The following is a 55,284-nucleotide window of genomic DNA, read 5'->3' as shown; positions in this document are numbered from 1 at the left end:
AAACAGACAACTGTAAAGCCCTTCACAAATAAAATGTCACTCTGATTATGTAATATTTTATATTATTATTAGAGGCTATTCTAAAAATAGATACATACAGTTTTTCATTCTCATCTGTTATTTAATGCAGTTCAGTAGACATTTATTAAATGCTTGTGTTCCAGGCATTGTCCTAAGTGCTTGACAGAGACAAAGAAGATTAAGACACAATTCCTAATTTCAAAGAGTTACCTTTGGAGTAAGGAAGACAAATATAGATGAGAAACTACAATATATAGTAGAATAAACTGTAAGAGCAGAGAATGAAAACATCTAGAAGAACCACCTAAAATTTCTTTATGAAGGATATTCAAGCTGGAGTTTGAGGGACAAGTAGGATTTGAGAAGCAGCAAATGGAGGAAGGACAAAAGAAAAAATATTGTCATAAAGTACCTAGGAGACTCCAACCTTCATTTCTATTTGATGTGTTTTATGATAAACATCAATATTTAAGTCAAAATCAAACGAACTTCACAAACATATATGGTTTGTTCTCAAAATATATGGTTTACCAACCAGTGACATTTGGTATTTCCCACTGATTTTATTTTAGCCAACTTCTTTCTCTTTTGGGCAGGCTAGGTTGGTCTTCCCTAACGTCTCCTCAGAGACAACAGATTCTGTATATTGTGTTTATTCAACAAATTTGTAATTTAGACAACAGATTCTGTGCATTTGCTATTTAACAAGTTATGTAATTTAGATTCTACTTTCTGAATAATTTTGTGCTGATCATGGGGGATGTATGTAGAAATGTTAGAATCATAGGATATTACACATTGGAGACTACTTGGTTCAACTTCCTGATCTGCCAACTTACAGTAAGGCAATCCAAGGTGAATTGAGGCAAAGAATGTGTGTAAGGTATTCCTCAAAGGAAGATTAGATTTTAGGAAAACAAAGTAAAGAAGTAAGCCAGTGAAAACAATGATTTCTATGAAGGCCATGGTGTTAAACCACATTGGATCAAATCAAACCCACTGCGATTTTGTGAATCTTATGATATCTTCTTTCCTGCATCTCATTTTAAAGTACATAGTTCCTGTGAAAATGAATGAAGACTGAGGTGATTTTCTTATAGTGGTATATTTAACAATAATAAAAAACAGCCCTGGGTGAATCTTTTCCAGTGGATTCAGACTTTGACTCCCTACAACACTGGTACAACTTTGAGAATGGAGACTGGTTTTTTTTTTTCTGTTGTTCTTTCTTTAATATGAATTTATTTATTTTAATTGGAGGTTAATTACTTTACAATATTTTATTGGTTTTGCCATACATCAACATGAATCCGCTACAGGTATACATGTGTTTCCCATCCTGAACACCCCTCCCTCCTCCCTCCCCGTACCATCCCTCTGGAATTTAGAAAGATGGCAACGATAACCCTGTATGTGAGACAGCAAAAGAGACACAGATGTATAGAACAGTCTTTTGGACTCTGTGGGAGAGGGCGAGGGGGGGGATGATTTGGGAGAACGGCATTGAAACATGTATAATATCATATATGAAACAAGTCGCCAGTCCAGGTTCGATGCATGATACTGGATGCTTGGGGCTGGTGCACTGAAACTGTTTTTCAAACAAGTCCATGAAGTGAAGTCGCTCAGTCGTGTCCGACTCTTTGCGACCCCATAGACTGGAGCTTACCAGGCTCCTCCATCCATGGGATTTTCCAGGCAAGAATACTGGAGGGGGTTGCTTCCTGCTCCAGAGGATCTTCCCGACCCAGGGATCAAACCTGGGTCTCCCGTGGTGTAGGCAGACGCTTTACCGTCTGAGCCACCAGGGAAGCCTAAACAAGTCCATAGAGTAATACAATCTTTGGAAACTCACTATAGCTTTATTAAAAATAATGAAAAGGGCTTCATCTTAGTCTATTCTGGCTGTCACCTTGCTTGCTCAACAGAAACTGAATTATACCATCAATAAATAAGGCAAATATATCTGTGATGTATATATGCATATAGTCACATGCAACATTCATCTGTAAGGAGCTATGTCTTGATCCAGTTAATCAAACTGCATATTCTGAAATTATTCATTAAAAATCATATTGTGTTAAGCATATTATTTAAAATTATGGGGGGGAATGAAGAGAAGAATTTAGCCTCTGAAACTAGCTGAATTGTCACTTGGATTCATTCTCCATAATTCATGCAAGATTTGGCATTCCAGAACCCTGTAAAGTTAAAAACGATCAAATAATGACAAGTCAATGAGTCAAAAACATGACTACCCTAATAAGCTCAGGAACTCTTAATGGACAAGTAAATACCAAACTGATTAGAGAATCTTAGTGGAAAAGGGTGGCATAAATGCAAATAAGAGGATGTCTTCTGATTGGACCGACACTCAACGAGAGGAGTATATAAGAGTCCCAAAGTAAGAAGAGACATTTCATCCTAGAAACTTCACCTTTCTTTCCTAGAAACCAAAAGCAAAGCAGATTTCCAACACCATGGCTTGCTGTGCCCGCTTCTGCTGCAGCGTCCCCACCAGCCCCGCCACCACCATCTGCTCCTCTGACAAATTCTGCAGATGCGGAGTCTGCCTGCCCAGCACCTGCCCACACACAGTCTGGTTGCTGGAGCCAACTGGTTGCTGTGACAACTGCCCCCCACCTTGCCACATTCCTCAGCCCTGTGTGCCCACCTGCTTCCTGCTCAACTCTTCCCAGCCCACCCCAGGCCTGGAAAGCATCAACCTCACAACCTACACTCAGTCCAGCTGTGAGCCCTGCATCCCAAGCTGCTGCTGACCGACGGCTGCCTCACTCAGTGCCTGACAATAACACAGAAGCTATCTATTTGATATTTACTTTCTTCAATAGTTTATCAGATAGTGATGTAGATCAGATGGCATAGATATGGAAACTTTCATTTCATGGAAAGAAAATTTTTTAAAATACGTTTATTTGGCTGAGTAACCCTTTGGTTCATTTGGATAGATAGAGGTCATCTATTATCAAAATAGTAGTGAAATATAGAAGACCTCAGACTCTATTTTCTTGGTCATGTTGCTTCTTGGGTCACATTTCTTGTATTGGGCATTTTCACAGAGGAAAAATAACTTTTGATGGTTTTCCAATAAACTTTGTTTCTGTGGCAAACTGTGTTTTTCATTTATGTTAGAGTTTTTGGTATATTTCTCTCATTTGGGAGAATGGCACTGAAACATGTATAATATCATATAAGAAACGAATAGCCAGTCTAGGTTCAATGCAGGATACAAGATGCTAGGGGCTGGTGCACTGGGATGACACAGAGGGATGGTATGGGGAGGGAAGTGGGAGGGGAGTTCAGGATTTACACCCGTGGCAGATTCATGTTGATGTATGGCTAAACCAATACAATATTGTAAAGTAATTAGCCTCCCATGTACACCCGTGGTGGATTCATGTCAATGTATGGCAAAACCAATACAGTATTGTAAAGTAAAATAAAGTAAAAATAAAAATTTTTTAAAAAAAGAAAAAAATGAATAAAATAAATAAATTTAAATTTTAAAAAATATTTTAAAAATAAAGGAAAGATAATTTTTAAAAAAGAATCTCAGAGGAATGACTAAAACTAGCTTGCTAACATGGCTTGCTAACTTTAAATTGCGTATCTTTATATTCATCCTCTTTTCTCTTCCTCAGACAAACACAATTTGGGGGTGAGACGTTTACTTACCTACACTTTGCCGGGTAGATCACATGTATTAACTCATGTAACCCTTCAGTTCAGTTCAGTCCAGTCGCTCAGTCGTGTCCAACTCTTTGTGACCCCATGAATCGCAGCCCGCCAGGCCTCCCTGTCCATCACCAACTCCTGGAGTTCACTCAGACTCATGTCCATCAAGTCAGTGATGCCATCCAGCCATCTCATCCTCTGTTGTCCCCTTCTTCTCCTGCCCCCAATCCCTCCCAGCATCAGAGTCTTTTCCAGTGAGTCAACTCTTCGCATGAGGTGGCCAAAGTACTGGAGTTTCAGCTTTAGCATCACTCCTTCCAAAGAACACCCAGGGCTCATCTCCCTCAGAATGGACTGGTTGGATCTCCTTGCAGTCCAAGGGACTCTCAAGAGTCTTCTCCAACACCACAGTTCAGAAGCATCAATTCTTCGGCGCTCAGCCTTCTTCACAGTCCAACTCTCACATCTATACATGACCACAGGAAAAACCATAGCCTTGACTAGACGGACCTTAGTCAGCAAAGTAATGTCTCTGGTTTTGATTATGCTATCTAGGTTGGTCATAACTTTTCTTCCAAGGAGTAAGCATCTTTTAATTTCATGGCTACAGTCACCAACTGCAGTGATTAGCATAAAAAGAAAAATGAAGCTTTAAGAGTGATTCAACATTCTCAAAGTCACAAAGTTATTAAAAAATTCCAGGATTCAGCTCCTTGTATATCTATTTGACTTTAAAGCCCAATTCTTTCTATCACATCACAGAACCCCCAGTGCTAACAGAGCCAGAAACTTAAAAAACACAGGTATGACATTAACTTAAAACATGAAAAAGAAATAAAAGTATAAAAATCTTTAACAAAATCATCCAATCCAGCTGTAATGGACAAGGATATATTGGCTTATAGATTAAAAGTGGCAGGTATTCAATTCTAACAACTGGGTCATATAGTGGGCCTACCATTTTGACTTCATTTCCCTTGGAGAAAACTTACAGTGGTCCATTCTAGTAGTAGGGCAATAGGAATACCCTTCTACCTGCCACAACACTACCCCAGTAATGAACAGAACATCAGTATTTTCCAGGTGATTGTCTGAGGGCTAGAGCTAAAGTCTGATTAAACATGGTTTAATCTACTACTTAATTTTACTTCATTTTACCAACCTACTTTTTTTATCTTGCACAGATTATTTTTCCCAGCCTTAGATTACATATATATAAATATATTTTAGAATAGATAATATATAAGTATATATTAAATATTTATATATAAATATTAAAATATATACATTAAGGTACACGTCAAACTCTGATAAAGCATTGAGCTAGAACCAAAAGCATCCATGGGAAAAACAAAACGAGCAAGGAAGAGGAGAAGCAAATGCCTCTAAAGAAATGTTTCTAAATGTCCTCATTGTCCCTGTCACTCTCTCCAGAGAAGAATTTCTCAGAGGATCCCACAAGTTTATTAGAAGTTCGACTTTGAATGAACAGAACTTAGAAGCCGTGGGGTAGATGGAACACAATCCAGGACCCAGTCAACAAAGGATTTAGTCCATCTACTCATTCACTTGGCCACCATTTCTTGCATGCCTCCCCTGTGCCAGGCTTCAAATCCATACTAACAGTATAAAGATTAAAGAAATGTTATTATCTAAAGTTCCCTCACCTTCCTCTCAAATCTGGTGAAGGAGACAGACAAGTTATTACAATCACAGTACAGGTGTTCCGTGTATGTTGCATGAATGTAATTATAATTCCATGGAATCTCTGCCGTGACAGAGCTGTGAGCAGTATGCCAGACAAGCACACAGACAGAGTAACTAAAACCCAGGTTTATCTGGTGACTCAGTGTCAGGGTGAGGGACAGTTATGAAAAGGCTTCAAGCTATCCAAGCTAAGCATTAAGAGATGATGAGGCAGAATTAAAAAAAAAAAAAAAAGAGATGATGAGGTGGAAGAGGTGAAGAGCAGAACAGGAGCTTACTAACTCATGGACGGCTTGAAGATGGGAGAGGCTGGGGCCAAAGAGAAAGAAGAAATGCAAAGACCCTGAAGTGGGCCCCCAGCAGGGAGGTTCAGGCTGAACCCTCGAAGCAGTGAGAAATTTGAAGCGAGAGACTAACAAGCATATTTTACTTCTTATTTCTGTTACTTCTTATGATCAATCTTGGCATCTTTACTGTCACATACACCCCTACTGACTGTAAAAAGGTGTTATTAAAACTGGGCAAGTTCTAGACTCACAGACATAGAGAACAGACTTGTGGTCACCAAGGGGAAGGGGAGTGGGGAGGGAAGGACTGGGAGTTGGGATTTGCGGATGTAAACTATCACATGTAGGATGATGAGCAAAACATTCCCACTGTATAGCACAGGGAACTATGTTCAGTATCCTATGATAAACCGTAATATAAAACAACATTAAAAAAGAATGTCTGTGTATAACTGACTCACTTTGCCGTACAGCAGAGATTGACACAACTATATTTCAAAAAAAACAAAAACCAGACAAGTTCGTGAGTGGGTGTGCATGTATGTGTGTGTGTAGGTTTTCAAACTGTTGAAATTCATCAAGAATCACCATGTTTTTCCTGCGCTTGCTTGAAGGAAAAGGGTACCTTTTCTTTCTAAAAATAAAGTATGTTTAATATCTCTAACACATACTTTAAACTTACATTTTAAACCACATAAAAGGTAACTCAGTCCCAGTAGGTCCTATATTTAGTTCTTAACAAGTCGGTCACCAGGCTACTTAAGGCAAATCATCTTACCTGTCTAGGATTCATGATCCTAATTTAACAACAAAGGAGAGTTATTCCCAGGTCTCTTAGACAATTGCAGAGAAAATAAATTTTAATGAAGTACAAGCCCTTTCAATAAAAGATATGAGTTTATTCATAAACTTGGGATTTTATGACTTTCTAGTCTGTAATGCTAAGTCTTATTTCTAGTTTTAGAAACATACTATTCCACACAGAATAGCAACAATTCCTTTATCCTCACAAGGTTGATTCAAAATAATATGCATTCTAAGTAAGAGACTGATATTTTTCTGCCATGAAATTCTAACTGCAAGAGTCTGAAAACTCCTTTATAATACTTTTCTTTAAAATGTCAAAATACTTTCCTTCAGCTTATTTTTTATTCTTGGAACCCAGTCTTTTCTTTTCCTTCATAAATTATAACAACAGTAACTTATAATAATACATTATGACATAAGACGTATACGTATGACAAACCTTCCTCCAGATCCTAAGTTTCCTGAAAGCAGGGATGATGTCAATTTTGTTCACTGTTGTATAATCACAGTTTCTGGCATATGGTAACAGCTCAACTAATATCTACTGAAGTATTTTTTAAATACTGGAAAAAAGTATTAATCTGTCCTGAGTAAAAGGGTGAGCAATTTGGCAGGTATGCATTCAAAGATTCATCTGGGGGAAATCCAGGGACATCAGTAAAGATCATGAACACTTTATTTCAAGCAGAGCCATAGAGAACTTTTTAAAATTTGAAATGTATTCATTTCTGTGCCAGCCATTTTCTCTAACTGTAGGTGTGAACTTTTAGGTAAATTTTGCTGTTTCCTGTAAGGTTGCTCTTTAACTTAGTTTCTCCACCTTCCTCTTCCCCTGCGTTTGATCTGTAACTTGCTTAGATAATGACAATAATTTACCTTTGCATTGCACTTCATCTATGGATTTTAATCCATTTTTATCTCACTCGAGCCTCACAATAATCTTCAGAGTTGAAGAATGTAGATATAATTATCCTTATTTTACAGAGGAGAAAGATGAGCTTCCAAAAAGTTAATTGCTTGCCATAGCAAGAAAGGTAGCCAGCAGTACAGTGACCAATTGTAACTCTTAATGGGGTCCTCTTGAATCCACACCCTCTGCAGGAAAAAACCACACACTTTCCCACCATCATGCACTGAGATACAGGTAGACTTAAAGGAAGAGAGGAGAACCATGGCTTGAAGGATGAGTGAATTCAAGCTGAGAGGAAATGGTTTGAGTTGTCGGGATGACCCTGGACAGGAGTCTGCACTGTGCTCACTCTTTATGCTGGACTATGCTTGAAGTCTAAATGGTCTGCTGGAACTAGAATACAGGTCTTCCTTACCACAGCTGCATTTCACTTGGGGAGAAAACGTACTACTTTGGGGGAAAAAAAAAACAATGAACAAAATCGATTGTGGATAGATTAACATAGGTCTTTAACTTCACTTTCCATTGATAGGAATATTGGTAATGAAATTATTCTTCTACTTAGCACTTAGATATAAGCTAACAATTCAACTTTCCCACACTCGGTAGAGAAAGAAACAAAAAAAGCCAGTTTTCGACAGAAATATACATGGCCAATGTGTATATGAAAGAATGTTTTAACCTAATAGTTATGAAAGAAATACAAATACTATAACAATGGAATTTCATTTTCTCCTGACAAATTGACACACACTTTTTAAAATAAAATATCTATCAAAGTATACAGAAACAGGAATTTCCAAATAGCAGTTGGGAATATGTAAACAAGAAAAAGTGGCTAAATAAAATGATTCTAGAGAGAAGTATGGCAATGAATATCAAAGGTCTTAAAATATCATTAATTAACATTTGCTCCAATAATTCTATCCAATAATCAGTCCTCTTTCTGAAATGATCAGACATGTGCATAAAGATTTATGTACACAGTTGTTACTATTGCCACAATTATCTTAGAAGAAAAGTTGCAAAGCGTTTAAATGATTAATACATGAGATTTCTAAGCAATTTAGAAGTACAACTATGTGATGAACACTAGGAAATACTTAAAATAATGTTATCAAATATACTTAAGAATATAAGATCATGAAAATATATATTTAAGTGAAAATGCAAGTTATGGAATGGTATATACAATGTGATTCCAGTGGCGTCATAAAATGATAAGCAAGTATATAGAAAAATGGCTAGAGGGATATATATGAACACTGATAGAGAATTTCTCTTGACGATAGCGTGTTGTGGATAATTTCTTTATCCATTTCTATATAGTCTGAATTTTTTAATAAATATGCAATATTTCACAATAAAAATGGGATAATAGTATAGGTCTCCATATTAATGTAAATTAGATCTTCAAAAATCCCAACACTACAATGCTGCTAATACAATGTTACATGTATATTATATATCAATTAAAAGTCAGTTAATTTGTTAAAGTCCCCAAAGCTAAAAGAGAGTTACTAAAAATAAGTTATCTTTAAAAGAAAAATAGTTCATCAAACCAACTGATAACAGATAAAGGTAAAGAAAATAAAAACTGACCAGCACGAGGGAAAATACCTACACCCTACAGCTGTACTGTCATGCATATTCCCCATCAGGGCTGATGCTGCAATTATAATAGCAGAAGCCACTGATGATACCTCATAAAGCTTGTGTTCCAGTGACAAATAGCAAGAGTAATTTGTTCAGATTTAGCAGTGAACTCAAACAAAGGTTAATTAGGAAAATAAAGACTCTTTACAAGCATCTAAATGTCAAACCAGTCAAAGGATAATGGGTACACTAACATAAACAACAACAGGAAAGAAGCCTTCTGGTTGGACCAACACCCACTAGAGAGGGTATATAAGAGCCTCAGAGCAGAAAGAGACATTCTCACCCCAGGAGACTCGTCTTCTTTAAACCAAATCAATAAAAAACACAGCTTCCCAACACCATGGCTTGCTGTGCCCCCCTCTGCTGCAGCGTCCCCACCAGCCCCGCCACCACCATCTGCTCCTCTGACAAATTCTGCAGATGTGGAGTCTGCCTGCCCAGCACCTGCCCACACACAGTCTGGTTGCTGGAGCCAACCTGCTGTGACAACTGCCCCCCACCTTGCCACATTCCTCAGCCCTGTGTGCCCACCTGCTTCCTGCTCAACTCTTCCCAGCCCACCCCAGGCCTGGAAAGCATCAACCTCACAACCTACACTCAGTCCAGCTGTGAGCCCTGCATCCCAAGCTGCTGCTGACCGACGGCTGCCTCACTCAGTGCCTGACACAGAGTCAACCCAGAAGCTTTAGTGCTCACCTGTCTCAGTACCTGCAACTAATTATGTCTCAGCTTTTGAAGTTGGAACAAGGCATTATCACAGACAACCCTCACAAAAAACAAACCAAGAGACTTTCAATGGCCGTGTAGTGGACATCAGTGAACAAGGACAGCTGGAGTAGGTAGATGCCTACAGGTTTCCCAGCGTTGTTCAGTTCCTTCGTGTTAAATTGTATCTTTCTTTGGTGCTTTGGGAATTCTGTTTCCAGTCTTGAATGGTATTTTTCTGGAAATTGAGGAACTTCTTCATGATTATTCTAATAAAGTTTACATCTCTGGCATAACACAAATATCTATAATTACTTCCATTTATTTTTGTTAACACATCGAATGTATTTCTTAACTCCAAAGGTCAGCATTTTAAGAAACTAAGAACATCTGCAAAACTGAAAAGGGTGGCAGTACAGACAAATACTTCTTGTTTTTGTTGTTCTTGTTGTTTTAAGAAAACTAAATGGCGTTGCATATAAAATGGTCCAGGATATCAGCATAATTTCCCTGACTTGTCCTTCCTCTAAAATGGTTTAAGGTAGATTGGGAAACACCAAATATGATCCAAACACCAAATATGACCTAATAGATCAACTAATCTAGATTAGATCTATTTGTGCAAAAAATATATAGCAATATTATTCATTCAATAAACATATTAAGTACCTATTATGTACCTTGTGTTTTACCATCCCTGCTAAAAATGAACTGATTGTCTGGAAATTAAGGCAGATATATACACAATATCCACTCACTCCTTCATACAATTAACAATTATTTATTGAACGCTAGCATTCTATTTCAGAGAAGGCAATGGCACCCCACTCCAGTACTCTTGCCTGGAAAATCCCATGGACAGAGGAGCCTAGTGGGCTGCAGTCCATGGGGTCGCTAGGAATCAGACACGACTGGGCAACTTCATTTTCACTTTTCACTTTCATGCATTGGAGAAAGAAATGGCAAACCCACTCCAGTGTTCTTGCCTGAAGAATCCCAGGGACTGGGAAGCCTGGTGGGCTGCCATCTATGGGGTCGCACAGAGTCAGACACAACTGAAACGACTTAGCAGCATTCTATTTTAATAAAAATACATGAATTATACTGTATAGCACAGGGATCGATACTCAAAATATTGTAATAAACTATAGTGGAAAAGAATTTGAAAAAGAATGTATTTCTATGCAGGGGCTTCCCAGGTGGTGCTAGTGGTGAAGAACCTCCCTGCTAATGCAGGAGACATAGAGACACAGGTTCAATTCCTGGGTCAGAAAGATCCCCTGGAGAAGGGCATGGCAATCTACTCCAGTGTTCTTGCCTGGAGAATCTCATGGACAGTGGAGCCTGACAGGCTACAGTCCCTTGGGTCACAAAGAGAGGAACACAACTGAAGCAACTTAGCGCACACACATATATGTATGTATAACTGCTATAAACTTGAAATTAACACAACATTGTAAACTAATTATACTTCAGTTTAAAAAATGTGAGTTCAAAATGTGCATTAGAGAAGTGCTGTGGTATGGAAAAATTGAGAAAATTAAGAAATTAAGATTTAAGTGATAAAAAGGAAAAAAAGACACAATCAAATACAAGTTGACTGAAGCTGGAGATCAAAAGAGTATGGAAAAGATGTCGAGAGATACTAGGCAGCAGCGTAAGGTCACCAGTTTAAAAAGGACAGCTCTAGAAATGTCAAAACACAAGTGGCATATCTAAATGGAGTCTGTGCTGTGCTGTGCTTAGCCGCTCAGTCGTGTCCAGCTCTTTGTGACCCCATGGACTTCCCACCAGGCTCCTCTGTTCATGGGGATTCTCCAGGCAAGGGTACTGGAGAGGGTTGCCATGCCCTCCTCCAGGGGATCTTCCCAACTCAGGGGTCGAACCCAGGCCTCCTGCACTGCAGGTGGATTCTTTATCGTCTGAGCCACCAGGGAAGCAAATGAAGTTTAGGCAACTGGAATTCGTGATTGCGTTCTAGAAGGAAGTAGATATATCAGGGAAGGTGAGGAAGTCTGTGTAAAAGATGGTAGTCAACAGAAGGCTGTTTTTCACAAGCACTGAATGAAATTCTATGAGCTTGGCACAGAATGGCTTTTGAGGGATAAAGAGCTGACTGGAAATACCAGAAGTCATTCAGTACTAATGGACTATCCAGAGGGGCCAAAGCTCTTTGTGTACCTTGGGGATTCTACTGGTATTCCAGAAGAACACACCAAAAGAATAAGGATCACAACCTTGGGAAGAGAACACATGAATCATACCTGCCCTGGAAAAACCTAAAACCTAACCTGAGAGGAGCAAGGGGATCTTCCAGAGATTTGACGTCATGTCAGAACAAAGCCCGACACTCAAAACTCTGCAACATAATTGAAATTTCCTAAAATGTGTTATCTAAAATGGATAGCATATAATTTAAAATTTCCAGACATGTGAAGAAGCAAGAAAATTTCACCTATAAACAAGAGAAAAAGCTGCCAATAGAAATAGATCCATAGATATATAGATGTTAGAATTAGCAGACAATATCTTAAAGCAGATATTATCAATATTTTCATGGATTTAAAGGGAAGGATGAACAAAAGGGAAAAGAATGGACAAGATGAGGAATCTCACCAGAAAAAGTAAAAATTTTTAATTCTATTTGATAAATTAATAATAAATTAAATTTATTTAAATTAAGAGTAAAGCAAATGAAAATTCTAGAACTAAGATTGTAATTTAAAAAAAGTCAACATTAATACCAGAATAGAAAATGCCAACTAAATCTTCTGGGCCAGTGTCAAGTAGTCCAATATGCATGAAATCTGAGTTCCAGAATGATAAGCAAGTGAAAATGGGGCAGGAAAAATTGGGGGGGGGGAAAGCTGAAAATTTTCCAAATTTAGTGATATATTTCAGTAAATCACAAATTCAAGAATCTCAAACAGGATAAATACAACCTAAACAAACACACACACACACACCCCATCTAGATATATCATAGTCAAACTGCTGAATTAACAAAGATCAATAGAATATATGATTAATGAGAGGAAAACCCACATTAAAAAGAGGGTATCAAAGAGTAAAAGGATGTCTAATTTCTATACAGTTAAGAACTCTTCGCATAGTGTTGAAATATAAGGAGAATTACTAAAATCAAAACCAACTTTGCTCAATGAATAATAAATTCTAAGAGACTATTTTAATCCTCTATCTTAAGTCTCCAGGTTTGGTTTTGGTTGGTTGGTTGTTTTTCCATTATCAGCTATTTAAAGAAGAAGTCCTCAGAGTTCAAAAATAATTGTTTATTCTGGATCATGAAAATTTTAACTTTGTCAAAGTAATGGGCTACCCACGCCATAAAGATCTTTAACATTCTGCAGACAATTTGCTCTGTACACTTTTAAAAATGAAATAAATACCACAATCAAAGGCAAGAAAACTGAAAATTGGAGATAAAACTTAAGAAAGAACCCAGAAAACTTACATCTCAGATCCTTATCCATTCAGTACTGCCCCAGGGAGTTCATCCAATGGAATTGCTGGAACTCATACAATAGACTTTTATTCCCAAGTTCCAGCATATTTAATTTTCATGAAATTGAGGTCTTCAAAATTAAATAAATTAGTAAATATGAGAAAACAGCTTCCATGTCCCAGAAGAAATGCCTTTTGTAACTTTCTTCCTTCTATACTGAAGTGTAGTTAACGAAGGTTTAGCTTCCTGAGACCAAAAAATTATAACAGAATTTATATCTCATTCTTATTAGAGATACAGATGAAAATCAGTATCTCTGATATAAAAGTGAAGCATAGGAAAAGCGGAGAAGGCAAGTTTCAGGAAATCAAAGATTACAACTCCACGTTTTGATAACCAATTTATATTTTGGCATGTAGGGCAAAAGTGATGCCCATCGGTTATGTAAAGTGACTTTTCAGTTTGCACATGGGCATGTATGGTTCTCACACACACACTTCAAATTCAGTATACACTCAGTCCTCCACCATGTGAGCACAGCAAGACCACAAAAAGCACTGAAGATGGCTAATCACACAGAACACGTTTATGGTGGTGGCACAAACAAATAAATAGCATTTAAATGAGTTGTAACATTAATTTCAAAAGAAGACATGAGCAGTTTTCAATGCACAGGATCAAAATCTGTAGGGATATGATTTCCCTTATGTGTAATCAGTTGTATCTATAATTACTGATTGCCCAAATTTTCTCTTTCTTTCCTTATTCTGTCAAAAGGACAATGCTTCCTATGAAGATTTTCTGAAACAAGTGCTTTATCCTATTGGCACATGGAGATGGTGTCCTTATTTAGAAACCTGAAGTTATGCCTCTTTTACGAAGCATAAAACTCTTCTTCAGCAAATAAACAACACTAATGAATGTTCATATGAAAAATGCCACCGGAAAACATCCTGTGTAGTCTGTAAATACCCATTTGAAGTGGGGTATATATAAAAGTCTCGGGAGGGAATGAGAGTTTTGGAGGCCGGCAGTTGGAGTTTTGCAACTAGTCTTCGCCCTTCACTTCTGATAGAATGGTTTCTGACTGTTCCCCCGCGGGCTGCTCTTCTGAATCCAGTGCCAGGGCTTCTGATTGTGCGCTTGCCTCAACCTGTTCCGTGGCAACCACTTGTCTCCCCAGCGCCTGTGCTACATCCAGCTGCCAGACCCCCAGCTTTCTATCCGGGTCTCGTCTGCCAACTGGGTGCCTCCCGCCGTCCTGCTTTGCTGGGAGCTGTAATATTCCATGCGTGCTGGGGAACTGTGCCTGGTGTGAGGACGGTGCATTCAACAGTAACGAGAAGGAGACGATGCAGTTCCTGAATGACAGGCTCGCCAGCTATCTGGAGAAGGTGCGCGGGCTGGAGGAGTTGAATGCTGAGTTGGAATGCAGGATCCGAGAACAGTGTGAAGAGGATGTCCCGTTGGTGTGCCCTGATTATCAGTGTTACTTCGACACCATTGAAGATCTCCAACAAAAGGTCTAGTATCTCATCACCCTAATGTTCCACTTCCCACTCTGTGATGTGCTTTATGTTTCTGCTACTACGAGAGTCTGTTCTATGGAGGGAAACCAGGGAAAGGGGAGGGGCTTCCCAGAGGGAATGTGATGTAGAGGCAAGGGTACTGGACAAAAAGTCAGCAAACAGGGTGACCGGTGGTCCAATGGTTCAGACACTGTGCTTCCACTGCAGCGGGCTTAGGTTCCATCCCTGGTGGGGGACTAAGACCCCACGTGCCATGCGGCATGGCAAAAGAATAGAGGGGGAAAAAGTCAGTAAACATCAGCGCTAGCCTGTATGCTGCTGCTGATTACTAAATGACCACAATAAACCCGCTTATCCCTAAGTTTACCTTGAGGAAAAGCAGTGTGATATCTAAAATTATTTCTGCGTGTAACACTGTACAAGTACATTATTTAACATAGATATGGAAATGTCATTTTTTAATCATATAATTTTACCTGGTAATTATGTCTTTTTCTTACTGATAAATTTTTATTATCATGGGTGGAGATGTAGTCATAATATAAACTCCTAGAGAGAAATCTACCTAAGTTCAGTGGCCAAGGAATACTGCAAAAATGTTTTTAAGTCATTAAAAAAAAAACAACCTTTTTATTTCTCTATTTTGTTTATAAATTGGCCCTCCTTTTTCCTTCATGAAATGATGTGGTCAGTAAAAGCAGGCTGAAGGCTATCCTATATTTTCTTATAAAGACTTTTAAAAGATAAACCCTGGCATAGTTATTAAATGAGTAGATATGTGGGTTTCTTTCAAAGAACCATTCATGACATAGTAACTTACTTCCCAGATCTTGTGTACGAAGGCAGAGAATAGTAGACTTGCTGTACAGCTCGACAACTGCAAACTGGCTGCTGATGACTTTAGGTCAAAGTAAGTTTAATTTGAACTTTTTTTTCCTTGGAAGAAATTGCTTTACAATGTTGTGGTAGTCTCTGCCATATATCAACATGAACCAATCATAATTATATATATATATATAATATATATATATATATATATATCCCCTTTATCTTGAGCCTCTCTTGCCCCAATTCTACCCCTCTAGGTCACCGCAGAGCACAAGGCTGGGCTCCCTGTGTTATACAGCAGCTTCCCATGAGCTATTTATTTTCCCCATGATAGTATGTATATGTCAAAGTCACTTTCTCAGCTTGTCCTACCCTTTCCTTCCCCTTGCTGTGTCCACCAGACCATTCTCTACATCTGCATCTCCATTTCCTCTCTGTAAATAGGTTCATCAGTACTATTTTTTAGATTCCATATATATATATATATATGCATTAATATACAGTATTTGTTTTTCTCTTTCTGACTAATTAATGATTCCCTCTGTATAATAGGCTACTGGTTTATCCATCTCACTACAACTGACTCAATTTTTTCCTTTTTATGGTTGGGTAATATTCCATTTGTACGTATTATCACAATGTATGTATGTATCTTTACATACATGCATGTACATGTATGTATCTTTATGTATGTGTGCATCAATGTATGTATCTTTATCCACTCATCTGTCAATGGAAATCAAGGTTGCTTCCATGTCCTAGTCGCAGTAAATAGTGCTGCCATGAACACTGGCGTGCATCTGTCTTTTTGAACTGTGGTTTTCTCAGAGTGTATACCCGGTAGTGGGATTGCTGGGTCATATGGGGGCTTTATTCCTAGTTTGTTAAGGAATCTCCATACTGTTCTCCATAGCAGCCATACCAATTTATATTCCCACCAACAGTGCCAGAGGTTCCGTTTTCTGCATATCCTCTCCAGCATTTATTGCTTATCGTTTTTTCGATGATAGCCATTCTGATTGGTGTGAACTGATGCCTCATTGAAGTTTTGACTTACATTTCTCTAATAATGAGAGATGTAGAGTATCTTTTCATGTGTTTATTGGCCATTTGTATGTCTTATTTGGAAAAATGTCTGTTTAAGCCTGTGCATTTTGTTTGACTGGACTGTTTGTTTCTCTGATATTGAGCTGTATGAGCTGCTTGTATTGTGGACTTAGAAGCAAGTACAAGCTAGAGTAAGACCAGATCTGAATTTGAACTTAATATATGGTAGGCTCTTCCGCTTCTTCTCTCACATACCTACATGCACACATCACAAGTGTTCCCTTTATAATATTTTTTCAAGCTAAGAATGCTCACAAAGCTTGAAGTTTTCATGATTTGGGTGTAGAAGAAATTATGGCATCTGGGTTCCTTGATGTCATGTGTCCCTCAGCTGTAGGGCTCAGCACTTTTCTCAGTGTCCAGCAGAGTAAGCATTGGCTGTATCTCTTTTGCTGTAAAAGGTACGAATCTGAACTCTCTCTTCGCCAGCTGGTAGAGACTGACATTAGTGGCCTGCATGGGATTCTGGGAGAGCTGACTGTATGCAGATCTGATCTGGAGGCCCATGTTGAGTCTCTGAAGGATGATCTCCTTTGCCTAAAGAAAAGCCATGAAGAGGTAAGGAAAATGGCAAAATCACTGAAGGACTCTCAAAATGACAAAGTTAAGCTGGGAGAGCTCATGTTGTGTATATTCATAGAACTTGAGTAGATGTTGATTGATGTGGAAAAAACTCACTCTAGGCACTGTTACTATTCAGCCTGATCATTCTGGTGTATCTCTGAATGTAAACGTGAAATGACCACTGGCCAGTGCCAAATGGAGGAACTTCGCCTGCCTTTATTTTGGGGGGAGGAGGTAGCTCCGCAAATAGCTTTCCTGGGTGTTTTATGCCACTTTTATCTCTAACCCATAAAGTATGAAAATCAAGCTGATAATTGCAGAGTGTGAAGGTCGTTTCATAAAGGAGAAAAGATTCATGCAATATTTAGACTAATTTTTTTAATATTCTGCATTTATAAACTTCTGAAATCGTCAATTGTGAATTATATAATTATCCTACATTTATGAAGCTGAAAACTGAAAAGCTGAATGATGTTACAGAGTATATCTTCCCTTTGAACATTTGTTTATGATGATAGTAACTAACATGGAGACCTTATGGTGCACTTAGGACTTGTTTAAGTGTTTTCTATGAATATGAACTCTCATATATCTCACAATAACTCTCTTGTAAGGGTAAAATCATACCTATTTCACAGATGAAAAAATTGAGTGATGAAAAGAGACTCAAGCTAGGCAATCTGAATCTAAATCTCACACTTCTCACTACTGCAAAAACCAGAAATGGGGTGCTGTTGGTATATCACATTGAATTTTTTCCCCACAAGTCACATTCTTTACTCCATTTCCAACTCAGGAGGTCAACGTGCTTCGTGGACAGCTGGGCGACCGACTCAGTGTGGAGCTAAACACTGCCCCCACCACGGATCTTAACAGGGTCTTGGATGAGATGCGTTGTCAGTATGAAACTGTGCTCGCCAACAACCGCAGAGACGTGGAAGAATGGTTCGCTGTTCAGGTTGGCACTTGGAGCAATAAAATGACAGGCATCCAGACTTCTGCCTAACTGGCATATTCTAATCATGCCTGTATTTCAGACAGAGGAACTGAATCAGCAGCAGCTATCCAGTGCAGAGCAGCTGCAGGGCTGCCAGACGGAGATCTTGGAACTGAAGCGCACAGCCAACGCTCTGGAAATTGAGCTTCAAGCACAGCAGAGCCTGGTATGTAAGGGCAAGACCACTCTGTTTTGTCACTGAAGAATCATGCTTAAGATACTTACTATCCCCTATTCTGTAACCCAAAGGACAAACCCGCAGTTTATGCAGCAGAAGGTCTGAATTTCCTTCCCTTTTTCAAGGATGCTGTTTACCCAGCTAGAAGCAGTAGTGATAGGTCGACAATTTGTAATGTACCACTAGGATGTCCTGACCTTCCTTTCTGGGCTTGGGCATGATCCCGCAGCATCCTCCAGAGACAAAGAGAGAGGGGGAACAGAAAGGAGCAGAACGAGATAGGAACTTACAAACCAAAGACTCTCCTTTGAAGAGATGTCTGTTTAGGTCCTCTGCCCATTTTTTGAATGGGTTGTTCGTTTTTTAAAAAAAATTGAGCCACATAAGTTGCTTGCAAATTTTGGAGATGTTGGTTTCATGGTTCATGAATGTTTTCTCCCACTAACTCTTCTGTGGTTTGGGCTAATTTTCCAAGCTCACCATCACATTTAAAATGAAGATACTCAGACTTTACGTTCTATAACTATCTTAAACTTTCCCAGGATGCACACCTCAGCTGGACCCTTCTCTGTACCATGCTTCACCCAAGCAGCAAAAATACCATGTATTCAAGATTACGCTAAGCATCTCCATTGCTGTGTGAGCCACATTAGGTCCTATAGAGAATGTCTAAATGAATAAGAGCTGAGCATTCATCTTGTGAGAGGCACAACGCTAATTTAATTCTCACACTAACCTTATAGGGTAAATCCCTCCACTGACCCCATTATACAGATGAGGAAAGCTGAGGCTCAGATTAAGTAACAGGGGTTCATACAAGTTTTAAGAGGCAAAAGTGGAAGCTGAATCCAAGTGGTTCAATCTCAGAGCCTCTTCTCTTAACCACACTAGGAGCCAGGAGCCCATTACATTTTCTCTCAAATGCTTTTGATCTTCGTTAGGCTACACTAGTAGGTTATAGGTAGAAGAGGCCATAGTGGTAATGATAACTCTTACTACCTTTAAAATTTTCCAGGCACTGTTTTAGACACTTTATGTATATTTACTCGTTTAACCCTCCAACCATCCTATGAGGTTGGTACTTTGCATTCTTCATTTTTTATACAGTAAAACTGAGTTCAGGCTGATGGCTCTAGCAGGTGTTAATCTTCGATCTTAACAGGACTTTTGACACCATGGTGTTTCCAGGGTGGTAAAATAGTAGGAGATTTGGGGCTTTTAAAATGCATTTATACTAAATAAATAATGCCCAAACTGGAAAAAAACAACTGAGGCTCAGAGAAGCTAAGTAATTTTCCAAAGTCACATAGCTGGAAAGATAAGAGCAGAGCAGGGTTGGAAAACAGGCAATCTGGCCCCAGAGATTGTCCTACAACCACCTTCTTTACACTCTCTTTCCTTCTGCAGACAGAATCTCTGGAATGCACCGTGGCGGAGACTGAGGCCCAGTACAGCTCGGAGCTGGCCCAGATACAGTGTCTGATCGATAACGTGGAGAACCAGCTGGCTGAGATCCGCTGCGACCTGGAGCGGCAGAACCAGGAGTATCAGGTGCTGCTGGACACCAAGGCCCGGCTGGAGTGTGAGATCAACACGTACCGGGGGCTGCTGGACAGCGAGGACAGCAGGCAAGTTCCACACAATCCCTCTTAAAATCCCCCAGAGTCACACAGAGGCTCTTGAAGGACCATCCTGTTTCCCAAAGATCTGGCCATATTCAAACCTCCTTAAAGGAGTTAAAGGATATTCTTAAAGAGTGATGAAAAGCAGCAAGGCTAGTCACATGTCAACTGAAATGTTCAAAATGTTCTAAATTTCCAAGGCAGAAAAAATATAATATGTAACATTTCAAGCTGGGAGTTTCCCTTTGCTCCTGACTTCAGGAAACTCAGAAGAAATATTCCAGGGTACTGAATGATTTAACTGCTAGACAAATGGCAAAATATGCATAACTTTTGGCTAATGGGACCTAAATAGGCATTAGAAAAAGCCGTTAAGAGAGTAAATCCTAAGAGTTCTCATCACAATGAAAAAATATTTTTCCTTTTCTTTTACTTTGTATCTGTATGAGCTGATGGATGCTCAATAAATTTATTGTGGTAATCATTTCATGATGTATATAAATCAAATCATGCTGTACACCTTAAATTTAGACAGTGCTGTATGTCAAGTATATCTCAATAAAACTGGAAAAAGAAAAAAAGGAAAGTCAGTAACACACATAAGATGGCATTTGCCAACTAAAGAAAATACATAAAGGTTTATCCAACTGTCTCTGCCATAGTGAACATGAAGTGACAATTCTGGGTCCAGGGATAAAATAGGCTTCATTCAAATGTTATTCTGAAAATAGAGTTCTTCAAAATATAATTTGAAGGGCAAATTTTGGCATGATTTTTTTCTGAGTTGACATTTTATCCAGCTTCTCCATGTTGAGATTAGTTAAAAATGGATTTTTCACAGGCTTCCCTGTAACCCATGTTCTGCAACAAGCACGTCAAACAACACTTGTGAGCCATGCTCGGCGTACATAATTTGCACAGTTGAAAACAGCTGTCCCTGAAGGTTAAACACCCAACACAGCAGATGGAGGAAGGGAAGCCAGCAGAATCCTTGAGAGGAGACGGTGCTTCGATCAGGGACATCCAAACTTGAAATTCAAGTTAAGAACGCTTTTGTATTCTAAAATTGTCCTCTAAGCATGCATGAAGTATCTCTGTTTTGTCATTTCCTCTCTTGCTTACTTATTTGTGATATTCTAGGAGTCTGTAAAGCTTTCTTGCTGCTCTCCAATAAAATGTTTTCATTCCTTTAGAATGGTAAATACAGCCTTGTAGCTCATTACTGTTAATATAATAACCATTTGATGCCAAGATAATTGTCTAAAACAATGCCAGAAGTTTGATTTTGCCTAAACCCAGAAGGAAAATATTTTTTAACTCCTTGAATACAAATAGATTAGCTAATTCATGTAAAATGTCATATATCATGGAAGATAGGTGTGTATATGTCATTCTGAGAAGAAACACTTGAGGATATTAATTATGAAAGTACTAGATTCCCTTTTTTTCAATTTGGCACAGGAAAGGGAAAAATCACTCATAATTCCATACCCCAAATATCCATTGTTGGTATTTTGGGAACTTCCAGTTTTCTTTCCTATAATGGTAGTAATCATAGTTGCATATGCATATAGTTTTAACCTATTTTTTCACTATGTTATCTAAGCATTTTCCTTCCTAATAAAAATATAAGACTGTTTCATGATCATTATTTTGTGGTTTCATAAAATACCTTAAGGTACATTGGTCTGTTATCGGACATGTTCAGTTCAGTTCAGTTCAGTCGCTCAGTTGTGTATGACTTTTGTGACTCCATGGATCGCAGCACGCCAGGCCTCCCTGTCCATCACCAACTCCCAGAGTTCACTCAAACTCATGTCCATCAAGTCAGTGATGCCATCCAGCCATCTCATCCTCTGTTGTCCCCTTTTCCTCCTGCCCCCAATCCCTCCCAGCATCAGAGTCTTTTCCAATGAGTCAATTCTTCACATGAGTTGGCCAAAATACTGGAGTTTCAGCTTTAGCATCAGTCCTTCCAAAGAACACCCAGGACTGATCTCTTTTAGAATGGACTGGTTTGATCTCCTTTAGAATGGACTGGTTGGACCTCCTTGCAGTCCAAGGGACTCCCAAGAGTCTTCTCCAACACCACAGTTCAAAAGCATCAATTCTTCGGTGCTCAGCTTTCTTCACAGTCCAGCTCTCACATCCATACATGACTACTGGAAAAACCATAGCCTTGACCAGACGGACCTTTGTTGGCAATGTCTCTGCTTTTGAAATATGCTATCTAGGTTGGACATAACTTTTCTTCCAAGGAGTAAGCGTCTTTTAATTTCATGGCTGCAATCACCATCTGCAGTGATTTTGGAGCCCAAAAAAATAAAGTCTAACACTGTTTCCCCATCTATTCCCATGAAGTGAAGGGACCAGATGCTATGATCTTAGTTTTCTGAATGTTGAGCTTTAAGCCAACTTTTTCACTCTCTTCTTTTACTTTCATCAAGAGGCTTTTTAGCTCCTCTTCACTTTCTGCCATAAGGGTGGTGTCATCTGCATATCTGAGGTTATTGATATTTCTCCCAGCAATCTTGATTCCAGCTTGTGCTTCTTCCAGCCCAGCGGTTTGGTATAAAAATGAATATTTTCACACTTTTAAATGGCAAAGTAGAGAACTTCCAGAAAGATAAAGTAGATATGTATTTCCCCATTTCTCTTCCTAAGTATTGCTAGAAACCCTGGAAGTCATATATAAAACAAAAGCAGACTCTGGAAAGTTGGAAGAAGCCAAACCATCTAGATTCCTGCTATTCAGGGAACAACAGAGTGGTGAATTACTTGCGGTTTTGTTTTGCTTCACATACCCTGGAATTGTGAGCTGGAGAAACCAAGAACCCAGTAACACCAGCTGGTACAGACAGAAAAAAAAAAAAAAAGCTCCAAGAAGAGGAGAATAAAGGGAAGTAAAGGGAGGTAAGGTTTCTAAATTTCACTTGAACTGACAAAATATCAAGTCCAGTAGACCATGATATGCATTATATAAATGCAATACCTAGAGCAATTACTTTAAAAGCTATACAAAGAAATACACTTAAAAACATTATAGATAAATCGAAGTGGAATTCTAGAATGTGTCCAAGGAAGGCAGGAAAAAGAAAAATGAAAAAGCCGGAGAGAACAAACAGAAAACAAAAAATGAAGTGTGACCTTAAGCCCTACCATATCAATAATTACAATAAATAGAAAAGGTCTAAATACATCAATTAAAGGACAGAGATTGGCAGAATGGATTAGAACAAGCATGACACAATTCTATGCTTTCAACAAGAAGATCACTTCAAATACAATGGTGTAGGTAAATTGTAAGTAAAGGGATTGAAAACAAAACAAATTACACAATTGTTCATAGAAGCTTTATTGATAACAGCTAACAACTACAAACAACCAAAATGTTCTCAAAATCTTAAGGTCATTATGCTGAGTGAAAAAAAGGTAGTCTTGAAGGGTCAGATACTGTATGATTCTATTTACATGACATTCTTGAAATAACAAAATTATAGAGATAGAGAACTAATAGGTGTAGCATGAAGGAGATCTTTGTGTTGGTTGAATTGCTGCACATCTTAACTGCAGTGGTAGTTACCTGAAACTACATGTGTGAAAAAAAATTATATAGAGTGAAGCACAAACATTATATCAACATGTCAGCTTCTTGATTTTGCAACTGTACTACATATGAATAACATATAACCATTGCAGAAAACCAGGGTATATGGGATCTTTTGTACTATCTTTGCAAATCCTTGTGACTCTATTATTGTTTCAAAATTGAAAAGTTTAAAAAAAAAAAAAACAACAGAAAGCTGGAGAGAAGTTCTCCTCAATTTTCTATTTCTACCTTTTTAAAAACCCAGAAATAAAGCACATAACAGTAATAATAATAATAGTTAATACAGGTTGAAAGAAAAATCAAGTTTGAGACCTAAAATTTTATGCTAGATGTTTAATTTAGCATCCTCCTGATTTAACAATAACAAAAAAGTAATGAAAATACTCAAAATAAACTAAGGGACATTTACTTGTTCTCTAAATCTATAAGTCTATTTTCATTTTGCTCTGTTTGTTTTTTATATTCACCACAAAAGTCAGATCATATGGTATTTGTCTTTCTCAGACATTTCACTGAGCATAATGTCTTCTGAATTACATCCATTGTAATTGTCATTGCAGATGGCAAATTTCATTTTTTTATGGCAGAGTAATATTGCATTTTCTTTATCCATTCATCTCTCAGTGGACACTTAGGTTGCTTCCATTATCTTGGTTATTGTAAATAACGCTGCACTGAAAATGTAGGTGCCTATATCTTTTTGTTTCCATCAGGTAAATATGCAGAAATCAAATTTCCGAATCACAGGGCATTCTATTTTTAGGCTTTTTAGGAACCTCCCTACTATTTTCCATAGTGGCTGCACCAATTTATATTTGTCCACATCCCTTCTGTCCATATCCTCCCCAAAACTTGTCATTTGTTGTCTTTCTGATGATAGGCATTCTGATAAGTTCGAGGTAGTATCTGATTTGCATTTCCCTGATGATTAGTTTTGTTGAATATTTTTTTCATGTGACTGTTGACCATCTGTATGTCTTCTTTGGAATAATGTCAGTTCAGGTTCTCTGCCAATTTTTAATTGTGTTTTTTAATGTCAATTTGTCTGGGTATTTTTATATTTTGAATATTAACCTTTTAAAAAATATATCATTTGCTAATTTTTTCTCCAACTCATTAGGCAGACTTTACATTTTGCTGATGGTTTACTTTACTTTTGATGGTTTACAAAAGGTTTTAGTCAGATGTGTTCTCATTTGCTTGTTTTTGCTTTTGTTTCCCTTACCTGAGGAGATACGTCCAAAAATAATATCGTTAAGACCAATTTCAAAGAGGGAATACTGCCTATGTTTTCTTCTAGAAATTTTATGATTTGGGATCTTACATTTAAGTCTTTAATCCATTTTGAGCTGATTTTTGTATATGCTGTGAAAAACGGTCTGTTTTCATTCTTGTACATAGCTCTATCCAGTTATCCAAACACCACTAATTGAAGGAACTTATTTCCTCATTCTTGCATTCTTTGCAATAAATTAATTGACTATATCTGTATGGGTTTATTTCTGAGCTCTCTATTTTGCCCATGATCAATCTGTCTGTTTTTATGCCAATACTGTACTGTTTTGATTGCTGTAGCTTTGTAGTATGGTTTAAAATCAGGGCATGTGATACTGCTTTGTTCTTCTTTCTCAAGGTTGCATTCAGTATTTGGGGTCTTTTGTGGTTCCATACAAAATTTATGACTACTTACACAGCTCTGTGAAAAAATTCTTTGGTATTTATATAGCAATTGTATCATCTCTACTTTGTCTTGGGTTCAGTTCAGTTCAGTCGCTCAGTCATATCCAACTCTTTGCAACCCCATGAACTGCAGCACACCAGGCCTCCCTGTCTATCACCAACTCCCAGAGTCCACCCAAACCCATGCCCATTGACTTGGTGATGCCATCCAACCCTCTTATCCTCTGTCATCCCCTTCTCCTGCTGCCCTCAATCTTTCCCAGCATCAGAGTCTTTTCAAATGAGTCAGCTCTTCACATCAGGTGGCCAAAGTATTGGAGTTTCAACTTCAACATCATTCCTTCCAAACAACACCCAGGACTGATCTACTTTATTTTTTTATATAAATTTATTTGTTTTAATACAGAGTGAAGTAAGCCAGAAAGAAAAACACCAATACAGTATACTAACGCATATATATTGAATTTAGAAAGATGGTAACAATAACCCTGTTTGCGAGACAGCAAAAGAGATACAGATGTATAGAACAGTCTTTTGGACTCTGTGGGAGAGGGAGAGGGTGGGATGGTTTGGAAGAATGGCATTGTAACATGTATAATATCATATATGAAACGAGTCGCCAGTCCAGGTTCAATGCATAATACGGGATGCTTGGGGCTGGTGCATTGAGACAACCCAGAGGACTGATCTCCTTCAGAATGGACTGGTTGGATCTCCTTGCAGTCCAAAGGACTCTCAGGAGTCTTCTCCAACACCACAGTTCAAAAGGATCAATTCTTCGGCACTCAGCTTTCTTTATAGTCCAACTCTCACATCCATACATGACCACTGGAAAAACCACAGCCTTGACCAGCCGTCCTTTGTTGACAAAGTGATGTGTCTGCTTTTTAATATGCTGTCTAGGTTGTTCATAACTTTCCTTCCAAGGAGTGTCTTTTAACTTTATGGCTGCACTCACCATCCGCAGTGATTTTATTTGGGGTAGTATGGTCAATTTAATAATTTTATGTCTTCCAATCCATGAGCACAGTATATATTTCCATTTGTTTGCATAGTCTTCAGTTCTTTCATCAATGTTTTATAGTTTTCAGAGTACAGTTCTTTCCCCTTCTGATTAAATTTATTCCCAGGTATTCTATTGCTGATGTAATTTCAATGGGATTATTTTTTTAATTTCTCTTTCTGACCGTTTGCTATTAGTATATAGGAATGCTACAGATATCTGTATATTAATTTTGTATCTCCGACTTTACTGAATTCATTCATTAGTTCTCATTAGTTTTGGGGTGCTTCTTCAGGATATTATATATATATAGTAACATGTCATCTGCAAACAGTGACAGTTTTACTTCTTCCTTTCCAGTTTGGATTCCTTATACTTCTTTTCCTTCTCTGATTGTTGTAGCTAAGACTTCCAATACTATGTTGAATAAAAGTAGTGAGAATGGGTCTCATCTTATTCCTGATCTTAAAAGAAATACTCTCAATGTTCATCATGAAGTACAATGTTAAATGTGGGCTTGTCACATATGATCCGTTTCTGCTGAGTTATGTTCCCTCTACACCCACTTTGTTGAGAGTTTTTTAATAAGTGGATGTTGAATTTTTTCAAAACCTTTTTCTCTGTCTATTGGGGTGATTATATAGTTTTTATTCTTCAGTTTGTTAATGTGGTATGTCACATTGACTGACCCATAAATACTGAACCATTGCATGCCTGAGATAGATCCCATTTGTTTGTAGTATATGATCCTTTTCAGGTATTGTTGAATTCAGTTTGCTAATATTTCATTGAGAGTTTTTACATCCGTTGTTGTTCAGTCCCTAAGTCGTGTCTGACCCTGCAAACCCGTGAACTGCAGCATGCCAGGCTTCCCTGTCCTTCACAGTCTCCCTGAGTTTGCTCAAACTCATGTCCATTGAGTCTGTGATGCCATCCAACCATCTCAACCTCCCTTCTCTTGCCCTCAGTCTTCCCTAGTATTAGGGTCTTTTCCAATGAGTCATCTCTTCACATCAAGTGGCTAAAGTATTGGAGCTTCAGCTTCAGCACCAGGCCTTCCAATGAATCTTAAGGGTTGATTTTCTTTGGGATTGACTTCTTTGATCTCCTCACTGTCCAGAGGACTCTCAAGAGTCTTCTCCAACACCACAGTTCAAAAGCATCAATTCTTCACCACTCAGCCTTCTTTATGGTCCAGACTGTGGGAAAAATCATAGCTTTGACTATACAGACCTTTGTTGACAGAGTGATCAAAGTGATGTCTGTGCTTTTTAATACACTGTATAGGTTTGTCACGGCTGTTCTTCCAAAGAGCAAGCATCTTTTAATTTCATGGCAGCAGTCACCATCAGCACTGATTTTTGAGCCCCGCAAAAATGAAATCTAACACTGTTTACATTTTCCCCTTCTATTTGCCATGAAGTGATGGTACCAGATGCCGTGATCTTCATTTTTGATTGTTGAGTTTTAAGCAACCTTTTCCCTTTCCTCTTTCACCTTCATCAAGAGACTCTTTAGTTCCTCTTCAATTTATGCCATTAAAGTGGTATCATCTGCATATTTCAGGTTGTTGATGTTTCTCCCGGCAATCTTGATTCCAGCTGTGCTTCATCCAGTCCAGCATTTTGCATGATGTATTCTGCATATAAGATAGATAAGCAGGGTGAAAATATATAGCCTTGATGTACTACTTTCCCAATTTTGAACCAGTTTGTTATTCCATGTCCAGTTCTAAATGCTTCTTCTTATCCTACATACAGGTTTCTCAGGAGGTAGGTCATGTTGTCTGGTATTCCCATCTCATTAAGAATATTCCACAGTTTATTGTGATCCACACAAAGGCTTTAGCTTAGTCAATGAAGAAGAAGTAGATTTTTTTTTTAAATTCCCTTGCTCTTTCTATGATCCAGCATATATTGGCAATTTGATCTTTGGTTCCTCTGCTTTTTCTTTTTTTTCTTTTTTTGCTTTTCATTATCACAGAACATGCTAACTGTAATGTGTGCAAAGAGGAAAAGAGGGGCGGAGGGAAAGGACGTCAAATTGGGGAAGGCTGGATGGCTGCTTCGCTTCTTCTTCTTCCCATTCATAGCCAGGATCATCATGAGCTTTCTGAAGAGAGTTACAAAATCTAAGAAGAGGTCAACACAATGCCAGATATAATCTTCATCTCCATTTTCAGCCTTTTTCAATAATGAGGTGAGTATCGAAAAGGACAAAGCCACACGTGACCACCAGCCCCACATACAAGTTTGCCTGGAAAAGCCAAATAGATCCGAAGAATAGGTTCCCCAGGGAAGACAAGAGCGTCAGGCTCATGGCTGACATCAAGATACCTCCTAGAAAGAGGTAGTTACGGTGCCTGGCACAGAGTGCACTCAGGGTGAAGCAAGTGAAGATCATTGCTGGGACCAGGAAGGCAGTGGGAAGGATGCTGGGGTTGGTGGCAATGCACAAGTCCAGAGCAAGGCCCAGGCCAACTCCTGTAAGGAAAGGAAATCCAGACAGACGTCCCAGTCTTTTCTGCTTAGTTTCATGTCTGCGAGGTGTTGCCATCAGCCAAATCATCAACCCCAGACAGCCCAAGGCAGAGAGCAGGCCAGCCTGAATGAAATGGGTGACCACATGGATATAGGCCCCTGTGGCTGCCACAAGCATACAGAGGGCAAAACTGGCATAGACCTTCTTCAGATGCTGCTGTGTTGAGAGGGTTATGTGGGAAAATTTAAAGAGTGCATCAAAGTTGATCTTCCGAACAAATGTATTCATGACGCTAGTGTCCACTCTTCTGACTCATCTCTCAGGAGCCCACACAGCTCTTCTAACATTGGATGCGCTTCTCCTCTGCCTTTTCTAAATCCAGCTGTACATTTGGAAGTTCTCAGTTCATGTACTGCTGAAACCTAGCTTGAAGGATTTTGAGCATAATCTTGCTGACATGTGAAATGAGTGCAATTGTAAGGTAATTTGAACATTCTTTGGCATTGCTTTCCTTTGGGATTAAAACGAAAACTGACCCTTTCCAGTCCTGTGGCCACTGATGAGTTTTCCAAATTTGCTGGTATAATAAGTGCAGCACTTTAACAGCATCATCTTATACCTGTCTAAATTTATTCTTGCATATTTTACATTTTATGGTACTACTGTAAATTGCGTTTTTTCCCTTCCTTTGTGTGTTAGGCAGAATAATAAGCCCCTAAAGATGTTCATGTCTTAATCCCAGAAACTTCAAATATGTTAGGCTACATGACAAAGGAGAAGAAAGGTTACTAATCAGCTGACCTTAAAATAGGAAGATTATCCTAGATGACATCAGTCCAATGTAATCACAAAGGTTCTTCCTTAAATGTGGAAGATGGAAGCCGAAGAGTCAGTGTTAGAGTGATGCGATGTGAGAAAAACTTGACTGGCTATTGCTGGCTTTGAGGATGGAAGGGCCAGCAAGTCAAGGAACATGGATAGCCTCTAGAAGCTGGAAAAGGTAAGGAAATTATTGTCCCCTAGGTCCCCCAGAAAGGATCAAGAACAAAATACTAGTAAAGTATTTTTTAAGGATAATGCTAAGTATTCCTGAAAAAGAGCACACCTATCTTGCAACAGATCATGTTTAAACAGCAAATGTAAACCAACACCACGGCAAATTTTTAGCTAATCTAATAGAACAAACAAACACTGAGTACTAAAAGTGTGAGTTTGGGAAACTCGAAAGGTAACCAGCCTGTTTTCCAAGGAATTTCCTATTAGCAATCAAACCCAACCTGGAAATCTAAAACAGAAATCCAGCAATTACTTAGAGTCTTGAGACCAACATGTCCGAACAATGGAAATGGGAAATTCTGTTGGACACACCAAAATAAAATACTGATTTCTAAGTTCACCAATAATTATTAGATATCAATAGTTTCCCCCTTTTTAGAGAAGAAAGGAAAAGAAGGATGGACTCATTCCTGATCAAGCTTAATGCCATGGGAAGAGGTCAACAAGGATTTAATGAACTTAACATACTCACACTTGCTTAATAATGGATGCTGTTAGAATAATGATGACAGATCCTTTTGAAGACATAAGGTGAAGCTCTGAATCTAATGATAAGTAGTAGTTGTGATGGGTAATAACTTAGTAACAGCCTAAATACATATTTTTATGAGACAAGTAGCTCTTCTCAGGCAAGTAAAAAGCAGACTAATGAGATGTTCCTGTGGGATTTGATATATAAACATTAGAAAGGAAAACTTCCTGCCTACTGTGACACCACCTTGAGCAAAGGCTATATAAGTACTTCAAAGAGGAAAAAGCCAAGAGGTTTGGAATTTAGACTCAGTCGTGGTTGCCTTGAGCTTTGGATCCCAGAGACCACAGACTTTGAAATCAACCAAAGCTGGGCACACACTCTGGATACCAAGGGCTGTACAACAACTATGTCTTCCACAACACCATGCCAAAGCTGTTCTGGGATTACAAATTTAACAACCATCCTTCCTAACACCAGCTGCCAGCATGGTGGTCTTAAAGCCAATAGCTGTCAACCAACTGGCCATGTTCTGAGAACTCTCCAGTCCCAGGACTACAAACCAACTCCTGGCTTTTCTCTCACACCCCTCTGTTTAATCAGCAACTTCAACACCTGTCCCTTTCTGGATGATTGTGGCTGGTGTGATGGTGGCATCAACAGTAATGAGAAAGAGACCATGAAAATCTTGAACAATCGCCTTGCTAACTACCTGGAAAAGGTACGAATGCTGGAACGAGAGAACACTGCACTGGAGTGTAAAATCCAGGAAGAATGTAACAAAGAACTCCCGGTCATATGTCCTGACTACCTATCCTACTATGCAACCATTGAGGAGCTCCAGCAAAAGGTAAGATTCTTAGGAACATGTACAATCACATTGTGAGTTGATGTTCTTGAAGCAACAGTCATTTGCTAAACTTTAATACTTTAGTTCATTTTATACTGAAAAATATTTTGTAGAATAAGAAAATTTCTTGAGTGAAATTGTTGAGGCAATATTTAGAGTTTTACAGTTTTTCATTTTCCAGAGTTATGCTCTGCTATCATAACACATGACCAAAATGTATTAACATCTGCTGCCATTTCTTTAACAAAAAAATAGAAAACAGGGATCTGAGAAAATGAATTTTGTTTGAACAAGTTCCTAAACAATTTAACTTTTATCCATTGTTTTCAATCATCATCATTCTTTTCTCCTTTTATGCTCATTTCATCATCTCCGAATCATCTAGCTTCTTCCCATGCCAATCCTAAATTTCCCATTCTGAATGATATGCTGCTGCTACACAACATGAATTTTTTTCTGTTACATTTTTTCAAAAAATATTTATTGGGCACCAGCAACAATGTACTAGACATTATTCTAGGCTCTGGGAACATATTGGTGAACTAAAATGTCTCACCCTCATAGTAGGAACATTCTAGTCGGCCATGGTATGTTATGCAAATATGCAATGAACTTTATATTTTGACAGTAAAACATCTACAGAGGTTTTTGTTGAAGTAATTTTTTGCTGATCTTTTAGGAAAATAACAAAAAACTCTGACTTCCCAAAGTTCCCCGGCATACCAGCATAGCTATGAAAAGCCTAACTAGCCTCCCCCTGTTAACCAAACACACATAAGCCCCTTGGAGGCTTTTAAAGGAGGATATCTTGGTGTTTGTCTCATTTGTGTGTGCAACTTCTTAATTCTAGATCTTGTGTACCAAGGCTGAGAATTCCAGGCTGGTTTCACAAATTGACAACACCAAACTGACTGCTGATGACTTGAGAGCCAAGTAAGCCCACCCAACTCTGTCGTTCATGACAGGGTTCACCCTGCGTCTGATGCTACACAGTCCCAATAAGATCATCTCCAAGTCTACTAACTCTCCTGCCCATGCCATGTCAACACCAGCCCAGAGAGGACCTCCAGACTCAATATAAATGATTGAGATTCACAACCACTCACATGCACCCCGTATCCACAGTTTATAACATATGAACACATCTGATTACCTGCACAATAGTCAATAAGATAGACAGAGCTAATGTATTACTATCCCATTTAAGGTGAGAAAACTGAGGTTTAACAGGGCCCGAGGCATGAAACTAGCACAAGGCAAAATAAAAACTTGGACCCAAGCTTGCTAATGGAGAAGGCAATGGCACCCCACTCCAGTACTCTTGCCTGGAAAATCCCATGGACAGAGGAGCGTGGTAGGCTACAGTCCATGAGGTCGCAAAGAGTCGGACACGACTGAGCGACCTCACTTTGACTTTTCACTTTCATGCATTGGAGAAGGAAATGGCAACCCACTCCAGTATTCTTGCCTAGAGAATCCCAGGGATGGTGGAGCCTGGTGGGCTGCAGTCTATGGGGTCGCACAGAGTCGGACACGACTGAAGCGACTTAGCAGCAGCAGCAAGCTTGCTGTGTCTTAATTTTGCTCTTTGCACTTACACTATACTGCCTCTAGTGGAAGGAGAAGGATGATGAACTCATTCATCTTAAATAACAAGGGAGCATCACTGGCAAACTAAGGAATCATAACTCAGTTCAGTTCAGTTCAGTTGCTCAGTCACGTCCAACTCTTTGCAACTCTTTGCGACCCCATGGACTGCAAAATTGCATAACTGTATAATTTGAGAATCCACAGACTGCATAAATGAGTAGTGATGTTTTCAAATGACTCCACCTCTAAAGAGAATAAAACTTCTGATAGAAACATAAGAAATGAGAAGCCTAGTGAAAAATGCAAAAGAAAGTTCTTCTTGGCTTGATTTACACCATCTACATCTTAATGCCTATCTTTTCATGTCTCATTTTTATAGGTACGAAGCTGAGGTGTCCCTACGCCAGCTAGTAGAGGCAGATGCCAACGGCCTACAGCAGATCCTGAACGCACTGACGCTGGGCAAGGCTGACCTGGAGGCACAAGTCCAGTCTCTGAAAGAGGAGCTCCTTTGCCTCAAAAACGACCATGAACAGGTTAGAGAAAGACCAAGAGAGTTATTACAAACTAAGCCTCTAAAAGTAGCATCAATTTTTCTGAGTTGAATTTGACAAAACTTGTCCCCACTAGCCACTACTCTGTTTTACCTTGATTATATCTACTACTACTACCATTCATTGATTCAATGTGTTTCAAATCTGTTGCCTATAACACAATATCTGAAGCCTTCACTGTCCTCTCTAGCTTTTCCAGGAAAAGGAAGCAACCCAATTTTCCTGTGCTCACAGGTTTCCCACCTTTTTATAGGCAACTCTGCACAGACTTCTGCCACTATTGGTATAAGCCAATATTGGCATAAGGACATCTTGGCATTATAAAGACTATGATCTCTCATTATAAATTTCACCTCTATGTCACTTCACCTGTTACCCATGGAAATGATCTAAATTCTTTTAAATCCTGATCTTGCTAGTTAATTCCTCGTAATATTGCACATACTTGAACACACAGTCGTATCTGAAATAGCCTGAAGTCATAACATGTTTTTTTATTCATTTATTTTAATTGGAGGCTAATTACTTTACAATATTGTAGTGGTTTTTGCCATACAATAGCACCTGTAAATCATGTATTCCTTTATTGTGGGCTTTCTTTCAGATGCAATTAAGCTAAATTCTCACTGTTAGACTGAAACAAGAACACAAGAGGGTCATCTCTTCATCAAGTGACTTCACATTCTTTTCTCTCCATAGGAAATCAGTTCCTTACAGAGCCAGCTTGGGGACAGGCTCCACATTGAAGTGACCAGTGTCCCTTCTGTTGACCTAAACCGGGTTCTACAAGAAATGAGATGTCAATACGAGTCGATCATGGAGACAAACCGCAAAGATGTAGAAGAGTGGTTCAACACACAGGTAGGGAGGGTCGAAAATTCAAAAAGAGAAAGTTAGCCCTACTTCCAGGGGCCCTTGAAACACAGTCAAGTTTTCCTTCATGATATCCTTTGATGGCCTTTGACTGTGTTTCAGATGGAGGAGCTGAACCAGCAGGTGGTGACCAGCACTCAGCAACAGCAGTGCTACCAGAAGGAGATCATTGAGCTGAGACGCACCATGAATGCTCTGGAGGTTGAACTGCAGGCCCAGCACCGAATGGTACCTGAAACAGTGACCAAGCCCAGCACAGCAGTGGTGGCAATAGTCCCTGACATCTGTGTGGTGCTGTGTTGCCCAACGTGTGTCCCTAGAACAATAGTTCCTCTGTTTCCTAAGGGTCTGTGCAAAAAAAAAAGACTTTGTGATCAAATAAGCCAGAGAAATCCTGGATTAAGCAAAAGTAAAACAGGGTACCTTCCTAAAGGCCTTCAATAAGCTGATGTTCACCATGAATCAACAAGAAAGGGATATATAGTATTCAGCATTTTAGAACTCATTTGACCATAGACTCCTTTTTTTTAAAGAGCATCTCACAGCAATGATAATCCATGGCGTACACTTTGGGAAACTCTATAAGAGCATTTTATTATATGCAAAACACTTTTACAAACTATCAAATTTATTAAAATAATCTTATGAAGGAAGTGGCATAATTATTAAGCCAGTTTTACAGATGAGGCTCAGAGAGCTAAGGTGGCTTTACCAAGTCAAATCCAAGAGAAGTTTCATCTCACTTATTTTGTAGATGGAGATATGAGCTCCTGAGGCATTAAGTAACTTGTTAAAAGTCACACAAGAAATTCAAGTCTGAGCCAGAATGCAGGTTCCAAAGCTGGAACCACTTCTTCCTCATTCTACAACCTCCCTGAAGTAGGAAATTATTTAAATGCTCTGGTATGAAGGGTATTAGGAAGACCTTGCCCCAAAGCCGGTTTTGTCACCAGCTAGTCAACTCATTTAAATTCCTGAGCCTTGGTTTTCTCATCTGTAAAAATTGGAATAATCATGCAAGTCATATGTTATTGAAAACTAAAATCCCATTATATATAGTCATACAGAATGATAGATCAGGAAAGAACTTTAATTACCAAAGGTTCAATTCTCATATTTTACATGTAAAGGAATTGCTCCAGTGAAGGAATTGTTTATGGCTAACTGCTGCTCACTTCCTTTTTTTCCTTTTTAAGGTACAAATCCTCATAAAGCAAGGTGCCATGGTAACGCATTTTTAATGCCTAAGTGTAAAATATGTTGGAATTTTTTTTCTGTTTTAGGTAGGAGAATATGGTAGGAGATTGTCAGGTGATTAAGGAAGAGGAAGATAATTATTTAAAGAGATGCCCAAAGAAAAAAGACAAAAGCAAGTTTTAACATAGTTGATAATTTTATTTTTAGATTTGTTTGGTCAGGAAGTAATAAGAGGGCTTGGAGAGTCATTAGTACCTGTCATTAAAAAAAAAAAAAAACCACTGTTTAAAATGATGCTGATCACAAATGACTTGGGTTTAAGGAAGTCATCATTAGAAATTCTCCTTTCCTCCTCTGTGATAGAGAGACTCCCAGGAATGTGCCCTGACAGAAACGGAAGCCCGCTACGCAGCCTTGCTGGCCCAGACCCAGTGTCTGATCGATAACCTAGAGGCTCAGCTGGCAGAGATCCGGGGGACCCTGGAAAGGCAGAACCGAGAATATGAGATTCTGCTAGATGTCAAGTCCCGGCTGGAGTGTGAGATTGCCACATACCGCAGCCTTCTGGAGAGCTCAGATAGCAAGTATGTAAAATAAAAAGCAGTATCTGTAAGAAAAAGGCTCAAACATGCACATATGCGCGCTGCCACCAGCAACGGGGAACAATCGCCTTGGTCTTCTTGTCAGTGATGGGGAGTTCGGCTGAAACATCCCATCCACTCTCTCTCGAGCTGTGTCATTTGGAGGCCTAGGATCGTAACCTAGTCCAAATTTGAGGAGTGAGCTGAACTGCATTGTTTTTGAAGAGCCAGTGCTCCAGATTGATTCCCTAAAGGCTGGCTAGCTTCTTAAAGTCTTAAAAACTACTAGGGGTAAAAATAATTTCCCCAAAGATGAACATTTCTGGTGATTTACAGATTTCTCCCTACTGAGATGAAAATCTGACTGTCATGAGATCAAATAGGACAACCATGTTCCCTTAGGAGAAACGTTCTGCTCAGGATGAAACTCCTAGCCTTGTCCAGTCACTTGCCCTTGATGGCCAAGAGCAGCATGTACACGTGTGTATCAGCATCTTTTATAGAAGCTATAATTTTGTTAATGATAAGAAGCTAACCAACTCATAAAGAACTGATAAGGAGTATGAGCTCTTTGAATCAACTCCATCCAAACTAATGTCCCAAATGCAGGCTTAGTTTACAACTGCTAAGGAGACTTCCTTCCCAGAAACAATCTTTTCACTGGCACGTCCACATTATATTAGCACAATGTTCACCTATGTGATCACTCTGAGGAGCTGTAACATACCAAAGTACCTTGAATCATCCATCAAAGAGACAGGATGCTTTCTTAAAGAGTTTTCACTTGTAACTCCTCCTAACTCTAATTCCCTAAAGATTAGTCACTTATAGACACCCAGAAGGTACTTCAGAGATCTTGGATGAAGCGTTGAGGACTCTTCCATAGATGGAGATCAGTCACCAAAAGTACTGTGACTAACATTCTCGTTAGGAAAAATACCAGATTAACTTCCTTTCTTCAGATAGTAAGCCCTCTGACTTGTCCCTTCTCACTGTTGAGTCCCCACTATATCCATTCTACAGATGAAAAACTAAAGCTCAGGAGGGTTAACTGACTTATCTGAGGTCACCAGCTGGCAAATGGCAGACCTGGGCTCCACCCCTGTCTTGGATGCCTGGCCTGTTCATCCAACACTACGGCAGCTTACATAATCTAGCACGTCTAAACCTAGGATGCTGCTTTCCCATGGATCTGGTCGGATTCTTTTTCTTCCACTGGTGTTTGTGCAAAATGAATACTCAAGTATTAGGAAGTACTTGTTTTGAGCGACACATATTGAAAAATTAACCTCTGCCATGTTTCTCCATAGCCACCATTGCCTTCCCTCAATCACAAGCAAAATTCTGTTTTTTCCTAGGCTTCCCTGTCACCCGTGTGCCATCAAGCATGAGTCTTCTGCTTGCATATCCAGCAAGGCCAGGACCGTGGAATGCACAGCCCCAGTTCACACGTCATCCTTAGGCCCCTGTGGGATACATGAGTCCCGCAGTGCCTGGAGCATCCTGCCCAGAATTCTGGTTAAAATCTGCACCATCACCGAGGAGATCAAGGATGGGAAAGTCATTTCTTCTCACGAGCACGTGCAGCCTTGCTTCATCACCAGAACTGCCAAAGCCTGACATCCCAAGGTGATAAAAATGACTCTCATTCATGAAAGAGAGGCCAATCCTTGTTTCTGCCAGAACCCCCCGGTCCCTTGAGGTACTTAGTTTCTTGCTACTACATCGGGTCCCCATTGCTAGGTATACGATCTTTTATTCTGCTCCTTCTCTAAGTTATTGCCACCAACAGGACAATAAATGATATTTCTCTGGAAGCACATTTCCCATGTATCTGAAGGTCAGGCACTGATATGTAGGTGTGACAAGGTGACCTACATTACCTGACTCCACAGGTGATGGGCAGGTTCTCTTGTGTTTACTCAGGCCTTGTTTACTTACATTCCTCTCTAGAGCCAGTCAGACAAGATTGAGGGTTGTTTTTGGCTGCAGAACATGAAGGTGAAAAGTTAAAATCTTCCCTTCTAAACTCCTTCTTTGTATATAGAAAGAAGCTTATGTGGGGATGGAATGAACAGAGAAAAGTCTCTAATACTTAGTTTCCTTGAATAGTCATGAGTCTGAATCCTATTCACCTCTGTTGTCTCAATGACTGTTTATCCACACGTACAGACTCTGCCTGCTCTCAAATATTCTTTTGAATTTTTTAACTTATTTTATTTATTCTGCTCAAGATTTTTGGGGCTTCTTGAATCTTAAGTTTTACAACTCATGGGTTTGAGGATATTCAAGTCCTTTATCTCCCATTCTCTGTTCTCTCTGTGCACCCCTTCTAGATGAAGACTGGAGCTTTTCCTCATTTTATTTTTGTTTGTGTGAATGTATTTTGTTGTATGTATTTTGTCTGCCTGCATGGCATGCTACATCTTAGTCCCTGGACTAAGAATAGAACTCGCACCCTCTGCATTGGAAGCACCAAGTCTTCACTACCAGACTGCCAGGGAAGCGCCATGCACAAAAATATTTTTAAAGATGTACACATCTCCAAAACGTTGCAAATTATCAGGCTCTCCAAATATTTTCATCAAGAATCAGGAATCATTGTGGGGTGTGAATCCAGAGCATTTTGAAGAAATATCTTGGATCCTTTCATTAAATATTTGCTATTTCTCTTTCTATTCTTTAGGGAATGGGCTTTAGTTCTGATTGTTTGACAAAGCACTTGTGGCTGGAAATCTCAAGACATTACCCTGCTCCTCTATCTCCCTGTGACAGGTGCCAAGAAAAAATAACTTAGATGCCTGCTTCAATCTATCAGAATAGAGAAATGGACTCAATAGGAACAAACTTTACAGAGAAGTAATCAAGAATAATTCCTGCTTGCAAGCAGTCCCAATGTGAGAAAGCACCATTTAGGTACCAGCCATTATCAGAGCTTCTTACAGTAGGGTCTCAGAGTGTTTAAATCAGTCTGTACAAATTTTTTTTTTTTTACCTTTCCAGAGGTTTCAGTAAATAATTTCAACCCACACACAGAATGTGAAGTCAAAAGTCCTTAAGTCCTATACTCTTTCTAACCATATCTCTGGCAAATCTTGCCATCATCAAATTTAATTCCCTTGTTTGTTAAGTGAGATTCATGCCTACTTCACAGGGTTGTTGTGATGATCAAATGAAGTTTCTATGTGATGCAGTTTCTATGTGAAGCTGCTCTGTATGCTGAAAAGTACTATGCAAATGTTATTGTTATATAAGCCCTAGAACAAATTATATCAATCTTATTTCATGTTAAAATTCTTTCTGCATGAATTTAGCTCTCCAGTCATGATTTTAGAGTTTTAATAGTGTTTGGCTTTGATGGATAAAAAGAATAGAATAAGGTCTCCTGTGATCAAGCCCACAGTTCTACTCAATAAAACATCTTTGAAGTCTTAGAGCACGTATCAGTATCAATTGATGGCTGTGGCCACATCAAAGATGAAAACATTGTTTAGCTCACAGCTTAGCCCTACACTTCCTCCAGACAAGAAGCAAATTACACTAAGCAAATGGATTGCAGAACTCTCAGGGGGGATCTCTTTTCTATCAATAATCTCTTTTAACTCTGAATGCTCAAATTACCCCTGATCAGCACTAGAAGGCAATGGCACCCCGCTCCAGTACTCTTGCCTGGAAAATCCCATGGATGTAGGAGCCTGGTAGGCTGCAGTCCATGGGGTCGCTAAGAGTCGGACACGACTGAGCGACTTCACTTTCACTTTTCACTTTCATGCATTGGAGAAGGAAATAGCAACCCACTCCAGTGTTCTTGCCTGGAGAATCCCAGGGACGGGGAGCCTGGTGGGCTGCCATCTATGTGGTCGCTCAGAGTCGGACAGGACTGAAGCGACTTAGCAGCAGCAGCAGCAGCACTTCCTTGCATTCTATCTCAGACTGAAGGATGGAAATGTGGGAAGAGCATGCAGTTTAGAGTCAGAAACTCCAAGACAGAGTTTTAAATCAGCTTGTGTGTGCGCACGCCCTTGAACAAAAAGGACATAATAACTTGGGCCCTGTCTATTGCATAGCTGAAAGGATTAATGGAGATAATGATGAAAATCACCTTTTAATGAAAATCAAAGCCTTTGACTGTGTGGGTCACAATAAACTGTGGAAAATTCTGAAAGAGATGGGGATACCAGACTACCTGACCTGCCTCTTGAGAAATCTGTATGCAGGTCAGGAAGCAGCAGTTAGAACTGGACATGGAACAACAGACTGCTTCCAAATAGGAAAAGGAGTACGTCAAGGCTGTATATTGTCACCCTGCTTATTTAACTTATATGCAGAGTACATCATGAGAAATGCTGGGCTGGAAGAAACACAAGCTGGAATCAAGATTGCCGGGAGAAATAGCAATAACCTCAGATATGCAGATGACACCACCCTTATGGCAGAAAGTGAAGAGGAACTAAAAAGCCTCTTGATGGAAGTGAAAGAGGAGAGTGAAAAAGTTGGCCTAAAGCTCAACATTCAGAAAACGAAGATCATGGTATTCGGTCCCATCATTTCATGGGAAATAAATGGGGAAACAGTGGAAACAGTGTCGGACTTTATCTTTCTGGGCTCCAAAATCACTGCAGATGGTGACTGCAGCCATGACATTAAAAGACGCTTACTCCTTGGAAGAAAAGTTATGACCAACCTAGATAGTATATTCAAAAGCAGAGACATTACTTTGCTGACTAAGGTCCGTCTAGTCAAGGCTATAGTTTTTCCTGTGGTCATGTATGGATGTGAGAGTTGGACTGTGAAGAAGGCTGAGCGCTGAAGAATTGATGCTTTTAAACTGTGGTGTTGGAGAAGACGCTTGAGAGTCCCTTAGACTGCGAGGAGATCCAACCAGTCCATTCTGAAGGAGATCAACCCTGGGATTTCTTTGGAAGGAATGATGCTAAAGCTGAAACTCCAGTACTTTGGCCACCTCATGCGAAGAGTTGACTCATTGGAAAAGACTCTGATGCTGGGAGGGATTGGGGGCAGGAGGAGAAGGGGACGACCGAGGATGAGATGGCTGGATGGCATCACGGACTCGATGGACGTGAGTCTGAGTGAATTCCGGGAAATGGTGATGAACAGGGAGGCCTGGCGTGCTGCGATTCATGGGGTCGCAAAGAGTCGGACACAACTGAGCGACTGAACTGAACTGAACTGAATAAAAATCACCTTAACAATCTTGTGATCAACATAACTTTAGTCCATGCAAATGGTCTATGACCCTTAAAATCAGTGTTTTTTCCTAAATTCATTAAAACTGAAATCTTATAAGATTTCAAGGGAAGCTCCCTCCTCTCTGATCTCACTAAATATCCCATGGTGATGGGGACTTATGTCTTAAGCAAATAGTGACAACACTGATATTCAATCAAATGTGCCATAAATTTTAAAAAAGGAGATAATGATGGTGAAAGGGTCTTGTAAGCTGTAACACGCTGTGCAGAAGGGAGTTTTTATTTCTTATATTGAAATCTAGGCATATGTCATTTCCTTCCATACCTTCTTCCTTTGTGTCTGGTTCAGAGGTAGTCCCCAGTCAACTCTGTACACACTATCAACACTAACTGGGAAACCAACTAAGGAAAGATTGGAGCTGCATGGTCTGCTCTGAGGTTCGATTCCAACAAGACTCAGAGTTTAGGAGCCTTGCTGGATTCAGAGAAACTTTGGGCTGATACGGCAATGCCATTGTCAACTTTTCCCAGAAATAGGACATCTTCCTTCTGCTCAGAGCAAAGTCTCCCACACGCCTTCCATGATTGAAGTAAATTATTATAAACTGTGTGGTGAAGAGGGGATTTGACCACTCAACAGCTAATGGATTTCTTAAGTGTTTCTCTATATAAGGAAAGGTAAAACTATCTACTGGACTTTGTATATGAGGGGCCAAACCTCTCAAGGGTGATAAGTGGGTCTGGACTTTTCCCAGGAAGCTAAATTAATATCCTATACAGCCACAGGAGGGAGTTAAAGGGTTTTTTTTATTAGTTAGGTATAGGCCAGGAGTACAGTACGTAAGGGTCTAATGGAGAGGAAAAGGAGGGATTCATTTAAAAAAAAAAAACACAACAACTTGTGGTTACCAAAGGAGAAGGGAGGAGGGATAAATAAGGATTTTTTAATTAATAGATACATACTACTATATATAAAATAATCAACAAGGACCTACTGTATAGCACAGGGAACTAAAGTCAGTATTTTGTAACAACCTATAAGGAAAAAGAATCTGGAAAAAATAGATATATATCTATGTATAACTGAATCACTTTGCTGTACACCTGAAACAAACACAACATTTTAAACCAACTATACTTCAACAAAATAAAAAAAATTTAAAGTATAACTTTAGCACAGCTCAAAAATCAGTCATAAATCAGGAAACAGCATGTTCTCTGGAGAATGAGTTCAAATCCCACCTCTGATTCCTCACTGTGAGACCTCAGACTATTTATTGACCCTTCCTGGACCTCACTTTCCTCATCTGTGAAATGGAGGTATTAGCAGTACCAGATCATTCTGAACACTAAATGAACTATAGAGCATGTAAAGTGCTTAGAGGAGTAGCTGATGAACAGCATGTATTCAGTAACTGTTAGTTGATATTATTATCAATACTGCCATTACTAACAGAAATTTCTAGTTAGAAGAAGCAGCCTAAAATAATTTCCCCAAGAACTGGGTTAGTGATAACCTCTTGCATTACTTTCCACCAGGAATTCTCCAGTTGACCCAGAAACTATCTACGTCTAGATCCCCTGGAGAGCTGTAAAATTCAAATTTGGGGGCCCTATCCCAGACCTCCTGCATTAACATCTCCAGGTGTGGGACCCTGAAATGCAAATTTAAACAAATATCCTCAGCTGAAGCATGTATGCTGAACTAAAAGCCACTGCTTTCTATCTGACAAGTACCTTATGATTTAAAGTTCTGGATGACGTGATACCTTTGTCGGGGGCTTTCTTTCAGGTTCTGAAATGAACTTGCTAGATAACCACACTTGCAGACAGCTCCTTCTCCACATATCCATCCACCTGTTTATACAGTGGGTTCATCAATAATAAATCTGTTAATAAGTGTTATTAACTCATTTAATCCTCAAAACACTACCATAAAGTAGTTACTATTAATATTCCCATATAAAAGATAAAGAAACCAACAAAATAAAGTTATTTTGTAATAACTGTCAGTGGGAAAATAGTCTTTCAAACTTGTATAGAAAATAAGAAACAAAATATAAAAAAATAAAACACCAACAGATAGAGAAGTTAAGTGACTCACTCAATGCCACCACACAATAATAAGGCTGAATTTTAAGTACTTTGATTTCCTTCAGTTCAGTTCAGTTCAGTCGCTCAGTTGTGTCCGACTCTTTGCGACCCCATGAATCGCAGCATGCCAGGCTTCCCTGATGATCACCATCTCCCGGAGTTCACTCAGACTCATGTCCATCGAGTCCGTGATGCCACCCAGCCATCTCATCCTCTGTCGCCACCTTTTCCTCCTGCTCCCAGTCCCTCCCAGCGTCAGAGTCTTTTCCAATGAGTCAACTCTTCGCATGAGGTGGCCAAAGTACTGGAGTTTCAGCTTTAGCATCATTCCTTCCAAAGAACACCAGGGCTGATCTCCTTCAGAATGGACTGGTTGGATCTCCTTGCAGTCCAAGGGACTCTCAAGAGTCTTCTCCAACACCACAGTTCAAAAGCCTTCTTTTGAGCCATTCTTCAGTGCTCAGCCTTCTTCACAGTCCAACTCTCACATCCATACACGACCACAGGAAAAACCATAGCCTTGACTAGACTGACCTTAGTCGGCAAAGTAATGTCTCTGCTTTTGAATATGCTGTCTAGGTTGGTCATAACTTTCCTTCCAAGGAGTAAGTGTCTTTGAATTTCATGGCTGCAATCACCATCTGCAGTGATTTTGGAGCCCAAAAAGATAAAGTCTGATACTGTTTCCACTGTTTCCCCATCTATTTCCCATGAAGTGATGGGACCGGATGCCATGATCTTCATTTTCTGAATGTTGAGCTTTAAGCCAACTTTTTCACTCTCCTCTTTCACTTCCATCAAGAGGCTTTTTAGTTTCTCTTCACTTTCTGCCATAAGGGTGGTGTCATCTGCATATCTGAGGTTATTGATATTTCTCCCGGCAATCTTGATTCCAGCTTGTGTTTCTTCCAGTCCAGCGTTTTTCATGATGTACTCTGCGTATAAGTTAAATAAGCAGGGTGACAATATACAGCCTTGACATACTCCTTTTCCTATTTGGAAGCAGTCTGTTGTTCCATGTCCAGTTTTAACTGCTGCTTCCTGACCTGCATATAGATTTCTCAAGAGGCAGGTCAGATGGTCTGGTATTCCCGAAAGTCAAAATAGCACCTGATACTTTATGTAATCAGTGTCCAAGAACAGAAACAATTCACAGCAGCAACAGATTATTTTTCAACCATTCAAAGCACCTTTCTCCAGCTTGCTTGTCATTGCTTCTAGTGAGAAACCATCCCAGGAGTCTTCATGTCATTAGCACTGATAGTTCTCTTTGTCCAAAAATTCATAGATTAAGTGCGTTTATTTTAAATTTTACTTTACTATGGTAAGAACACTTAACATGAGATCGACCCTCTTAACAGATTTTTTAAGTGAACAATAGTTTTGTTAGACACATTACTATACAGTAGATTTCTAGAACGTATTTATTTTGTATAGCTGAAATTTTATACTTGTTGATTAGTAACTTCTCCCTTTCCCCTCATCCAAGCCCCTGGCAACTTCTATCCTTTGTTTCGATGATTTTATTTAAAATCATTCGTATAAATGGAATTATGCATTTTCAGTCCTTCTGTGCATTTCATTTAGTGTTATGTTCAGACATGTTGCCACATACTGAAGGATTTCCTTTTTTAAGGCTCAGTGTGTGAGTGTTTGTCTGTGTGTGTGATTTTTTTTTTTTACATTCATCCACATTCATCCATCAAGGAACAGAGATGGTTGTTTCTTTCTCTTGGCTATTGAGAATACTGCCACAATGAACATGAGAGTGCTCATATCTCTTTGAAAGTTAGGAAAGTATTTTTGTGGCATCTAATAGTTTTGTTTTGTTTTTCATATCAGAGATGGAGAAACTGCAACTCACAGAGAAAGGTGACTGGCCCATCATCAATCACTACGCAGTCAGTAAGAGAATCCAGTACTCTCTCTCTGCTTCTCACTCTTTGTCGCATCTGTAGTAGATAGAGGTGAAACTGGGTCTGATGGAAACCGCCCTGGGCCTCAAGACAGTGCCATTCAGGTCTAATCATTAGGAGCATCATTTGACTTCCCTATGCTCTGGATCCTCACCAGGAATCTTCTTGATCTAACATCTTTAGTTTCCATTGCAATTCCTGATGTCACTCATTGTGTCTAGTCCTCTGCATACGTACAGGAAATGACACTTGACAAAATGTCCTCCAACTCCTCTCTCTGATTTCTTTCAAAAGCAATTTGATGCTATCAATAAGCTCTTTAAGTTCTTTATAAGCTAATAATTGTATGTTGTTATTATTATTAATTCCCTTAATTTCCATCTCTCAAACAGTGGAGAAAAATATCTTACTCATTGCTTGAGTTGGTTTATCCTAATTCTGTCTGTTTTTATTTAAAATTTGAAGTTTTCAAAGAACAAACTTATGGTTGCCCAGGGGAACAATAAGGGGAAGGGATAGTTAGAGAATTTGGGATGGACATGTACACACTGCTATATTTAAAATGGATAATCAACAAGGACCTACTGTTGGCACATGGAACTCTGCTCAATGTTATGTGGCAGCCTAGATGGAAGGGGAGTTTGGGGGAAAATGCATACATGTATATGCGCGGCCAAGTCCTTTCGTTGTTCCCATAAAATGATCACAATATTGTTAATTGGCTATAACTGAATACAAAATAAACAGCTTAAAATAAAATAAAGAAAAAATTAAATTCAAGTTTTGATAATAAATGGTATTTTAAAAGCAAATGCCCTTTCCAAACGAGAGGAAGGGAGAGAGATTAAAATTCAGGAGAGAAGGTAAGTGTTCCAAAAGAGAAAGGAGGTCTGCCATCCATGCTGGGAAGAGCTCCTAGGCCAAGGCAGCCAGCGTCCATGAGACAGTGCCATGGGTTAGTATCAGTCAAGCAAGTCTGGGATACATTGTTTCGACACTGTGATCAAATGACTTTATAGGAAATGAATCCTTTGGCTATTTGGCTGGCTAGAAATATCTGGCCAGTGTGTTCATGCATGATTCACAAGTTTCATGGGAACAACCCACGCACCCAGTTCAAATGGGAACAACCTTATCTGGCAACATTGAAAAGGTTTATTTAATCGAATTATCATTTTGGGTTGAACATTATATATGCAGTTCTTTCTTAGGTGATATGTTTAAGACGTAGACCACCACTCACATGCACATAAGAAAATACGTAATATGCCAATGTTTCTAAATATTCTAATTAAGGTGATGTCACCAAGAGCCAAGTTTCTGAACCTGTTTTCTTGGCCCTCCCACTGTTCTCTTCATATTCTCCTCCTCCTCCTGTTCCTCCACCTCTTCCTTCTTCTCTTGCCCCTTCTCTTCCTCTCCATCTGTCTTCTCCTCCTTCTCTCCTTTCCCTTTCTTTCTCTTTTTCTCTCTCCCTCTTCCCTCTCTACCTAGAACAAGGTTAACAATCAACTTGGACATACTACTGGTACCCTGAAAAAAATAAGAAGGCCTTTATTCTAAGCCAGGGGCAAAGATCTCTGGTATTACACCTCCTTGTGATGGCCCAGTGGTCCTGGCAGGTTCTTGTGAGTTACACTGGAGAGGATTGTAACTACTAACTTGATACGTGTCGCCCTTGGAGAAGCAACTTAACTCTACAGGCCCAGAAGACCTACTTGGGACTGAATTTCTCCAAAGTCATGTATTTGGTTATAGAGAACTGCCTATCCCTAACTTGTATGTAACAATAGAAAGGTCTTCTCTCTGCATCTCAGTGGCGAATAAGTGTTTGTCAACTCATTTTCTACTGACCCATCTGAAAAAACTAACTGTGCCTTTCTCCTTAACTACCACAGTCCAAGAGAGCACTCCTCCCCATCCCTCAGCATAGGTTTGTGAGTGCAGAGAAAAGTCTCACAGTAGAAGGCAAATAAAAATCACAGCATTCAGGAAGACTCTGTAACTTGATCAAGAAAAAGAGACTAGAATAAAAATTCAGAACCCGTGACTCCTACCAAAGCATCAGAAAAAGCCAGAAGAGAACCTTGGCCATCTCTAGCTAAGAAGCAGAGTCACATGCTGATTAAGAACAGATACTTGAAGTTAGACTAGCTAGGTCTGATTCCCAGCCCTGCCCTGCCACCTACCATGAGATCTTGGGCAACTTACCTAATTTCTCTATCTCCACTGCCTATTAATAGCTTCGACGTCATAGGGTTGAGATGATGAAACTAATTAATGTACGCAAAGCACGTACGCAAGGTAGGGATAGGCGGTTCTCTGAAAGCATGCCTAGTACCTGGTAACACTCTGAGTATGACTTCACTGCATTGCTTTGAGAAGTGCACATTCAATGTGCCAAATACCCACAGTTGAACTAATGAAGTATTTCCGTTGATCTGACAATGGTACAGACATGGAAGCCATCCTCGTAACTAATGAAAGCTCTAGATTTAAGATGAAACCTTTGTTTTATTTTTCAATAAACATTAAATGCATTTAAGTTGGTTTTTTTTTCTTTTTTTTTTCATTTATTTTGTTGTTTTGACGTATTACATACACACAGTGAATGATTGCCACATAGAGGTCTAACTCTTCTATTTTGCAGAATGTTATGGAACTCAGATGGAAAAGATCTCTCCTTAATATGTCAACCTTCACAGTCTGTGGCAGTCAATAGGAAGAAGATGGCCCAAGAGGAGGATGGAAAATAGTTTGAAGCCAGCCCTATAAATAGGATTACTCTTGTGGAATACGGATGTAACAGAGCAGTTCAGATAGGACTGGTGGCCATTCTCCTGGCATAACTGTGCTAAGAGCTTTACATGAATTTTGTCTCTCCATCTCAAAACTAACCTGTAATACTATTATTATTATTAACATTCTCACCTTACTGGTAAGTGAACCAAGGCTTATGGAAGTCAACTCGCTCAGTGTCATACAGTTATTCATCACTCAAGTTAATATTGGAATAAATTCAAGTCTGCCATTAATATACACCAAAAGACCTGAGCTTAATCACTAAAGTTTGACAACACAGTATCTGTGGCCCAATCAAAGGCATAAATGTTTAAAGAAATAATGTGTGTGTCATAGAGGTCTGAAGAAGGGGACCCCTAAAAGCAAATCAGTGGTGTTCATAACCAGCCCAATCCGTGAAAGACCAACACTGAACACAATCACAGCGCACGGAGAGTCGGGGTGGTTCCCAAGGCTTCATTAGGAAAACCCAACATCTCTCATCTGGGTCCATGGTGCTGAACAACCTCCACACCACAATCTGGTTTCTCCAGTACTCAGGTACAATAAAGAAGGTGTACGCAGGAATTTTCTGACTACAGAATGGATCATCTCCATTAATTAATGGTAAATTAATTACATTTGCATTCTAGCTCATTCAACCATCACTTAATAGTTAGGTTACTACGAGTCAGCTCTTGGACATCCCTCTGGTTCTGGTACACTGATGCTTCTGGACCACCCAGCTTGAGAACAGAGATGGATGACTGTGACTGCTCAGAGGAGTGTCTCCCTGGAAACACTTTGCCTTGGTAATCAGACAGAGCCTTTCTAAAGAGCACCTCCACCTCATCTCATTCTAACCACAGCAGCTATGTTTGCTGGGTTCGTCTAAAGTTTATTGTTTGAAGATTGGCATGTAATGGTTCAACTCCACCAGACATAAACCAAGAGGTCTTGATTGGAGAAACATCAGGAAAATCTCATTTCTTTTTTTTTTAATTGGGGTAGAGTTGCTTTGCAATGTTGTGCCGGTTTCAGCTGTACAACAAAGTGAATCAGCTATTTGTATTATACATATATCTCCTCCCTCTTGGACCCCCCCTCTGCCCTCCTCCATCCCACTCATGTAGGTCAACACAGAGTACCAAGCTGCAAGATCTTTTTTGACCCACCTGCTAGAGTAATGAAAATAAAAACAAAAATAAACAAATGGGACCTAATTAAACTTAAAAGATATTGCACAGCAAAGATAACCATAAACAAGATGAAAAGACAACCCTCAAAATAGGAGAAAAATATTTGCAACAGATGAGGGATTAATTTCAAAACATACAAACTGCTCACACAACCCAATATCATCAGAAACCAAACAACTCAATCAAAAAATTAGCCGAAGATCTAAAGAGACATTTCTCCAAAGTAGACAAACAGATGGCCAAGAGGCACATGAAAAGATGCTCAACATCACTAATTATTAGAGAAGTGCATAGCAAAACTAAATCTCATTCTAATCCTTTTCATATTCATGATAAATACACGGTTGAAACAATGACTACAAGACACTCATGTTTCCAACAGATGACTTGTGGCTTCATCAGCAATCAGGGGCCACGAAAGCTCTAGGGGGTTTCTGGTTCTGATCCATCCTGAGATTAACAGGGAAAGGGGGGATAGGATAGAATATTGAAAATCCATCCCCAGAATCACGTTTAATGAAGGCTGCAAATTTGGGGGCATTAGTTATCAGAAAAGAAATCAAGTGTAATATTAGGCTTAGATAGTAAAAGTAGAAGACGCTATGTTTGTGACTTCAGGGGAGAAATTGGAAGAAACAGAAAAAAATAAGGAAGAAAAACGTATGGTCTGGTGGCCACAGAGTGAGATAATCTAAGAGATGATTTGGAGCTCACCCAAATAGAACTGAATATTCAGTGGGAGTAGAATGCAGGTATTATGTCCCCTGTCCCAGTTAGAGCACCATCTCTTCATACTAATGATATGAAGCTTTTATGCAGTAAACAGTAATTAGTCACAGAGAAACCCACAGTTCAGGTTTGTCTGAGAGCAAAGTCCACAGGGGAGTTAAAAAGCTGTGGACAGAGAATGAGATCAGGTGGGAGATGGACTTGGGTGTGAAGAAAAACATGTTTGCATCCACCCTAATCATGGTACCCATGTATACCTTGCATCTTCAAGAAAAACCTTGATTTTTATTAGTTTTATACTTTTCAATAAACTCACTTGTGAAATGTTCAAGTTAACATGATTTAAATTCTAATTCTGTGAGGTATACTACACAAATTAATTTGTAAATTAAAAAATTTGCCTATAATTTGAATAATGTAGAGTTTATGAAGTAGTCACTGCAATCATCTTTGCTGCCACGGTAATAATTTAAAACTCCATATTATATATGTGTATTGAAAATATATGTTTTATAAGTGACATGGAAAAATTATCTATCAGTCTTAATTTAATCTTCAGCCAAAATCAATTGTTAGAATTCCTATTTGCAATGTTATACCCACATATATACTTGCTGTATTAATTTTCCATGGCCTCTGTAACAAATTAGCACCAACTTTATGGCTCAAAACAACATAAACTTGTTGTCTCACAGTACTCCATTTCAGAAGTCTGATGTCTGACATGGATTTCACTGGGCTTAAAAAAAAAGGTGTTGGCTGGACCATTTTCCTTCCTGGAGGTCCCAGAGGAGGATCTGTTCCCTTGCCTTTTCCAGTCTCCCTCATTCCTCGACTTGTGCGTCCCTTCCATTTTCAAAGTCACCTATCTCATCACCCTGAGCCCTTCTCTGACTCACTCTTCTACCTCCCTCTTCCACTTTTACAGACACATGAGACTACATCAAGTCCAAACGAACAATTCTAGAAAACCTCCCTATTTTAAGACCATCTTGTCTGTATCCTTAATTCCCTCTGCGTCCTTAATTCCACTTTACCACAGAGCATACATGTGCACAGCTTCTAGGTATTAATGGACATCTTTAGAGGGGCATTACTGTCTGCCATACTTTTGAACAATTGAATCAAAGGTAAACCTGGAGAGGGGAGTCTCATGTATTATCTCCATAGAACACCAAAGCCCAAACTGGAGATCGGTGCATATAAAGTCATGAGTGTTTAAATCATTTCAACATGAAATCATGTTTCCCTGTTGTACTTGAGCCTCAGGGAACACAATTGAGGTAATGATAGTATATATTTAGATTTCTACCTTAACTTATAATTTGAAGATGTAAACATGCGCCATAACCCTCTATGGGTCATCTTTTTATAGCAACAATAATAACAAGTAACATTTACTGAGTACTTCCTATGTTGAAGACAAAGTGTTTAGTGTCCCCCAGGTGCTTTTACTACACTGCTCATTTAACAAATCAGGAGCCTGGGGCATGAATCATTCAAAATTTAGCAGGGTCACGTGCATAGCTAGTATCAGAGCTGGGATTCAAACCCAGGACTGCATGATTCCAGATCCTGCACTTTAAACCATCATGCAAAACCACCTCTTCCTTTCTAAAGCAATATACACTTGGCGAAAATTTAGTCCCTAATTGATTTGTTGTGAAAAGAAAGTGAAAGTTGCTCAGTCATGTCTGACTCTTTGCGATCCCATGTACTGAAGTGGGTTCAGTTCACTTCAGTTCAGTTCAGTCGCTCAGTCGTGTCCTACTCTTTGTGACCCCATGAATCACAGCACGCCAGGCCACCATGTCCATCACCAACTCCCAGAGTTCACTCAGACTCACGTTCATCGAGTCAGCGATGCCATCCAGCCATCTCATCCTCTGTCGCCACCTTTTCCTCCTGCCCCCAATCCTTCCCAGCATCAGAGTCTTTTCCAATGAGTCAACTCTTCGCATGAGGTGGCCAAAGTACTGGAGTTTCAGCTTTAGCATCATTCCTTCCAAAGAAATCCCAGGGCTGATCTCCTTCAGAATGGACTGGTTGGATCTCCTTGCAGTCCAAGGGACTCTCAGGAGTCTTCTCCAACACCACAGTTCAAAAGCATCAATTCTTCAGCGCTCAGCCTTCTTCACAGTCCAAAGATGGGCTCGATAAAGGACAGAAATGGTATGGACCTAACAGAAGCAGAAGATATTAAGAAGAGATGGCAAGAATACACAGAAGAACTGTACAAAAAGGATCTTCACGACCCAGATAACCACGATGGTGTGATCACTCATCTAGAGCCAGACATCCTGGAATGTGAAGTCAAGTGGGCCTTAGAAAGCATCACTACAAACAAAGCTAGTGGAGGTGATGGAATTCCAGTAGAGCTATGTCAAATCCTGAAAGATGATGCCGTGAAAGTGCTGCACTCAATATGCCAGCAAATTTGGAAAACTCAGCAGTGGCCACAGGACTGGAAAAGGTCAGTTTTCATTCCAATCCCAAAGAAAGGCAATGCCAAAGAATGCTCAAACTACTGCACAATTGCACTCATCTCACATACTAGTAAAGTAATGCTCAAAATTCTCCAAGCCAGGCTTCAGCAATACATGAACTGTGAACTTCCTGATGTTCAAGCTGGTTTTAAAAAAGGCAGAGGAACCAGAGATCAAATTGCCAACATCCGCTGGATCATGGAAAAAGCAAGAAAGTTCCAGAAAAACATCTATTTCTGCTTTATTGACTATGCCAAAGCCTTTGATTGTGTGGATCACAATAAACTGTGGAAAATTCTGAAAGAGATGGGAATACCAGACCACCTGACCTGCCTCTTGAGAAATCTGTATGCAGGTCAGGAAGCAGCAGTTAGGACTGAACATGGAACAACAGACTGGTTCCAAATAAGAAAAGGAGTACGTCAAGTCTGTATATTGTCACCCCCTTATTTAACTTATATGCAGAGTACATCATGAGAAATGCTGAACTGGAAGAAACACAAGCTAGAATCAAGATTGCCGGGAGAAATAGCAATAACCTCAGATATGCAGATGACACCACCCTTATGGCAGAAACTGAAGAGAAACTAAAAAGCCTCTTGATGGAAGTGAAAGAGGAAAGCAAAAAAGTTGGCTTAAAGCTCAACATTCAGAAAATGAAGATCATGGCATCCAGTCCCATCACTCCATGGGAAATAGATGGAGAAACAGTGGAAACAGTGTCAGACTTTATCTTTTTGGGCTCCAAAATCACTGCAGATGGTGACTGCAGCCATGAAATTAAAAGACGCTTACTCTTTGCAAGACAAGTTGTGACCAACCTAGATAGTATATTCAAAAGCAGAGACATTACTTTGCCGACTAAGGTCCGTCTAGTCAAGGCTATGGTTTTTCCTGTGGTCATGTATGGATGTGAGAGTTGGACTGTGAAGAAGGCTGAGCGCTGAAGAATTGATGCTTTTGAACTGTGATGTTGGAGAAGACTCTTGAGAGTCCCTTGGACTGCAAGGAGATCCAACCAGTCCATTCTGATGGAGATCAGCCCTGGGTGTTCTTTGGAAGGAATGATGCTAAAGCTGAAACTCCAGTACTTTGGCCACCTCATGCAAAGAGTTGACTCATTGGAAAAGACTCTGATGCTGGGAAGGATTGAGGGCAGGAGGAAAAGGTGGCGACAGAGGATGAGATGGCTGGATGGCATCACGGACTCGATGGACGTGAGTCTGAGTGAACTCCAGGAGTTGGTGATGGACAGGGAAGCCTGGCGTGCTGCAGTTCATGGAGTCGCAAAGAGTTGGACACTACTGAGAGACTGAACTGAACTGATACAGAGTGAAGCAAGCCAGAAAGAAAAACACCAAGACAGTATACTAATGCATATATATGGAATTTAGAAAGATGGTAACGATAACCCTGTATGTGAGACAGCAAAAGAGACATAGATGTATAGAACAGTCTTTTGGACTCTGTGGGAGAGGGAGAGGGTGGGATGATTTGGGAGAATGGCATTGAAACATGTATAATATCATATATGAAACGAATCGCCAGTCCAGGTTTGATGCATGATACTGGATGCTTGGGGCTGGTGCACTGAGATGACCCTGAGGGATGGTACGGGGAAGGAGGAGGGAGAGGGGTTCAGGATAGGGAACACGTGCATACCTGTGGCAGATTCATGTTGATATATGGCAAAACCAATACAATATTGTAAAGTAATTAACCTCCAATTAAAATAAATTTATTTTTTTTAAAAAAAGCAAGACTTTAAAATGCACTCAGACTGGGACTTCCCTGGTGGTCCAGCAGTTAAGATTTTGCGTTTCCACTGCAGGAAGCACAGGTTCGGTCTCTGGTTGAGGAACTAAGATCCTGCATGGTGAAGGTGCAGCCAAAAAAAAAAAAAGGCACCCAGGATATTGATATAAAGTTCATAAATTTAGAGCATTCTATTTTAAAAATATATAACTTCCCAGCAAACTGGATCCAAAGCCAGAAGATAGTGTGATTTAGGCTCATTTTACCTGACCAAAATAGAGTATCCTCTTTTTAAGAGACAGAAATCACAGAAGTTTATTATTCTCTTTTTAATAGTCCAAGGTGAGTATTCCAGGTTGGCAGACACATCTGCTCTACATTGTTGGTTGAAGGACCCACGTTTATCCTTCCGTGTCATAATTCCAGCCCTAGGCATTGATGTAGTCTGCATAAATCACAGATGTTCTCTCGGATTTCAGCTGGTGGGAAGAAGAAAGAGAAACCATGGAGGAGGCACACCCTCAGGAACAAAGCCACAGCCTGTGAGTTGGCACCCATCCTTCTGACTGTACTTCCCTGAAAAGAACTTATACCACCATGACTAAATTTAAACAAAGCTAAGAAAACTAGCATGGCTCGACAGGCATCTGTTTGGCCAAAATTCCATTTCTATGGCTGAAGAAATATTGAATTTTGGTAGATAGGGAGCAATATCTGCAATAGTCTCCAAATTGCCATCAAGTTGTGAAATTATTACTTTTATGCTTCAAATTCATGTTTGTCAAAACCATATCTAAAATTTGGATAAAACTGGTACTTGGTAGTTTAATATTCTATGGAGGCAAAATTGACACATAATATTTTATAAATGTCATGTGTGCCACATCATAATTAATTGGATATTCGTGTTCACTACAAAGTGATTAGCACCGCGAGTCTATTTGCCATTCATCATCATGCAATTGGTCCTCTTCACCCATTTCATCTTCCCTGCAATTTGCCTCCCCCCAGTAACCATGAATCTAATCTCTACGAGTTTGTTTCCATTTCGTTTGTTCATTTGTTTTGTTTTTTAGATTTCATAAAT

The 55,284-nt window shown here is 39.4% G+C and overlaps 4 protein-coding genes and 1 pseudogene across 9 annotated transcripts; 4 read left to right on the top strand and 1 right to left on the bottom strand.

Moving 5' to 3' along the window:
• Positions 2,434–3,152, top strand: LOC102170264 (keratin, high sulfur matrix protein, IIIB3). The gene has a single exon (XM_005693796.3). It carries the CDS (start codon positions 2,502–2,504, stop codon positions 2,799–2,801), a length of 300 nt encoding a protein of 99 aa, XP_005693853.2. The 5' UTR covers positions 2,434–2,501; the 3' UTR covers positions 2,802–3,152.
• Positions 9,361–10,094, top strand: LOC102170546 (keratin-associated protein 3-3). The gene has a single exon (XM_005693797.3). The coding sequence runs from the start codon at positions 9,428–9,430 to the stop codon at positions 9,722–9,724; it is 297 nt and encodes a 98-aa protein (XP_005693854.1). The 5' UTR covers positions 9,361–9,427; the 3' UTR covers positions 9,725–10,094.
• KRT40 (keratin 40) lies at positions 14,269–21,273 on the top strand. The gene is made up of 7 exons (XM_005693795.3): positions 14,269–14,778; positions 15,612–15,694; positions 17,121–17,277; positions 18,080–18,241; positions 18,321–18,446; positions 19,866–20,086; positions 20,922–21,273. Exons 1-7 carry the CDS (start codon positions 14,332–14,334, stop codon positions 21,019–21,021), a joined length of 1,296 nt encoding a protein of 431 aa, XP_005693852.2. The 5' UTR covers positions 14,269–14,331; the 3' UTR covers positions 21,022–21,273.
• Positions 28,088–29,208, bottom strand: LOC102169700 (annotated as a pseudogene).
• KRT39 (keratin 39) lies at positions 29,767–48,244 on the top strand. Of its 6 annotated transcripts, none has more exons than XM_013972069.2 (8): positions 29,767–29,854; positions 30,986–31,232; positions 32,083–32,165; positions 33,202–33,358; positions 34,076–34,237; positions 34,352–34,477; positions 35,810–36,030; positions 37,386–39,737. In XM_013972069.2, exons 1-8 carry the CDS (start codon positions 29,802–29,804, stop codon positions 37,645–37,647), a joined length of 1,311 nt encoding a protein of 436 aa, XP_013827523.2. In that variant the 5' UTR covers positions 29,767–29,801; the 3' UTR covers positions 37,648–39,737. The 6 variants fall into 6 exon arrangements, 5 of the variants coding, with proteins under 5 accessions (XP_013827523.2, XP_013827521.2, XP_013827522.2 ...); XR_001919748.1 differs by lacking the exon at positions 29,767–29,854 and having other exon boundaries at positions 30,689–31,232; positions 37,386–37,729; positions 38,714–39,737; XM_013972067.2 differs by lacking the exon at positions 29,767–29,854 and adding an exon at positions 47,898–48,244 and having other exon boundaries at positions 30,689–31,232; positions 37,386–37,656.

The sequence above is a fragment of the Capra hircus genome, chromosome 19, assembly GCF_001704415.2.
Source record: "Capra hircus breed San Clemente chromosome 19, ASM170441v1, whole genome shotgun sequence".
Classification (NCBI taxonomy): Eukaryota; Metazoa; Chordata; class Mammalia; order Artiodactyla; family Bovidae; genus Capra; species Capra hircus.
Note: the sequence above shows the minus strand (reverse complement) of the source record. Positions and strands in the feature narration are given on the sequence as shown.

Bases quoted from the DNA above. Each gene is read 5' to 3' on its own strand.
- LOC102170546 (XM_005693797.3), top strand. From the start codon at position 9,428: ATGGCTTGCTGTGCCCCCCTCTGCTGCAGCGTCCCCACCAGCCCCGCC.
- KRT40 (XM_005693795.3), top strand. From the start codon at position 14,332: ATGGTTTCTGACTGTTCCCCCGCGGGCTGCTCTTCTGAATCCAGTGCC. The intron at 17,278-18,079 runs GTAAGGAAAATG...TTTCCAACTCAG, and splicing joins TAAAGAAAAGCCATGAAGAG to GAGGTCAACGTGCTTCGTGG. The intron at 18,447-19,865 runs GTATGTAAGGGC...TTCCTTCTGCAG, and splicing joins TTCAAGCACAGCAGAGCCTG to ACAGAATCTCTGGAATGCAC.
- KRT39 (XM_013972067.2), top strand. From the start codon at position 30,792: ATGTCTTCCACAACACCATGCCAAAGCTGTTCTGGGATTACAAATTTA. The intron at 33,359-34,075 runs GTTAGAGAAAGA...TTCTCTCCATAG, and splicing joins TCAAAAACGACCATGAACAG to GAAATCAGTTCCTTACAGAG. The intron at 34,478-35,809 runs GTACCTGAAACA...CCTCTGTGATAG, and splicing joins TGCAGGCCCAGCACCGAATG to AGAGACTCCCAGGAATGTGC.
- LOC102170264 (XM_005693796.3), top strand. From the start codon at position 2,502: ATGGCTTGCTGTGCCCGCTTCTGCTGCAGCGTCCCCACCAGCCCCGCC.